Source organism: Delphinus delphis, chromosome 1 (assembly GCF_949987515.2).
Source record: "Delphinus delphis chromosome 1, mDelDel1.2, whole genome shotgun sequence".
Lineage (NCBI taxonomy): Eukaryota > Metazoa > Chordata > Mammalia > Artiodactyla > Delphinidae > Delphinus > Delphinus delphis.
In genome coordinates, this window is record NC_082683.1 from 106,442,232 (window position 1) to 106,514,320 (window position 72,089).

Consider the following 72,089-nt stretch of genomic DNA (forward strand, 5'->3'; position numbering starts at 1 on the left):
AGATTAGTACTCAGCTTACCTCTTTAGTGGTGAACATTTAGAGAGGGAAAGGAAATAAAATGAGAGTAGATACATGAGGTTGAAATCTTACTCACTATAAAATAAGTCCCTTGGCATTTGCAGTCTCGGTGTTACACAAACTGTCAAATGTTAATAGCTATGTTTATAAAACCAAGAGATTCTCTACTTCTTTTCTAGGAAGAAAAATGGATCCCAGGTGCATTTTCCAGTTAGACTGCTCAGGCACATTTGGGCTGAGCACCTTACCCTCGGATAGACTCCAGATGTTAGGAACACCCTTGAATCTCAACACTGGTGTCACAAGATGTGTTCTATGACCTCTTTGCTAACCCTGTTTACATGAGCTTTCTTTTTTTAAAAAATATGTTTTTATTTATTGGCTGCATTGGGTCTTCATTGCGGTGTGTGGGCTTCTCTCTACTTGTGGCACGTGGGCTTAGTTGCCCCGCAGCAAGTGGGATCTTAGTTCCCTGACCAGAGATCAAACTGGAGTCCCCTGCATTGCAAAATGGATTCTTAATCACTGGACCACCAGGGAAGTCCCCATAAGAGCTTTCCTGCCCTGATAGACAAGACCACTTGGTAGTTCAGATAATACTTCCATTTGTTTTCTTCCCAGCCTTTGTTTCTTCCTCTAGGAAATGGTACCCATTTGCTGGTGAAGGACTGAGTGGTCCCTGGACCCTTTGTTTGGAGCAAGAATCATTTTTGCTCTTCCAAAGAGATGAGATTTCACCCAAAGAAGCCAGTGAGAAGCTGCCCACTGTCAGAGAAACTTCCTGGAACTCAGCTTCCATGTCTGTAAAATGGGGATACCCAGACCTATTTCACAGTGTCATCCTTGAGGTCTTCACTTCTCTAAAACCTTAGCCACTCTTTAAGGCTCAGGTCAGGTCTGTCCTCTTCTATGTAGTATTTTCCTATGTATCACTTCCTGGAGCCTTATAGTTCCTAGAATTGATAATCAATGAATTCCTATTTCATTCTATTCTAATTGTTTCCTCTATGTGGTTTAGTTGATCATCTTAGGTAGACTGTGAGCTCCATAAAGGCAAGTTCTGTAACCATCCCTCAGCATCCCAGGTTTTCAAATACTATGTATTCAACATAGCAACAAAAATAATGAAGATAATAACAATAATAACCATTTAATGACAGACTATTATTTCCCAGGCACTCTGCTGTACTCTTTATAAATAGTATCTCATTTAACAACCTATGAGGTAGATATTACTAGGTTCAGTTTACAGATGAGAAAACCAAGCTTCAGAGATTAAGGAGCTTGCTGGAGTCCAGCTGCAAATCAGCAGCTGGGATTTTCACGCTGGCATGTGTGATTCCAAAGCTCTTCGCAATACTGATCGACTGGTGACTGGCTCCAAGTGCTCCCCTCCCCCACCAAGTCTCTTGTAGTCACAGCATGAAAGGGACACAAAGGAGAGATAAATGTAGGGCCAGACTTTATTAGGACAAACGACACATATTATTTCCTTTTTCCTTCCTGAGAGCCCCATCATCAGGACTGATCTCACAGAATTTCTAATCCAAGAACACTCATTTCACAAAACAAACACACTTCAGAGATGGAAGGAAAGAGAGTTTTTTTGCTTTGTTTTGGAGAGAGAGTCTTAATGCCAGTGCGAGAGAATAGATTAAAAGGTGTCCCCTCCAGGAACCTGGGATGACCAGTCATTCTTCCCTAAATGGCATCCCAGTCAGTTTCCTCCACCCCTCTACCCTCATCCTTCTCCCCACCCACCAATAACAACCAAGTATCAGCAGAGGGGCCCAGAGATGGGCAGGTGGGGCAGAGGCTGAAGCCTCCTTCTGAGCCTCTGTCCCGACCTCTCATGCTTCTCTCTTTAGGTTAATGACACTGAAAACAGTGAGACTCAGCCCCTCTGCCAGGCATCTGGAGGAAAGGGCAGGAAGACACAAGTGTCTCTAAGGCATGCTTTCCTTACTTCAGGACTTCCCTCCCTTTCCCCCAGCTTATCAGCATATACATACGCACACAAACACACACATGCATCTTAAAAAGTAACTGTCTCCCTACAAGTTTCGGCAGCCACTTCTGAGCATCCTTTACCTTCATCCAAAATGGCAACCACCTATTACAGATGGACTGAAGAGAGAAACCTGGCCAGTCCCTGGGAAGGCAGGGCTTTTCTGTATTCCCCACTGCTTTTTTGGCAGTCTCTTTAGGAGCACTGGGGAGACACAGGCATCTCTGTGCTCTTAAACAAGGGCCCTGCCAAGAGAGCTGGAGATTCCCTTTCTGCTTTCGTGCCCCTGCTAAATCCTCCAGGGAAAGAGAGATATGGGGGCCTCCATAGTTGTCATCACACCTCCTCTTGGCACTCTAAGCTGGCAGTCAGCAAGGGAAGCAAACAGGAGGGAAAAATAGTTTTCCAGTATTTTCTCTCCTTTTTCATTTTTATCTTCACAGCAGAATTATTTTTTTTTTCCCAAGGGGAATCTGAGAAGCACAATGCCCTCTTTGTTTTAATAAGACCTGGGGAAATTCCACTGGCCTCCATGGCTGGTGATCTGGTCAGAATGTGAGAGAGGATGATGGCTTCTTGGGCATTCTGGTCAATAAGGTTTTTAGGGGAGCACTGGATGGACAGCCAAGGGAGGACTGGAAGGGATGGTTTCTACCATCAGGTTGAACTGTAAAAGAGCTGCAGGTTGATACGTGGTGGCAGGAATGCCGGTGGAGTCAGTGTGCACAGTGACTCTCTAGGAGAGCTTTTCACCCCCCTCCCTGCCCTCATTGTACACCCTGGCAGAAGGAAAGGCTGCAACATCATCAAGGTGAGACATTTGCCAGAGGTACATACCAAGGCACTTGTAAAGTTGAGGCTGCTGGTCGAGTTCTAAGGGCCTCTTTTTAAGTAAGACTGGGTAGAGGGAGGGGCAGCCAAGGGCATCCCCTGGCAACCTGACCACCACCCCAAGGTATGGTTCAAGGAGACAACAGATTCAAGAGCACATATAATGCAAGTTCCTTGATTCATGCTCATTGCTGGCCAGGAACTTTGGGCTCTTCCTTGCAGGAGGAAGGGTGATCGGGTCAAGGACGCCAGAGGGGCTTAGAGAATCCATCTGGTGTGCGGCTGGTATGTAGAAAGTCATCCTATCCCCCTGGCTGTCCCTCCCAGGTCAGATTTGCCATGGTCCCCGTCCCCTCCTCTATCCCATTCGCTGAGTAATATGAAAGGCTTCACTGAGGATTCTGAGTGGAGGGTGAAGGAGCCTGGGTAGGTAGCCATGTCTCTTACTGCACCCACAAAGACCTGGTCATAGCTTCTGGAAAAAATGAGCAATGCCATTGAGATCCAGGGCCAAAACTGAGTAGAGCAGTGATGAGAATGAGAGAGATGGGGTCAGAAGGGACACACCTTCCCTCTCTGAGCCTCCTTTGTTCCCACCTGGTCCTGGTTCCACCACACCGGTGGGTCACACTGATAGGTCATCTGACCTGGCCTTGCTGCTGGCCTTGCTGAGACGGCGCTTGTCACCCTGGTAGCCATGGGGGAGGCGGTGACCTGGGGAGCCTTCATTGGGTACCTCAGGCTTCTGGGCATAACGGATATGAATGAAACCCTCCCCAGGAATCTGCTCCTGGCCTCGCACCTGCTCAGTGGCCAGGTTATCTGTGTTCTGCTGCGAGGCCATCTTGTTACTGAATGGATTGAAGAATTTCCCCCCAGGGCCATTCTCCAGGCACTGATTGAAGTCAGGGGGTGGTGTGCAGCTCTTGACTATGCGGGCAGAGGGACCAGGAAGCTGGCACTCATCCATGCCCTGCTGTGACTTGACAAATCGCTGTCTGATCTTTTTCCAGCCCAGGTGGTAGAGTTCAACAAGGCTGAGGAAAAGGGACAGTCCGGCCACAGCCAGCATAAAGACAATGAAGACATTCTTCTCCGTGGGCCGGGACACATAACAGTTGACAGGATGGGGACAGGGACTCCTGCGGCAGACGTGCAGGGTGTCCAGGAAGATGCCATAGAGGAGGTACTGGCCCACGATGAAGGCCACCTCCACGGTGGTGCGGATCAGGATGCTGCAGACGTAAGTGTTGAGCAGACTGCCCCGGAGCGGAATCTTTCCATTCGCTTCTTCCCAGCAGGACAGCTCTGTCTTCTCGGCCACTGGGTACTCGTAAGAGGCAGCGCCCCGAACCTCTTTGGCCCTCTCGCCCTCCCGTAGCTTCCGCTTCTCCTGCATGCGCACCGTGTGCACGGCGTGGCCCAAGTACACTAGAGAGGGTGTGGAGACGAAGATGACCTGCAGCACCCAATAGCGAATGTGCGAGATGGGGAAGGCTTGGTCATAGCAGACGTTCTCGCAACCAGGCTGAATCGTATCACACTGGAAATCAGCCTGCTCGTCCCCCCAGGAGGACTCGGCAGCCGTGCCCAGCACCAGCATGCGGAATATGAAGAGGACGGTGAGCCAGACCTTACCGATCACCGTGGAATGCTTGTGTGCTTCCTCCAGGAACTCTCCCAGGAAGCTCCAGTCACCCATCTTGGCTCAGCAGAAGACAGACGCCAAGACTCCTGCAAACGGGACAGAGAGAAAAACAGAGGGATGCTTTCTGCAAACATCTGGAAGGTCCAATCATGCTCTGTGATTCCACTGACCCATACCAATGCGTTCCTTAAGAGAGTGCAGCTTAGAAGTCAGATTCACCTAAAAAGCTCTCTTCCTCCTCCCCCACCCGCAGCAAAAATGAAAGAGAAGACAAAGCAGTCATGATAGCAAGATTAGAGCATGATTCCCACGCTTTAATGGATCTAGAAATCACCTGAGATGTGTGTTATAATGTGGATTCTGTGCTGTTATCTCCAGAGATTCTACTCCAGGAGGTCTGGGATGGCCCCCAGGAATCTGGACTTGCAGCAAGAAGCCTAGATTATTCTGATGCAGGCAGTGCAAGGACCTCACCGGAGAAACACTGGAGTAGTGGAAAGAGCACAGGACAGGAGCCTGCAAATGTGACTCTGGACATTTACCTCACTGAGTCTGTTTCCTTGTCTGTAAAATGGGAAGAGCTACACCAGAGGACTTGGAGGGGTAAATGAGATGAGGTATGTGATATGCTGAAAATCATAATTCACGTGTTCCATGTGTTTGAGCTGCTGTCAGGTGGAAAATATATATATATATATTTCTGACTCCAGAGGCCAGAACTAGGTGGAAGAGAAAAAGGTGAGGGTGGGAGAGGCAAATTTGGCCCCTTAGGAAGCATTTTCTGTTTCTATTTCTATTTCAGTAACGATCAGAGCCATCCAGCATGGGCCAACTCTATCGGGAGGTGGGAAACAAAAACATTCAAAGGTTTCACAGGTTCCCCCAGCTGGTTAGCAGCTGGCAGTGCTGATCTACACTTCACTGCCGTGCAGCCATTCCAGCTGTACAGCTCAGCTTGTCTTTCTGCAGACAGAAGGTTCCCACACACGGACCTGCTCACCCACACATCCAGAATAAACGCCCCAAACCTTTAAGTCCCACACAGAACCTTCCCTCATCAGGTCCTGGCATGCTTCTTCAGCCTCGTTTCCTGCCTATCCCCTTCAGTTGCCTTTGTCGTGTCCAGCATGCCAAGTCCTGGAAGGTTCCCAAATGCTCTCCGCTCAGCCACCTCCTACATGCTCCCTCACCCCTAGCTGCATCCCATTTACCCTTCAAAACTTAACCCAGTCATTGCTTTCCCAGCCCTCCCTGCTTCCTCAAGCTGAGCGTCTTCAGCTCTGTGGTTGTCCTGGGGACACTCAGTCCTCTCCCAGCACTTGCCATCTTGTTTTGTGATCCTCTGCCTGTCTGTGTTCTTCCAGTAGGAGCTCCTTGAGAACAGGAATTCTCTTGTCCTCTGTACCATCATCACCCGGCCCAGGGTGGGTACTTAGTGAATCTTAGTTGAGTGAATGAAGGAGGGGGTGGCAGGCACTGGTGTTTTCTACCCGGTGGCAAACCAATCCCCTGTTCCTTGCTGTGTCCCATAAGCAGGGTGAGAAGGCCAGCTATCACTTTCTCAGCCTCCACTGCAGTTAGTTCTGGTCTGTGAGGTGTGGGGAGAGTCTGATGTGGAAGGATTGCTCTAGAAAATGTTTTACCATCCCCAGTAAATAGAGCCTCACTTGAAGTCCTCTTCACCCCCACGACTTCCTGCCTGTGGACAGTTTGTGTGAGTCAAGATGCCTGAAGCTTCCCAGAGAATCTCAGAAATGCCAACCAGTGCCCTGAGGCGTCTGAATCAACTCTTGAATCTTCTACCTCCAGAATTCTTACTTGATGAACAATAAATGTCCTTATGGCTTAAGCCTTTAATCAACCAGTCCTAATCAACAGAATGACCAAAAAAAAAGGGGGGGGGTGGGAATTGAAGGTAAATATTCTCTTCTTGGAATCTTAAAACCTCTGATAACAATGGGACCTTAGAGGTTGTCAAGTTCAAACTTTAACCCTCACATCTTTGCTGCCAGTGTGCCCCTGATTCCTATCCTATCCCAGTTCCTATCCTTATGCATATGAGGAGGGACAGGGCGAGGTTCCATATTTCACGGTCCAGGCTTTGGCTTCTGAGTTGATACCTTGACAGAGACCAGCCTCCCGGCTCTGTCTTCTCCCAGCCCTCCACTCCCCAACCCTGAGAGTACACAGCGTCCCCGGGAATGAGAGAGTCCATGAGTAAGCGGAAAGGGCCTTATCTCTGTTCCCTTCCATATCAAAGACCCTTCCAAGTCTTGAGCCCTTTCCTCTGGTTTGTGATCAGACATTTGCCCTTTCCTCACATGATGAAGGGCCCCCTCCATCGCCTCCAAAAGTGGAAAATTGTGGCGCGTTAGTCCAAAAGGAAAATGACTGATTAGATAAGAGTCTGAATGGTCTGTGATCCCTTCTGGGCACGTGTGCAGTGTTCAGCACCTTCAGGGTCATCAGCACGCATGTGAAGGCCAGGATGTGGCGAGTGTCAGAGAGAAGGGAGGGAGAGAAGGGGAGAGAGGAGGAGCAAAAAGAGGGAAAAGACAAGGGGGAGTTGGAAATGGGAGAAAAGAGATCCTGTAACCATTAAGGGAAGTTAATTTGGGGGTTAGCTAAATGGAGTTCAAATCCCTGTGAATATCTGCTGAGCTTGGGGAAGTTACTGGATCTGTGTCTCAACCTCCTCACCTGTGAAATGGATATACTATCATTTAGCTCATAGAGTATTATGAGGCGATAGGTAAAAAGCACTTAGCACAGTGCTCAGAAGATAAGAACTGAATAAAAGGCAGCCATGACTAGCAAGGAAAGTGGTGGGGCAGGACAAGAATAGGAGAAAGTGGAAGGTAGAGAGATGTGCATTACCAAGAAGAGAGAAACAGATGGAAGAGAAGAAGGGGAGAAAGCCAGAAGGAAAGAGAAATGGCAATCAAAAAGAAAGAAAGAGAGAAACAAATGTTATATTCTTCCTGGATTTGGGGCAAGTTTTCCAAACTCTCCTCAACTTCTGAAGATTTTCCCCTTGATCTTCTGACTCTGTCACTCATTCCTTGCAAGTCCCCAAGGAAATATATAAATAGTTCAAGGCAAAGAATGTGATGCTTTGGTCTAGTCTGCCAAGAGGTTTGCCTGCTGACTGCCTCACTTGTAGTCCAAGGAGTCCCACCTGGAAGAAGTAAAACACAGGTACAAGAAAGGAACATCGCAGAATATCAGAAAGACAGTCTTAGGATGCCTCATCGGGAGAGAACAAGAGAAACTAACCAGCTGGGGAGGTGTGGGCTAGGGCAGACCCCGTGGGCCCTGGCAGCAGTATATAGGGTGAAAAACCTCTCGTTTGTGACATCCTGGATGACTCAAACAAGGTCAGAGAAACTTAACATTGCTATCATGTACCAGCTGCTCAGCTTATAATATGAAAGGTCCCCGGCTGAAGTCAGTTTCCCAACACCTCTGGGTCCCTTTGGACCCCCGACAAACTCAGCCAAAGAAACTTGTAGATTAGACACTCATTGAGTTTTCTGGGTGTACAGCACATAAAACGTTTTGTAGATTATTATCCATTTCTTGGCAGGAAGTGTGTTAGGACGGGCAAAGGCAGCCGCCCATGCCATGAATAAATTCTGTCAAATAAAAATGGTAGTATACCCCACTGCTTTATTTGTGACCTTCACTGGCTTCCTACTGCTTATAAAGTCCAAACGATTTAACTTGCACTTGAGACCCTCCACGGCACAGCCTCATCCATTCTATTTCTGCTGTTCCCCTCACATACTCAGTACTTAAGCTACACAACTCCCCACACGTGTATTCACGGCCCACAGTTTCTCACCTCTTTATCTTGGCTCCCCATGTTGCCTCTGCCTACGATGTCCTTCCCTTTCGTTCATTCATTTAATAAGTTTGTTGAGTGGTTACCAGTTACCAGGTATCATGCAGTGATGATGGCACTGAAGATGCAACAGTTAAAAAGACAAGCAAGGAGTCCCTGCCTTTACTGAGCTTAACTGCCTTTATTTCCCTTAATTAAGGAGAGAGAACAAACACATAATTGCAATAAAGCACGATGTGTATTGACATTAGGGAGACACAGGGGGCTATGGGAATGTAAGGCGGGTTGACTCTGGTTCAGGGTGGGGCCTGGACCCTCCATAGAGCCCTGGGTAATTGAATTCTACAGCCCTTTGCAACTGATGCAAGTTCTGAAGTCCCCAAGGCAAAGAAAGATGTTCCCTAGAACCTGGACAAGAACATCCCAACTCTGAACGTTCTTTACTCCAAGACCTTCCACATCCTCTTTTACTGTGTCATGTCCTGGGACAAAGCAAAAATTTTGGAGAAGTCATTAGGGAACGTCTTTGGTAATAGTAACATTACACCTGGAGAAGAGAGAAAGGGTCAGAGGAAGGTATTTGTGCATAGTGAGCATGAATCATTTTGTTCCTTTACTTCATGTATTGTATGGCTAGAAATAAAATTCAGGGTCTATGTTCCCAGTCTGGTGCTCCTCCATGTTGGCACTGTTGCCACCCTAGGTAGCCACTGTTTTTAAAGACAACCAATTTAGAGCAAAACCCAAATTAACATGAGCTCATAGCCAGCACCTCTTCTTCTGACCCCACAGATCTAGGTGGAAATGGAGACGTCTTTGCAAATTGCTCTCGTCCCTCTTGGATGTCTCCCGAACTCTGAAGATGCTAAATTACCATGCAGCAGGCAGGATACGTTCCCACACTGGGTTATATGCTGCCTTACACTTGTTCTCCAAAAGCTTCTTGTCTAACAGCCAACCCGCAAGTATTTTTTCTGAGTCCCTACTATGTGTCTACTACCGTTCTGGGTACTGAAATAATACCTCACGGGTCCCAGGCCTGGCAACTACTAGGCACGCAGTGATATCTGTTAGATTAATAAACAGATCAGGCATGACTCCTGCCCTCAAGGATTTAACGGCTTTTTCCCTTAGATGGGTAATAGAATTCTCAAAGTCAAAAGCCTGTCTTCTGCTTTGTATTCTTATTGCATTAGGCTTTCTCATTAGGTGCATAATAAATGCTTTCTTAATAATTGAAAAAAAATGTTTGGTCTAGCAGTAAGATTGCATTACCTCTGACAAATGGGGTGCGGACATAAGGCACTGCACTCGGTAGTCACCCCGCTCGTTGCAGTCCTTTAGTAGTGGCTGCAGCATAAGCTAGGAAGGCTGCAGGTGACAGGTGCGACACCCAGCACACAGCTGAAACTGCACCCCCGACTCTCCTGCTCAAGAAGACTTGTTGCAAGTGAGCAAGAATCTACCATGGGGATGCCTTGAAAATTCTCTTCCTTCTGTTGATTCTAGTTCTGTCCTCTGAAACCAAATATAACAGCCCTTACGATTTGACAACAATTTCTGTGGCCCCCCAAGTCAGCAGCTGGGCCTTGGGTTAAATGGTAAAACCATTGGGGTTTCACACACCTAAGGAGAATTATTTGCTCTGCTGTGTATTATCTCTCCAACTCAACCCTGAGTCTTTGAAGACAAGCCCCGTAACTGTTCATCACTGGATCCTCCCCCGAATCACCTTACCCTCTCTTCCCCCTTATTGCTTAATATCTTGCCCTGCACCTGACAGGTCGATTCATGTACATTTTGGGGGGGATCTTCCCGGACCGGGGCACGAACCCGTGTCCCCTGCATCGGCAGGCGGACTCTCAACCACTGCGCCACCAGCGAAGCCCTCGTGTACTTTTTAGAAACAACAGTGGATGAATGACAGCATTCAGGTCACTCAAAACACCTAATGCCACTAGAGGCACCTCCCTGGGAAGCTGGCCCTAGGGACATCTGCACAATGACTATGGTGACTGGGACACCAGGGAGAGAAAAGCCACTGAGCCGTCCTTCTGCCCATGAGAGAGTCCTCCACTTGGCTCAGCAGGACTGAACATGTCTAGAGCAGAGACTTGGTCACCATGGACTATTCTTTCTCTGCCTCCCCCACATCACTGGGAAACTCACCCAAGTTTGTCAACATTAGATTTTAAGACCACGCTGCAGAGGCTGAGTCTAATTCTGGACAATGACACATGTACTGGATAGTATCTAACAGACCTCTGGTTCTCAATAAAGATTGTTATTCACAGTAATAGTAACAATCCCCTGGGCTCGTGCTCTAATTCCTCTCACCATACAGTGGAATGCGGCAAGGGCAGGGTTGACTTGCTTCCCAAAGAAGAGAATTCTGTTGTAAAAAGACCCAAAGGGCCTCACTCAAAGGATGCCTTAGACATGGTATCATGTCAGTGCAGCTCGGTTCAGAAAGTGCTTGTGCGCCCCAATGCTACACCAGACATCAAAGGTGGCTTTATAAAGTGAAGTGCCAACTATAACCATCATCTTGGAACTCTTTTGGAGCTTATTCACTAATGTACATTTTTCTAATCTTCCCTCACCCCAGTAGTTTCTCCCTAAGATGGATATGTAGGGAGGATTACATGAGAGAGTGGTCTTGGTCCTCAGCTACCTCATCAATCTTTATTATCCTTCGAGATTCTCAGCTTCATTTGCTAGTTTACCCAGAGTTACACAAAAAGAGAATTTGAATCTAGGTGATAATAACAATAATTATAAGAAAACCTAACACTCATTGAGACCCTTCTATGTGCCAGACACTCTGCAAGTTTCTTGATATATATGTATTCTCATTTGATTCTCACAGTAACTGGAGGAACTAGGGACTGGCCCCGTCCCCTTCTTACAAGGCTCAGAGAGGGTGTTTTGAGCAAAATCACTTGAGGATGACTTGCTAGTAAGCGGTGAAGTTGTCACCAAAGCCAGCTGTTGTCTCTTCTGACAGTGATACCCCTGCCTTAAGAACTGTATTAGATTCTGTCTAACTCACCTTAAGTTCCTTTCTTTGAAGAGCCTTACTCATCGAAGGCTGGCCTCTGTGACACAAGATAACTGCCACAGGGCTATTTGTGAGATAACTATTAGAACACAGAGTTGATTTGTGCAGGGTTCAGGATAAATCTTACATTTAGAATTCTCATTCTTTTCCTGATTTAGGTTTGGGGAAGCTACTTCAACCAGATAGATGTATGATATACCTACAGCTACCGGGTTGGGCAGTGTGGGCAACTTTCTCAGAATGAGAAGTCCAGAGGGGGCCTGCACCCCTGAACCTTGACCACTAGAGAGGGGAGAGGGAGCTAGAGATGAGAGAGAGGGAAAAAGAGACAGATGGAGGAGATTAACTATCACTTTAGTCTTCCTGCTACTCCAGCCAAGGGCAGATAATTAACTCCTCTTTAAATTTAATTATTTGATTATGGTAAGGACAGAGTGGTCCACTCAGAGATCCTGCCGGCCGACAGTTGTTTCAAAGCCAAGGAGGTAGAAGGGAGCAGGCAAAGTAGAGAAAGAGAATTATGCGAGGATAAGTAATTTTCTTCTTAAAAAGTTAGGAGAAGACATATGTACAAGGAATGGATGGGAGGGGCTGGCAAATGGAGATATTCAATTACAATGAACTATCAGGAGGTCTTTATTAATTACCGGAAGGGGTTGATTAATACCTATGCAGTTATTAATGAAAATTATATTTACGAAATGCTTTATTATTTCCAACATCTTGTCATTGATTCATAGTACAGTAGAGCTAAAAAGGATCTAGGGATCAAGCGAACTCAACCCTTTATTTCTATACAAGATGAAGACAAAGGTCCGGGGAAGTTAAGTAATCATAATAACAGATATCACTAAGTTGAGTGCTTTCCATGTGTGAAGCATTTTATAACTATACTTTCTAACTCTTACATGACATTAACATTACTTTCTAACCATTACTTCAGCCCTGCTAGGAAAGCAGTATTATTCCATTTTACAGCCAAGAAAACTGAGACTCAGAATTTAAGTAACTTGTACAGAGTCACACAAGTAGCAAATGCTGCATCAGGGACTTGAACCTGGTCTGCCTGGCTCCTGCCTTTCTCTCTGTGTCTCTCTTTTTTTTTTTTTTTTAACATCTTTATTGGGGTATAATTGCTTTACAATGGTGTGTTAGTTTCTGCTTTATAACAAAGTGAATCAGTCATACATATACATATGTTCCCATATCTCCTCCCTCTTGCGTCTCCCTCCCTCCCACCCTCCCTATCCCACCCCTCTAGGTGGTCACAAAGCAGGAGCTGATCTCCCTGTGCTATGCGGCTGCTTCCCACTAGCTATCTACCTTACGTTTGGTAGTGTATCTATGTCCATGCCTCTCTCTCGCTTTGTCACAGCTCACCCTGTGTCTCTTAAAGGGAAAGAAAAGCAAAGAGGCCCTAGGACTGATAGGACTGACAGCTGGTGACAAACCTGTGACCAGAGCTCCAGTGTCTTAACCCCCCAGCAGATCTTTTCCCGTCAGAGGCCCAGGGTTTTCCTTTTAGCCTCTGGCTTGTGGATTGGCCGTCCCTTGCATATGCTGTTCCTAGCATTGATGGTCACGTGGAGGCCTTCAGCCCCGAGTGGTCAGGATTCCCAGACTCTGCAGCATCTGCCACCCTTTGGCCAGAATTCACATATAGAAAGTTATTTCCTTTTTTAGCCAGTAAGTGTTCTTGGCTGCGGCCGTGTCGACTGCCGGGCTCTTGGCTGGCCGGACAGCAGGCTCTGGTGTTCCCCTGATGTCAGATCGTAACAAGAGCAACGGGAACAGAAAGAGTTAGGTGGTGGGACTCGTGGTTCCCAGGAAGAGTGGGAATCGAACCTTGCTTCCATCACCCTCTAGTTGTGTGACCTCAGGCAAGTAACATAACCTCTCAGTTTCCTCTACATCTGAAAAAAGGGGAATGTTTACTCATGGGGATTGAACAATGTGTGAGTAAGTGGAAACATCTAGAACAGTAATTGGCACATAGTAGACACTCAATAATGTTAGTTCCTTGTTTTCTTTTCTGCCATTTCCAGTAAAAACTCTCAAACATGACCCAACTAGTCAGCTTGATGCAGCATTTGACATGCAGCAGGCCGGTTAGAGGGACACAGCAAGGACGCCCTGTGTGCCACCAAGTGGGGGAGGGTGACTATCAGAGGTGGGGAAAACATGGGCAACGGGAAGGATATTAATTTAACTCTAAATCAGTTATTTCACTAGGTGGAAAGAAGAGAGGTGGGGTGGAGAGGAAGGGAGGTGTAGAATCCCACTCCAATCAGGTCCCTTGTGTTCTCGTAATTGGTCGAGCCTGCCCCTGAACTTTTCTTTAACTCGAGCTTTGGGGCCTAGAGATGGACTCCACATGAGTCCATATTATAAAATATGTGCTTCATATAATTCCCTCCTTCTGAGGAGCTGCAGCACTTTGGAATCTGATCACCAATCCAAAGGCATGTCCACATTGTGTGTAGGCTTGAAGCTGGCTCAGTTCTACTTGAAAGAGAAATAGGAGGTTGTCTACTCTGTGATCTGAGGAGAAGAGGCATCCTGACCCCTAAACACACCTGTCCTCTCCTGAATCATGAAGATGCCAGGTTGGATTAAGATTCTCTAAGTCCTCTATGGACAAAAGAGCCTCAGAAGAGAGGCTCTTTCTGGTTCCAGCTATTTCTTTGTGACTCTAGTCAAGACATTCCCCCTCCCTGAGCCTGAGTTCACTCATGGGTAAAACTAAGTGGTTGAGCTGGATGGTTGCTAAGGCCTTTCCAGCTCTAAGTTAGAACATCTGGGGAACATTTGCGACTCGCCCAGTTGCGATGGTGTGGCAAATTAGTGGCAAAGTGGCAAAGCCAAGAGGCGAATCTAGATATTCTGACTCCCAACTTAGAGGTCAGCAAAAGTCGACCCAGAAAAAAAATCTGTGGTCATAAAAACCAAGCAGTACCTTCTCAGAATTTCATGTCATGGTGAGCCTTCACTGTGGAAAGGCCTTTGCATCAAATGAGTCTCAATTCAAAGAGACTTGGACCGAGCACCAGGTGACCTGGATTCCACTCTATTGTTCTGTTGTTCATTGAGCATTTACTATGGGGTAGCCATTTAAAATACATTATTTTATTTAATCTTCATAAAACCTTACAAGGAAATTATTTATTATTAACCTCTTTGACAGATGAAGAAACTGAGGATCAGAGACATTAAATAATTTTCCCAAGGTTTACACAGCTGAAATTTTAACCCAAATGTGATTCCAAATGCCTAGGCCCTTCCTTCTGCCTTACCCCTGAATCAGATAAACTCTAAGATGCCTCTGTGTTATTTCAATACCTCTGATTCTGAGACCTCCTGACTCCCTTTCCTTATGAAGGTGAGTGGATTATTGAAGGCTGAATTTTTCTTCCCCATGAGTTGCTAAAATGTCAGAAACAATTGATTCACGAAGTGGCATAAAGCGGTCATTTGCCAGGAGCCAGCAGCTTCTGACTGTAGAAAGGAAGTCACCTTCCTTCCTAGGAGAACTGAAGCTTTCCCGGGAAAGTGGGCATCTCTCCCCTTCAGTCAGTTCAATCCTGGAGCCCAGAGTGGAGCCAGTTCATACAGAGAGTTGCTGGACTCCCCGGTGGGGGAGTTCTTTCCTGGGACGGAAGGCAGAGCCTGGGCCTTGGGTCTCCCTGGCCCTAAGGACTGCAGGTCTTCTAGTTCCTGTCCTGATCGATCCACACAGACAGGCTCCCTGCCCTGTGTTAACTGGCTGGGCCCAGAGCGGGGATCAGTCAGGACCCAAGAGGCCAGGCTGCCCTGCGGTAGCCCGGCTGGCTGCGAGAGCCCAGGACCCTCCACGGCATGTGCCCCCCACCAGCCGGCGGAGATGAGCAGGAGCAGGTGGGCAGGTGGTGTCACTGCCAGGAAGCAGGATTACAGAGATGCTTCCATGCAGGAAGCAGGGAGGTTTGGGGAGAAATGGAGGCTCAGAAAACACAGCCAAGGATGGAAGCCAGAAGAGCCCTAGGTGTGCGTGAACAGAGCGGGATGTTCTCCCAACTCAACTGGCCCTGACTCACTGTGTCGTCTTCAACAAGTCACTTGCCTTTTCTAGGCCTTGTTTTCCTTATTTGTCAAAGAAGAAGTTGACTGGCAATCTAGGAGACCTCTTCCAGTTCTAATGGCCTAGGACTTTAGACCAGTACCTGGCAGGGGGACAGGAGTGAGGCAGTTAGGAGACAAGAACAATAACCAGTCTCAACAGCCCAGCAAGAACATCTCTGGGGTTCCAAGCCAGCGGCCAAGCTGGGCAACACAGTTGTGTTACTGCCGTGGCTCTCTGAACTTCACGCGTCTCGGGGAGGGGATGCCCTGAGGGTGCCGGTTTGGAAGCCAGGAAACACACGTCCCGGTACTGCCTGCCGTATGCCCAGTGGTCACTGGAGCTGCTCTACAGCTGCTGAGTGAGGAAAAGGCTTGGAGGATCAGCGAGGGGAGAAGGCTCCGGACAGCAATGCCACTGCAGGGAACCTGGCCGGAGGGTGGAGAGAGCTGTCCCACGAGAACAGGGTCTGGGCTGGGCTGTGACTCCAGGGTTAGTGGGTGGAAGAGATGGCGACCACTTGGCCTGATGATGTGAAAGTTAAGTTAGGATGCTTCTAAAGACCAGCTTGTGTCCCCAGCCGTGAAGCCACCACCCCAGGCAGATGGGGGTGGCCTTGGTTTCTTCTCTGTTCAGTGTCACTGGCTTCCTCCCCGGCCTCCGACCCCCTGCCCAGCGCTCCCCACACTGCCCTTCCTTCTCTTAGGCCAGTCGGGCCCGCTGTGCCAGAGCTGTGCTCAGGAGACAGCCCAGTGAGATGCTGACGGGTCAGAACCAAGAACTCCTCCATTATGACAGGATACTGAGAGGGGGGACGAAGGAAAAAGTGAACAAAGGCACAGTAAGGATGTAAACTCCTGTGTCAGCCTCCCCTTTTGTAGTGGTTCTGAGGTGCATTTGAGCTAAGGAATCTCAGCCTTGGACAGTGTTACTGCTGAAGGGAACCAGAGGGATCCTGCTACTTCAAACCTTTCATTTTACAGATGAGGAAACTGAAGCCCAGAAGGGGGAACTGTCTGGCCCAAGGTCACACAGCCCCTCAGTGCACCAGAGCCCAGGTCTCTTGGGCCCTGAGTCCAGGCTCCTTTACCACATGCTCGGAAGGGAGATCAAGGGGCTGTCAGGAACCTTCCTGCCCTGCGCCCAGCAGGAAAGGAGACCTTGCGGTGGGCACCTCTCCCCGGCTTCCTCTCCGGATCTCACCAGCCTCTTTCCTCCAACAGCAAGTGACCAGATTGCTCACAATGGACAGCGGGGACATGATACTCCGTAGGAAACTAAGCAGGGAATATTTTTAAACCATCCAACATGCCCTGGGGGGAAAAAATCAAAACACTTTCCTAGATGCTGTGGAAAGCATTTCAAAAAGAATTCCAAGCCTAGAGGAAGCATGGTAAAACAGCGATGGCTTGGGTTTTTAAAGGGCCAATGCCAATCTTCACAAAAGTGCCTGGAAATGACCTGGTGTCCTGCTTGTAAGATGCCCCTGGAGCACGGCGCATCTGTGAGAGGTAGATGGACGGCAAAGGCCCTCCGCTTGCATTTCTACAGCTCCTTCTAAATTGAGTAAGTGATTTATCTGCTGCTTCATAAGCTGTTCTCTTTAATATACCCAAAGCTCACCATCACAGGGACTGCTGAGAGGGGCAGGGAGGAAACCCACAGGTGCAGAGAGAGAGTTTTGCTGTGATCCAGCAACAAAGCTGGAGATTCAAGGCTCTCTCTCTGCCTCTCTCCCATCAACTGGTAGTTTTATCTCTTAAAGTTCAAGTTTCCCCTTACCTTCCTCTTTTCCTCCTGTCTGGAATTCCAGTTGGCTTCTTGGTTCTCCGGCCGCCTCTCCCCCGCTGCCCACTCTTCCTTGCTCTCCAGCCTGTCGGTCGTTCCTCTCCCACCCTCTTTTTAATCGCTATCTGTCACCCTCCCTCCGCCCACTTCTTCCTACTCTTTCTCTCTCCTCCCCCTTCCCCCTCGAGATCCCTCCCTCCCCTCTCTCTCTTGTGCTCCTAGAATCTTTGCTCATTTAATGAGTTTTCTCCCGTCTACCTCCTTGCAGCCTCTCCTCGCCGCGTTCTCCCCAGAAGGAGACTGAGTCCTCCTCCCCCCCCCCTCCCCGCCTCTGCCCTGCCCCTGTCACCGTCACCGCAGTCCTCACGCTGGCCCCCTCTCCCTCCGGCTGGTGCGCTGCCTCCCTAGGCTTTGCCTGCTCAACCTCTGCCGGGCCACTTTCCTGGGGCGTCAGCGGGAAAGCTGGCACTACCCTGGAGATCCCTTTTCCCCATCCTTTTCCTGTCATCAGAAAAAAAGAGTGCTCATTCCCAGAGCAGGGCTTTTGGGAAACCTCTGCTATGCCCACACGAGTGAGCTGAGATTCACAAGTCACAAGCACCCGCACCCAGAACAGACACCAGAGGTAACCTGAAAGCTCAAAAGGGCAGGGAGAGGGCATCTCCACTGGCCAGGACTCCTCTCTCCTTCTCCTCGAATGAAAAGAGAGTGCTTTCTATGTGGCGGGCACTGGGCTAGGGGGGAGAGGGATATGGATATAGATCTAGGTATAATATTTTTATTTCACTTAATCATTCCGATGTCCAGTGCTCAAGGTAGACAGTTCTACATTTCACATTTGAGGTAACTGAGGTTCAGAGAAATCATGATCATGGTAACCCAGTTAGTAAATGGGAGAGTCCGGATTAGAAGTTTTAGCCAATGCCAAAAGTCACCTCTTTGCTCTTTCCACAAAAGCATACAGGCCTCCCAGCTGGAACTGAGCTGACGGAAGTAAGGCTGTCTCTTATTAAATCACATGTCACAGGTGGGCAAATTTGGAAACCATGAGGCATCTCTACCCTCAAGCTCCCCTCATTCTCAACTACTTTCCTCAACTCCTCAACTTATATGCTTAGCCATGGACCCAGTTGGACCGTGATAAAAGTCAACGACAGAGGTGACTACGAGTGGACTGAAATCAGACAAACCAATGACCAAGAGCCCACAGATTGTGAGAGCTAGAAGAAAACCCCAGAGATCATCTGGGACAGCCAGGAAAACTGAGGCCCGAAGACTCAAGGCCGTTCGTCAATGTCACACATAGTACATGGCAGAGGCAGGACCAGAACCCAGATCCATTCCTTTGCTCCACATCATCACGTTCACATATATTCACAAATATTCCAACAGTTTGCAAAACTTTGTTTCTTTAGTGGGTGATATTTTTCATGGGTGAATAAGCTTAGGATCAGCAAGAGGGGAAAGAACATGGGGCCAAATTTCCTGTGTCTCGGGAGACAGCAGGCCTGCTGAAAACAAACTCAAGATTCTTGATTCCTTAGCCAGAGTTTCCCCACCTCTTTTCCTACGTAGCTTCAGAGCAGGTGCTGGGGCCAGACTGTCTGGGTTTGAATCCTGTCTCTACCACTTACCAGCTATGTAACAGTGGGCAAGTTAGCATAAACTCTATGCCTCTTAGTTCCCTCAACTGTAAATTAGGGATAATAATAACTACCTCCTAGGTCATCATGAGGACTAATGCAGATGTGTAAGGCACCTGTCTGGTACATGGTAAGTGTTGTGGATGTGACTGCAAAATACAATACAATACAATACAATACAAAACAATACAATACAATGCAATGCAATGCAATGCAATGCAATACAATACAATACAATGCAATACAATACAATGCAATACAATGCAATGCAATACAATGCAATGCCTGCCTCCTCCTGCCTGTACTTCCCATGGCTGGTGCAAACTCCTGGGATGGAATTCAACATGTGAAACATAGGGAACCCTGGTGATATCCAGTTTCCTCTCCAAAGCAGAGATTTTCTCCACACTATGGCTTTGTCCTTACATCTCGGTCACTCGAAAAGGCTGTGGGTTCCTGGGAATACCTTATTATCTTCAGCCAGGAGATGGCCAGTTAAAGAACCCGTAAGTCTCATTTGAAGGATAATCTGAGAGTGGGGAAGTTTTAGTGGAGTATTAACTCCTAGATCATCAGCTGTCAAAGGAGGGTCCAGCTGAGGACGTGGCTGAAGGTGAAGAGAGGATGCCGTTTTCCTCTGAGTGCCCAGAAGGGAAGAATTGCCGAGATGTAGGTACACCCAAGATCCTGGAGCAAGTGCAGGGCACAGAAAATAAATGCTTCCGCTCTGCTTGGCAAGTAGAGAATAAGACAGTGAAGAAACTGGATGGGTTGCTAGAGGTGATCCAGGAGGTCCAAGTAAGTGCTGAGAGAAGACGGAGTTCTTGAACTCAGATCACCCCAGCTCAACGAAGTCGAGCAGCCCTCCAGCCAGGTACTCTGCTCAAGATGGCATCTAGGACAGAGTGTATTTGATGGCCCAAAGCTAAGCCGCTTTGGCAAGGTCTTCAGAACTCTGGTTTATTCCTCACCATAAGGCCTCTGACAAAAGTTAGGAAACTTTTGTCATTTGGGCTATAGGTCCAAGGTGATTGTCTAAAGGGGCTGAATCCGGCTATCACCACATGTTAAGAAGGATGCCGTGAGCGGATGCCCGATGCCCCGGAAAAGAAGGTGTAGGCAAAGAGCCAGGGGTGGGCACAGAGGTTCTGTCATGTCCTCCCCGTCATTCTCACGTTCAGCTTAAGGAAGGGTCTTAGGGGTGCCAAGGTCTGTGTTCCACTCAAAAAATATGGAGAACTCAGAGGATTTAGAGAGGAAGCCAAAATCTGGTCAAAGAATACCTGTAAGGAAAGCTGTAGAAGTGGGATGGCAAAATGGTCTTCATTCTACATTCACCCTACGCTAGGCTTTGTTCTAGACACACTTCACATTATTGTACTTGGAGAGGAAAAGACAGAAAGATGACCTTCTAAAGCTCACCTGAACCATCCATCAGGGTCTCCTGGATAAGAATTCATTGGCCACTCCCATGGGCCCAGCCTACGCTAAGTGGGAGGTAAGACCATCCCTCGTCCACAAGAAGCTGACATTCTAGTTGCAGAAAAGAGCTATTCAGACAAAACAATTAGTATAAATGGCAGTATCTATATGTATTTGTCCTCAATGCATAATGATGTAATAAACTGTTAAATTATGTAAGGAAAAATCATTTGGAAAACAGCTTCATATAGAGCAATGTCTTTGCTGTGCTGTAATGAAGGGGAAAGGGAAAGGCACATTTACTGAAGGCCTTCTATGTACCAGGCATTCTCACCTCACAACACTGCGTTATTATTTCCATTCTACAGAAAAGAAAATTCAGACTCAGAGAAGTTTAGCAACTTGCCCAAGATTATTCAGTTAATAGGTGGAGAAAATGTCTGCCTGATGCTAAAGGCCAGGCACTTTCTCCCCATGGCTGTAGAGGAAATTCTCATGAAACCCGTTTATCTGGTCACAGAGGGGAGCACGGGGCCCTCCAGCTGGGAGCAAACAGGCCTGCAGACGGCACAAGAAGGATGGGCTCCAGCCCTAGCAGGAGAGATTGTCTTTGACATGACTATGAAGGTGGTCCAGCATCATCTGAGATTTCTGGGAAGAAACACAGTCACCTTTTCTACAAGTCTTTTGAAGATGGCATTTTGAAAAGTGCATCCTTTTTGCGTCTCCTTATAGACAAGAGGGCAAATGAACAAACCTTTCAATGTCTCCTCTATCCAATGAATCTCTGACTATGAGTTTCCTTCCCAAGACGCTGAGGTCCAGATGTTTAAAGAGCCACTTCCCTTAGTGCCTACAGGATAACGCATGCAAAGAAGTTCTGCCAGCATCTACATGCGAGAGTGATGAGTCCCCCCGCCCCTGCCTCATTGGAGGGCATAAATGGGTAATTGGAGGCCTGGTTTGTGGGCTGAGGTCACACTTTTCTGCCAGTGGAGATTCAGACACCACAGGCATAAGCTGTCCCCTTTAAGACTTTTACTTTCCGGATAGTGGCTAAAATGGGAAAGAACACCCTGTTCCAAGAAGTAGAAAGCAAAAGAAACACAGACTTCCTTGCCCCTGGTACTCTGACCTATGAGTCTACTCTCCACACATCTCTAGTTTTAGCCCCAAAGAAAAGGTCTAAGTCATATCCGTACCTCTTCTTGGGCTTAAAGCAGATGGAATCTTTTGGGTTCACAAATTGAACTCTGTGGTGGGCTTGGGCCTGCAGCCTCCATGGAAATGAGAAGAGGAGAAGGAGGAGGGGGAATCCAGTATCAGCCAAGCCTGATTCTCTCCCCCTGAAGTCAGGACATGAAGGCAACAGCTGGATGCAGCCTCACTGGGGCTCTGTGAGTCCCAGGTCCAAGAATTGCATCCTAGGACAAAAACTGGGACCTTCCTCTGGGAAATCTTAGAACGGCATTTGTCCTCTAGATCTGAATGGAAGTCCTTGAAAGCAAGAAGACTGGGAGTCTTATGATATTTGGGTTGAATTATAAGCAGTGACTAGAGTGTGCAGTGTATACTCGGAGCACACCCCTTTCTCTTCTAACAAATGATGCATCCTTGGTCTACCCCCACCTACCCGCCTCACAAGGACTAAAAAGGGTTTGCTTCACCTTCATTTGGAAAGGTGTTTTCAGTCAAGTCCAAGATATGGTGCTAGGTGATCTATTGGCAAGTCTCTTAAAATACAAGGTCAAGAAACGTTCCGTCAGATATGCCATTAACACAAGTGCTCTGAGGCAAATCGCTCCAAAGTAGAGGTATTTTCTTGCGTGTAAAATAGGGATGCAATACCCGATGCCTGTCTTAAGAATTTAGCCAGTAACATTCAAAACCTAATTCAAGAGCAAAAGCTTTACATCTCCTCCCAAATGAGTGTCTAGATTCAGCTCTGGCTCCTGGGGTCAAGTTATTAAAGAGAATTAGAGGCATTTAGAAGATGAAGACTATTCCCTGTTTTGTTTTGTTTTGTTTTGTTTTCCCCAAAGGTTAGTCTCACATTCAGTCAGCTAAATACTCAAGGTAGAACAGACAGAACTTGGGGCAAAAAAGCTTGTGGTTAGAGTGCTTGGGTTCAGATCTCGACTCCATTCAGCAGCTGTGGGACCTCTTTTGCCATGTGGGGACCCATTTGGGACCTCAGAGTTGGTATAATGATTATTTTAAGTTGAAGATATTTGAGATTCATCAGAGGCAGAAAGAAGCCTTCTTGGAGCTTCCCTTATCTGACTAGAAACAGAAACTTCTGGGAAATGAGGCTACTATAAATACCCTCTCCAGGGGAGTTTCATGGCCATGAAGAAGATGGAAAGACCACTCTACTTGCATAAACAAACATTATCACAAACTTTCTTTTTCTTTTTTAAACCTCTTCTTGTTTTTTAAAAATATTTATTTGGTTGCGCTGGGTCTTAGTTGCAGCTGGTGGGCTCCTTAGTTGTGATATGTGAACTCTTAGTTGCGGCTTGTGGGATCTAGTTCCCTGAGGGATGGAACCCGGGCCCCCTGCATTGGGAGCGCAGAGTCTTAACCACTGCGCCGCCAGGAAAGTCCCTATCACAAACTTTCTTATCTCCCATTTGGTCTCCTAAAAACCTATTTGTCTTTTCTAAAGAAACCTATTTATTCCTCCTGTAGAAGTCTTTACTCCACCCCTCTCTTCTCTAAATTAAATACATAAGCCCCTAACTTTAACCATTTAGTGAGCTAACTACTTTGTTAGCTCCCCTATGCATATGAAAAAAATCTCTTTTTCTGCTCTTAGTCTCTTTCGTGAGTTTAATTCACATGCCCCCAAATTAACAGTGGAACATGGTGTTATCACTATTATCATAGCTATAACTATTGTGGCCACCTTTAAGCAAGGCCACCAGATATGGCCATGCAGCTTGTGCACTGCACACATCCAAAAGTGCCATTCACATATTACCTTCCCTTTGTCCCTGAGAGCACGTGACGACTGCTTTTCCAGGCAGACCCGTACTTCCCTCACAGCATCCTCCTCCCAGAGTCTCAGGAACAGAACCTGCTCTGTAGAGTCATTCATTCACTAATCATTAATTCAGTGAAGGTATACTGAGGACCTACTATATGTGAGGACAGAGCATACAAAGATAAATGAGATGCAAGTTCTGCCCTGATGTTCCGCAAGGCTGGGAGACAGCCCAGTGCACCAATAAGCTGAATGCAGTGTAATGAATGCAAAAGTGAGCAATATGCACCAAAGAGGTACAAGAGGTTAGAAGGTTACCAGCCTTCCTTCTAAGTGGTGGTAGTCGTGGGGTTGGGGGCATAGTGGTAATCAACAGTGGCAAAAAGTGAGAAAGTCTACTTCCCTTCAAAAATAAAAGTCCCAGGACTTCCCTGGTGGTGCAGTGGTTAAGAATCCGCCTGCCAATGCATGGGATACAGGTTCAAGCCCTGATCTGGGAGGATCCCACATGCCATGGAGCAACTAAGCCCATGCGCCACAACTACTGAGCCTGCATTCTAGAGCCTAATAGCCACAACTACTGAGCCCGTGTGCCACAACTACTGGAGCCCGCACATCTAGAGCCCGTGTTCCGCAGCAAGAGAAGCCACTGCAATGAGAAGCCCATGCACCGCAACAAAGAGTAGCCCCCGCTCGCCGCAACTAGAGAACACCCGTGTGCAGCAACGAAGACCAAACACAGCCAAAAATAAATAAATAAAAATTTTTTAACAAATAAAAATAAAAAAATAAAATCCCCACAAGCACCCTAATAAGAAAGAGTCAAGGGCTTCCCTGGTGGTGCAGTGGTTGAGAGTCCGCCTGCTGATGCAGGGGACACAGGTTCGTGCCCCGGTCCGGGAAGATCTCACATGCCGCGGAGCGGCTGGGCCTGTAAGCCATGGCCGCTGAGCCTGCGCGTCCGGAGCCCGTGCTCTGCAACGGGAGAGGCCACAGCAGTGAGAGGCCCGCGTACCGCAAAAAAAAAAAAGTAATGGGTCCAGACCGCCAGAGAAAGCCAGTGAGGATCATAGTTTATGGCAAGAAAGGACTGGCCACTCTGCTGAGAACCTCCATCAAGCTTCTCTGGCAGAAGGAAGGTTCGGAAATAGCTCCCTCAACACCAGACCCAACCCAGCCCCAGCTTTGGAGAATGGACAGGCATCTATCACTTAAATCCCAAATCCAGTGGATTTCAAATGTTGATTCTGGTCTAACATGAAGGCTCAGTTCTCAGATGATATACTGAAGTCTGCCAGCTCTGGACAGCTGGCCGCTCTTTGCAACTGCACAGCCTCTTTGAGGTCGTAATTTGGAGTCAGAAGGCTGGAGATGGAATCTCAACCCTGTCCCTTACTTGTTGTGTGATCCTGGGCAAACTACTGAGCTGCAACATCCTTGTCTGTAAAATGGTCATAATAACACTATCTTCACAAATTTGTTCTTTGGACACCATACAGCTTTGTTACTATTGCAAGCTCTGGGTTGGAGGTGAGATCTCAGGAGAGAGGCAGAGACACAGAGGTCCTTTCCACTCTCATACAGGTCTTGCATCCCCAGAGATACCTGCCCACCATCCTCTCAGGAGCCTCTGGAACTTTTCACAGAACGGAGATCTTGCTGCTGAGCAAGGAGCATTGTGCAGCTGAGCTGGTGAGCTCAGCCCTTCCCGGGCTCCGGAGCTTTAATTTGTAAAGAAGGAATTCTGAAGCTATCAGAAAGGAAGTCAAATTGTTTTCGGAAAACAATAGCAAAGTAACTACAAGTCATTAGCTTCCTCCCTGGGGCCTGAAATCAAGCTCCTCTGGGTAGCTGAAAGGACTGGTACCACTGTTTACTTAAAGACCTCTGGACAGGACCTATAAATTAATTCCTGTGCATGACTTTCTGGAATGACAGGAGGTGAGTCATGGAAGTGGGAGAATGCCTGAGAGTGGAGAAGAGATTTTTATTTCTTCAGGGTATAGCTAAATCCCTGATGCTGGCCTGCTTTTTCTGGTCCTTTGGGTGAGGGTTTCATTTGGATACAAACGTGCCAGTGGACATCTGCTCTCTGAGATGGCTCTTAGTAAGTTTCTTCCCAGAGCAGAAAACCAAAAGAAAGCCCTGTGCCTGCCCTCCCGCTGCAGGCCTCTGGGAAGCCAAATGCTTCTCAGGCAGGGTGCTCTAGAAATTCTTCTCTGGGCAGGAATCTCCTCAGTAGCAGGAGTGGACCAAAGTTAGGATCCAGAATCATGACTCCTTTAGAGGGGTGTCTCACAGGTATCAAGGACTCACAGATAACAGGACACTGGAGCTTGAAGAGAACTTAAAGAGCGACTGGACCAGATGAGGATCCTGAGGCCCCCAGTGGGGAAGCAGCTTGTCCAAGTTCAGCAGCAGAAGCCAGATCTCTCAAAGAATAGAGGAAACCTGGGACTTCCCTTGGGACTGAACAAGCCAATTGATTGATAATAGACCCTCTGACCTCTGCTAGGGCGTTTAGCTGAAAGTCACTGGAGCTTAACTTATTAAAAACTAGGGAGGGCTTCCCTGGTGGCGCAGTGGTTGAGAGTCCGCCTGCCGATGCAGGGGACACGGCTTCGTGCCCCGGTCTGGGACTATCCCACATGTCGTGGAGCGGCTGGGCCCGTGAACCATGGCCGCTGAGCCTGCGCGTCCGGAGCCTGTGCTCTGCAACGGGAGAGGCCACAACAGTGAGAGGCCCGCGTACCGCAAAAAAAAAAAAAACTAGGGAAAAGACATGATTTCCTGACCTCTGTAGATCTTGGAACAACTTGTCTCCAAGAGCTAGAAGATGACTCTAGATCCTGAAGGTTTCTGAGAGGAGATGCAAAACTTTGGATCTTCAGGTGTTTTTAAACATCTTTGGCCAAATCATGTACTTGATGATTTGGAGTTTAGCCAGAGGATTTTAATTTACTATTATATGCATGGACCTCTAGAAGATTTATGGTGGGCTTCATGGAGCCTAGAAACCCCTATATTCATACACAAAGCTTTAGGGGAAGAGGGACCATATTCTTGATTTGATTCACAAAACACTCTTGCCCCAGAAAAGGTCAAAGATCATTGCTCTAGATCTAGAAAGTCAGGAAAGGTTATTTGCCACCAACCTCCAAAGTAATTGAAACGGTTGACAAATCTAACAGAGGCCAACATGTTCTACCTCTCCCCTGACCTAGAAGCCTCTTAGCAAACAGGATGAAATCTGTCCCATTGACATGAAGTGAGTTTCTCTGTTCAATCTTCATCTGTCAGGTCTGGAAAAACCCCATGAGATCAGCTTGTCCACTCCTTCCTTTTTATAACTTTTCTAAACTCACACAGCTATCCAAAACCAGAGCCCACCTTTCATCACACCTAATCCAGCACTCTTTCCACTGCCTCATAACATTTCCAAGTGTTTATTAAGCACCTTCTAGATGGTCATGAAATTGTCCCAAATGCTAGAGGAGCTTCCGGATTACAAGACCCAGCTCTGACCTCAGTGAATTTGTAAATGTATTGGGAAAATAAACGTACCTGCCTAAAACAAAGAATTTTTTCTTTAAAGCCTCTCTCAACAATTGGGGAAAGGGGAGTGTATTAGTCAAGGTTCTCCAGAGAAACAGAACCAATAGGATATATAGAGATAAATGGACATATAAGAGAAGATTTATTGTGAGAATTGGCTCACGAAATTATGGAGGCTGAGATATGCTGCAATGTACCATCTGCAAGCTGGACAGCCAGGAAGGCCAGTGGCATAATTCAGTCTGAGTCCAGAGGCCTGAGAATCAACGGAGCTGATGGTATGACTCCCAGATTAAGGCCAAAGGCCTAAGAACCGGGGTGGGGGTAGGTGGGGAGGTACTAGTATAAGTCCCCAAAACCGAAGGCCCAAGACCAAATGTCCAAAGGCAGGAGAAGATGGATGTCCCAGCTCAAGAATAAAGAGAATTCCAACTTCCTCTGCCTCTTTGTTTTATTCAGGCCCTCAACAGATTGGGTAATGCAGACACAGATTGGTGAAGGCAGATCTCTTTACTCAGTTTACTGAATCAACTGCTAATCTCTTCTGGAAACACCCTCGTAGACATACCCAGAAATAACATTTTACCAGTTATCTGGGCATCCTTAGCCCAGCCAAGTTGGCACATAAAATTAACTATTATAGTAAGGATAGGAGGAATTCTGAGGAAGACATAAATCACTAGCATAACTGCTTGATCCCTGGGCAGCTCAACCAATGAGAAGTAATATTCATTCAAAAATTAGTTACTGGTGCCAATCTCTAAGATCCCTTTCGGTCTTGAAAACCCTTTGACTGTGTGCTGGACTAACAAATGAAGCGTAAGCCAAAGGATTTGTTCACAAGTTTGCAATCTTTTACAAACTGATAGGGATTTTTGAAATAATTAGTGAATTAAGGGGAAAGGGGTGAGTATGGCTCCAAACTGAAAATGGTTGCATCCTAAAACCTCCAATGTGAATTGATGGTGTGGAATTTGGAACATATTTTCCCATAGAAATAATGTCTTAAAGGGTAGTTAGCTTCCCAGGCTAGGCCCTAAACATTTATTTAAGGACTAATGTTTAACTATCGAGATGAGAAAACTAATTAAGATGGTCTCTGGGTGGGAAATAATGATGCCAAGCTCTGACTGGGGACTCCAGGAGTACATCTCCCTCTCCAGAATTTCAGATTCAAGAATCTCTACCCCACACTATGCCAAGGATACCCTCCCCCTGCCTCCCTCTCTTCATAGGAAAGGATAATAACATTCATTGATCACCTAAGTTTCTTTTTTTTTAATTAATTAATTTATTTATTTATTTTTGGCTGTGTTGGGTCTTCGTTTCTGTGCGAGGGCTTTCTCTAGTTGTGGCAAGCGGGGGTCACTCTTCAACGCGGTGCACGGGCCTTTCACTATCGCGGCTTCTCTTGTTGAGGAGCACGGGCTCCAGACGCGCAGGCTCAGTAGTTGTGGCTCACGGGCCCAGTTGTTCCGCGGCATGTGGGATCCTCCCAGACCAGGGCTCGAACCCGTGTCCCCTGCATTGGCAGGCAGATTCTCAACCACTGAGCCACCAGGGAAGCCCCACCTAAGTTTCTTAACGCAAGGACTGACCCCCCTCAGTAATATTCCTTTCATAAACCAATCCCTAAGCCCACCCACAAACAGAAAGCTTTATTTTTTTTCAAACGTTTATAGTATTTCCTAATTATGAAAAGTAATAGCAGATTATTGTAAAAATTTAGTGATACAGAAAAAGTATAAACAGGAGTTAAAATCACCTGTAACCACTGTTAAAATATTGATATCTATTTTTTTATATATTTTTAATATATATTTAATATATATTTTATATATTTTTTAATATATTTTTTCTTATAATATTTTTACAAAATTAGAATTGTATTATGAACACTGCTTTGTAATCTGCTTTTTTTTTTTTTACTTAACAATATGTCAGGAACATTTTCTATGTCAATAGATATACATCATCTTCACCTTTTTTTTTTTTTCATCTTCACCTTTTTAATGATTATCAGGAGTGTAGTGAGAGGAAACGGCACCCAAAGGCAGTATAATATGTTTGTGGCTTCTCTCTACAAGGATGTTAGCACTGCACTAGGATTCCCAAAGACCAGTGGGACCCTCTAGGCTGATTCCAGCAGATATGTCCCCTCCAACTATTGTTAAGTCCTTGGGTTCCATAATTTCTTACTCTGTAGATTTAACAAAGTTCATGTAATGCCCTATTATTGGGCATTTCAACTTTCTTGTAAATATAAATATCACCGTGTTGAAGGTAAGTAACGCACTTTTAATTTCTAAGACAAGGTAATTTGGTGCTGCTGACACATTCCTTTCTCTGCCCCAAATAAATTACTCCGTGTGATTCTCAGCCCTCGTTTCAAAGCCTTGCAGACAGCTCGTGGGAAAAAGCAGAATTTCTGAACAAAACAATTCAAAACAAAACAAAAAATACTGGCCTCCCCTATTCAACAACCCCTTCCCCACCACAACATAACACACAAAAGGAAGTGTGCTGGGTGAGTGGCGAAACACTGGGAGAGATAAGGGTGACCTTGACAGATCCTGAGAAAACCCTTCAAAAATCTTGGGAGATTACTTCTGTGGGTAAACAGGAGTAGGTGTTTAAATCCTGAACAGCTAAACCAAACTTTGTCAAAGCCCTTGCCACCGCCATTAAGCCCACTACCCCCAGAATAGTTACCACCAGTGCCTCCTGCTTCCAGTCCTGCCCAGGTTTCCATGAGCTCCCACACATCCCTCAGGTTGAGGTACCAGCTGTGCCTGTGGCAGTGGGGACATGTGTGGAAGACAGAGGCTGATGGGACAGTGAGAGGCTGGGGAGAAATGCGCTAATCACAGACTCAGGAGACCTGAGCTCAGGTCCTAACTGACACTTAGAGAACAGAGTGACCTTGAGAAGTCACTCATACTCTTTGGCCCTCACTTTCCATCTTGGTAAAAGGAAGGAATTGGGTTAAATTAAATTGACTGTTCCTTCCAGTTCTAAAATTCAACATCTCTATGATTCTAAGTGACTGGTTCTCTCCCTACTAAACCAGAGCTTGGAAGAAGTTGAAGTTTGTCTTGGATGTCTGACTGTTCTGCTCTTGGAGCTGTTCCCCTCCCTTACCCATCCAGCAGTCTGGGAGCACAAAATATGTTCTTAGAACCTTCCAGATGATGGCACTGTGTTGAAAACTCAAGGTTATTCCAGATAAGGAGAATAGAAATGAGCAAACGCTCAGAGGTGTGTTTTAATTAGGATGCTTTCAGCCGTCAGTAACGGAAAATCCAGGTGCAGTCAACCTCATACACCATTATACGGTGGGAATGTATAGGGTGCGTTAATGTTAATGGACGGCTCACTTATAACTAATCCATTTATTTATTCATTCTTTCCATCATCCATCCATCTATTTAAAAAAATGCGCAGAGTTTGGTACTGTGCTGAGAACTAGATATTCAAGGGACTCAAACATAGCATATACATTAAAAGAGACCAAAACTTAAGGGTGTAATAAAGTTCCAGGTGCTCCTAGACCCCTCTGAGTGGTGTTACCAGATGGGAGTTACACAGGCATGGAGAACTATTTGGAAGAAAAATGCTATCTTGGTTTAGATTGCCAAGTCTACAAGGACATTTTGATATCCAACAGGTCTACCTGGATTGAGGGGGCTGGGCAATGCAGGAACTGGCAAGGAACATAGAAGGGATCAAGTTGGAGCTCTGATCTCAGAGGAACATAGAATGGAAATCAGGAACCATGCATGTCGGCAACTATTCACCTACACGCAAGGGTGCAGAGAGAGTCCCACTCACTTCCAGGTCTGGCTTATTGACTATGGGCCTGCAAGAGGCCAAATCATGAAGGCTGAAGCCAGGCAGCATGAGACAGCATGAGACAGCAGCATGAGACAGCATGAGCAAAGACCTGAGGTGAGAAAGGAAATTGGCATTTTTGAAGACCAGAAAATAATTCTACACAGATGGACTGAAAGGTATGTGAGAGCTTGGCTTGCAAAGAAGCCAAAGTGTGGGACCAAATTGTTAAGAGCTTTGCAAACCACGTTAATTTGTTCCGCAGGCAGCAGGGAGCTGAGGAAAGGGGTGAGTCAGGAGTCTTCTCCAATTTTCGGAGATCCAGAGGATGATTTCCCAGTTGCCTTATCCTGGATCACACCCAATGTGAAATCACTTCTGCTTTGTCCACCTGTTCCTCGCTTCTGGTCTCCCCTTCCTCCCCACCCAGCAATTACAGGTAGAGCTCAGGGCTGGGTAACTTCCGTTCTACTGCCAGTCCAGGGCTGGAAGGTGAGGGATGTATAGTTGGTCAAAGACAGAGCTGGGCAGGATACCCCAGCACCTTTCCACCATAGAATCCTGGGCTCCTCTTTCATCCTGGGAGCCCTGAATCCAAGAAAACCTGAGTAGAAGCCAACAAAGAACTTATTTTCCCTAAAATCTCTGTAAAGATCTCAAAGAACAAGCCTCTCAGTCAGAAGGCTCCCTTCTTAAGTGGAACAATGAATAGACAATGGAACTTGACTTTCCCCAGGACATGATTTCCAATCCACCGGTCTATTCTTCTTCTCTCCCGGACACACCTGCAGACCTACCAAGCATAATGAGTCTTTAAGATCACAAGCTGTGTCTCTACATTCAAAAATCTGTAGGTCCCAAGGCTCTTAGGCCACCTGCTTTTTGGTGTCTCTGCTGACCATGGAGAAAGAGGCTACTGGAGGTCCTGCAGCCTCAAGGGCAAAGTGATGCAATCACAGGAATATGAATCCAACAGCAGCCCCAAAGCCTTCGGAACAAGGCATGTCACAAAGAACTCTAAACTCAACTCAAATGCAACCTCTGTCACTAGGTGGCTGTGTGACTTGGGCAAGTCCTTTAACCTCTCCAAACCTCAATGCCCCCACGGTAAAAAGGGTCTTCCTTTTGTGAAAAGGCTGTTCTGACTCTGACAAATCCATCACAATACTGTACTGAACTAATGTGTTCCAAACTACAAAGTACCACGCAACTGATGTTATTATCAATCAGTCTTGCTCTCCACGTCGTGGGGAAAGCTCTTCCTATGAGAGGAAACCGTTCAGGCTTGTCAGTGGCATGTCAGCAACCAGAAACAGCTTAGCACAGAGCCGTGCCCATGATTCTAGAGCAGAGCAGGCAACATGCAAGGAGTATATCTGCTTCTGCACAAGCCAGGGTGGAGCCAGGCAGGGAAGGAAGAAGGTTTTCCCACGGCTGTTGTGCCTCTGCGCCTTCATGCATCATCCTTCTCCTGAATTCGTGCTCAAAGACGCTGGAGTCCAGAAGTTGTTGGCACAGACCCTCTCCAAGGGTAAGGGAGGTGTGGGTAAATTTTAACACAAAGCCTTATAAGATGTCTGTTTGTGTTTTATTTTTGATAAAGTAATGAGACGGGCAAGTTGAAGACTAGGGTTTGGATCTCTCCAGTTTGATCAGCATAGCCCACAAAGAGGGGCTTGCCCTGTCTGGGAAGAGGTCCACAGTGAGGTCAGGAGGAAGCAGGGCTGAGCCTGCAAGAAAGAGGGACAGGAACAGAGCATCTTGGTGTTTGAAAGGTTGGCATGAAGAGGAAGACTTGGCTTATTCTGGGCAGCTCAAAAGGCTGGAGCTAGGACTTGAGGTGGGAATGAGGAGGAAGAAGGAGTCTAACAACTTATTCTTCCCAGGCATCTAAGTGCTTCCCAAGTATTCTGACAGCTAATCATCACAGCAATACTGTGAAGTGGTTACTATTATGAACTTCTATTTTACAGATGAGGAAACCAAGGCATAGAGGTTAAATAGCTTGTCCAAGCCACATAGCAAGTAAATGACTGTGCCAGGCTCCCAACCCAAACATTCTGCCTCCAGGGTCCTATAAGGGCTTTCTGCCTACTATGAGGAAGTACTTTTAGAGTTTACCAATTTAAAAAAAGAGAGAGACAACGCATATATATGGAATCTAGAAAAATGGTACTGATGAACCTAGTGGCAGGGCAGGAATAAAGGCGCAGATGAAGAGAACGAGCTTGAGGACACAGTGAGGGAAGGGGAGGCTGGGATGCACTGAGAGTAGCATTGACATATATACACTACCACATGTAAAATAGATAGCTAGTGGGAAGCAGCGCATAGCACAGGAAGATCAGCTCGGTGCTTTGTGACTAGCTAGAAGGGTGGGATAGGGGGGATAGGGAGGCGGGGAGGGAGACGCAAGAGGGAGGGGATATGGGGATATATGTACACATATAGCTGATTCACTTTGTCGTACAGCAGAAACTAACACAACACTGTAAAGCGGTTATACTCTAATAAAGATGTATAAAAAATAAAAGGAGAGAACATAAGAAATTTAAAAAAAGAGAGAGAGCTGTTTTATGGAAGTATTTAAGCCAAGGCTAAGGGACCATTTTCAAGGGATGCTGGCACAGTAAATTTCCTTGGCAAAAAGTATCAGAAACCAACGTTCACTGATACCAACGTTTACTACTTTAAACTAGGGAGGAGGAGAGAAAGTAGGAGAAGGAGAAGAAAGATCTTTGAAGAGGAAGAGCAAAATGAGGAGGGGGGCACATTTATTGGCAGAGTGTTGGGAGTGGGATGCAGAAGAAAAGAAACTTCTGCAAATCCAGATTCAAGAAGGACCGGAACTAGGACGGCCCTAGGATCCAGGGAGCAGGAACCGATTAACCACTTCTTCAGGGCACAATTATCCAAGTAAATCAGCTTTAATGGCTTTCTGTCTTTTTGTCATTCTGCTCAAGATTCAAATTCCAGGGAAAGAACATTCTCTCAGCCAAGCCTTCGAAAAGATCAATGATACAAACCACTCATGTTTATGGTGTGTTTATTTTCTACCAGGCCCTGTTCTAAGCACTATATTTACACATATTTTTTTTTCTCACAGTAACCCTATGAGGCAGGTACTATTGTAATTAAGAAACTGAGCCACGGAGTTTGAACTAGCAGTCCAAGTTTGCACAGATGGTCTAGTGGCAGAGCTGGGATTCAAGCAGAGGCAATGTGACGCCCCCAGGCTACATTTCCTTGAATATCAACAGGGAAAGGTCAGGTCCCCCAAAGCAGAATTTTGGTGTTGATGAAGAAGGGTGACGGATGTTAAGAGGTAAAGTCCACAGATGCTTCCTCATGGCTTGGTTCTGCTAGAGGGAATAGGGAGGACTTCTGAGGTGCCTTTGTGCCCAAGAATTCCACGTTCAAGTTTCCATCCTTACCCCCTGGCCATTGCAAGGAGAAGATGAAAAAAGCAAGGAGCAAAAAAGAAAAAAGAAAATAACAAAAGGACCAGAACAAAAGGAATGGATGAAATACAGATATAAGGGAATAATTTCTGAACAAGAAATTGTTCAAACGACAAAATTCTAAGAGAATAAAAGGCATGCCTATGAAAGATAACTTGAAAGACAACAAAGAAAAGATCCCAAATACTGAAGCACTTTGAGAAACTGAAATTAATTGGAGAAAAGCAGGGAGGTCAACTTCTCCCAAATATTAAAGGCTCGATGTGAAGCTCTGAGTGTTACAAGAGGCTGGACCCCATTGTGGTTCAGGGTGGACGTTTGGAGTCAGGCTGCAGGGATTAAACCCTGCCTCCAGTTCACCTTGGAAAAGTTACATGGTGTCTCCGAGTCCCAGAGTCCTTATCTATAAATTTTAATAATGCCTATGTCGGAGGAATGTTGAAAGGATTAAGCGAGTAAGAATGTGTTAAGCACAGTACTTGAATATTAGCTACTTGACCACTAGATGTTAGCTCCCACGAGCCCATGGTGGTCTTGGGACAGGCACGCAGGAACACCTGTGGTCGGGTGCCTAGAACGAGCCCCTCCTGGGGAATCATAAGCAGAGGTCCTAGAACAGCAGAGGTCTGGATCCTGCATGGGAGGCCAAGGTAGGCCAACAGACAGGCGATCAGTGTGAGGAGAGGAGAAACATCCCAGGAGTCTGAGAGCATGCATGGTGGAACACTGGAAATAAAGCTCTGAGACAACATTCTACCTAGAATATTACTGTAAAAACTCCTCTTTGCATAGTCTCGGAACACCCTTTTGAAGTTTCCAAGGAGTGGGGAACAGAGCCCTGGGTTGGCTCTCAAGAGCCCTGGGTTCTGGCTTCCGCGGATGCCAGCTAGGCTCTGGGGCCCTGGGTAAAGTCATTTATACCTTCAGGGTCTCAAACTTCCTTGTCTGAAAAAAATGGGGATAACGATATCCACCTCAAACCACTGGGGTGAAGATTAAATGAGGTGATGCCCATAAAGCACTGGGAACACGGTAGGTACTGAATAAATGATAACTTTCCTCCCTCCCATCCACTGTTATAAAATAATGATACGACAAACAGACAGTCCACGGAAGCCGGAAGAGGATGGTGAGTGGATGCTTTTTGAATTCAATTCCCAGAACATCCCTGTGTTCTAGTGAATCTGGATCTTTAGCCAGTCTCACAGCCTGGAATGACCTCTCCCCATCCTATACCTTGTCTAGAAAAAGTCTTTTATCCTTCAAGGCCAAGCTCAAATATCGCTACCTCAAGCATTTGTTTCTGGAAATTCCCTCAGCACGTGACTTGTGTTCGCACTTATTTCCCTTTGCCTTGTGTTGTAATTAGTTCTTGAAGGCAGAGAGAACGTCTTACTCACCTTGGTGTTATTCACAGTCCAGGCTACATCACACATTTCTTTTTAGCACTTTACATTCATGCGGGTCTGGGAGCCTTCTGTTCCCTGAATTCACGTCTCTATCTGGAACAACACCTAGTGCCTCCGCGTTGGCCTCGCTCAATCCTCCTCGAGACGTCAGGAGGGGATGATCTAGTTGGGAAATTTGGGAACAAAGACCGGGCATGCAGGGCTGACTTATCCATTCAGCACAGTGGCTAGTGTCCACAATACTTTTAGGGGCCCACCCTAAACCTAAAAAATGTTTTAATTTCTTTTGAAATAAGAAAAAAATAAATGTCTAGGTTAAGTCAAAGAAAGTGTTTTAAAATATAATATTAATATATTCATATTTATGCCAATGCATATATAATTTTTAACATTTTTTTATGGGGGAAAGGGCCCTGAAGGCCAAAGTGCCTGTTACCCACACACATTACGATGCAACTCTGTGGACGTGGGTAGCTCAGCCCCTCCCCGCCTTCCTCTTGGGAAGCTGCCTTGCCTGAGGGCGGGAAGCAAGCATTGAGCCCGCTCCTCCATGCTCACCGTTTGACAGGGGCACAGCTGTGTCCAGCATTGCTGGGTGACTGGGAAGAAAAGTCCACTGTAGCTATACACCCTAAGCTAAGGATCGAACATCGTCTCATCAGTAAGAAAGACATGTTGTCCTCCTTACTCCTTGTCCCTCTGTCTCTTTCTTCCATTTTAACCAACTTGGGCAGAAAATGGGGATGTCATTTATTGGGTCCCTTGAGATCACTGTATTGATCCTTTAAATGACCTTGTCGGGTAAGCTTGATCTTTATTCAACAGATGAAGATATTGAAGAACAGAGAATTTAAAGAATTTAATCAAGGCCAAGCTGTTAACAAATGGGTTCAGAACCTAGGTTTTTGGACTCCAAGTTAAATTTCCTTTCTCCCACTGCATTCTGTAGTAAGGGCTCAATAAACGAGTGTTAAAATGAATCAAAATGGTGAAAGCATGTTTACCAGGCAGCACAGAACTTGGCTGAAATTTTCCAAACTTGTTGACTTGGCAATTATAAGCTTCAGGAGAAACCTTTGACTTTCACCATTCCCTTAATAAACGCTTCATAAAGTTCCAATCCATTTTCCTGCCTTGAAGAAGCTCCATCAGATGTAGCATCTTTTGACCCTATTTTCTGCTATCTTTGCAAGGAAAAGATTAGGGGGAAAAAATCATTTCTTTATCAGAGTACTTAGAATAAAAATACATTTGATTTTCATGGAGACAGGCAGAAATATGAATAATCATGTACTTTTTTGAAATTAAATTTCTATTCCAGGAGGCCAGCACTCAAGATTAGCCCTTTCTAATGTCTCTGGTCTGCAAACTTCCACACTGAGCCTTGGAAGGGAAAGAGGCTTTGGGATGAAACTGATGAATGGCTGTGCTTGTGCTATGATTACGAGAGGACTGTTTCCTCTCACACAAAGTCCCAGTAGATCACTGATCAAGTTTAGAATCTTCAAATATTTGCCAAAAGAAATGTTTTGGAGAGAAAAGAATCCCCCACTCTCCTTGCCAGATGGAATTCCAAGATTGTTGGACAAGATGAAGTAAAGGATCTGCAGGAGAGTCCCTAATTTCCATATTGAATTTACATGCATTTCTGCCTCACCTTCACACATACAGGTGAACCATCTGGCCAGCCTGGGTCAGCTCTCTTTGCTGTGAGTGCTATAACCCTTGCATTCTCTTCTCTCATTCCTGTTTCACACACATAATCAACTCTTCTTTTTTTTTGGGTCCTTTCTTCCTATTAGATTATGGGCTCCATGAAGACAAGGACAATGCCTGTCTTGTTTACAGTTTTGAACAGAGTATGTGGCTACACACAGATCAGCAGTTAAGAGCATGGGTCAGGGGAAACATAGACCCGGGTTTGAGTTCTACTGAGCCACTTACTCATTGTGTGACTTAGAGAAAGCAACTTCTATTTCTCAGTTTTCTCATTTGTAAAATGGGGGTGATAACAGTTCCTACCTCATAGAGCTATTGTAAAGGTTAAATGAGCCCCCACATGTAAGCATTTACCTTGGCCCCTGGCACTTTATGAGTGCATAGTAAATATTCACTGCTACTATTATATTAAGCACTAAATCAGTATTTTGCGTAGAATTTTTTTTTTTAATGAGAGTGGGTTCAGGTAAGAGGAATGCATGAGGCTAAGGGAAATTCTTCTCCCGCCAAATGGGATATTGCCTGATTGGCTTCTGGGGGGGTCCTCACCCAAGGCCACAAGGGACAGATGAGCAGCTCCAAAGCAGTCCTGCGGCACCAGCTCCTGTGATGTGAGCCCTCATCATCCCCTGCACCCACCCCCAGAGCAGAGAGAACTGAGACTCTGTTCAGCAAAACTGTGTTCCCCAAAAGAATCTGCTCCGGAGCAAAGGACACAAGCTCTACTGTGGAGGAAGTGTGCCCAGGTCCCTCACCTGCCCCAGATGCAACGTCTGGAAGGCTATCAGCTCAGAGCTGCTCCAGTTTCCTCTGCTATTGCTTAGCCCTCACTGCTCTCCCAATAGCCTGGCTGTGGGAACTGCTGCCCAGATGGCAGCCTGGGTCAATGCAGGGGCGGGATTGCATTTGGGGAGGGGCTGTCTTCCAAAGGAGCATTGAGTTCTTTGTGTGTGTGTGTGTGTGTGTGTGTGTGTGTGTTGTGGAGGGAAGGCAGATTGAGATGGGGGACCAGTGTAAGGGTGCCCCAGTATTAGCACGTTGAAACACCCAGTACAAATGACTGAATTGAATACTTTCATGAAACTAAAGAAAATTAGCAGTCTACACTAAGAAATGTTTTACCCAACTGTCAAAGTTCTTGATCGTCCTCAAAAGGCTAAATTGTTCCAGCTTCGAACATTTTCTAGCATTTCCTAGTTGTAGTCAGTCCTCTGAGAGATCCAAGAAGCCCTAGAACTCTACCGTAAACAAAAAGATCTGAAACACTGCATTTAACAACATGTGTTAGAGGGACTTCCCTGGCAGTCCAGTGGTTAAGACTCTGTGCTTCCAATGCAGGGCGCTCGGGTTCAATCCCTGGTCAGGGAACTAAGATCCCACGTGCCATGCAGTGTGGCCTAAGTAAATAAATAAAGTTTCTTATTAAAAACAAACAAACAAAAAAAACATGTGTTAGAGGTTTCTTACCTCAGGAGATTTTGGTATTCTTTGTTTAGTCATTACATCAGACATTTTGTTAATTTTTTCCTTTAATAATTTTATCTTTTATACCAGTATCTAATCAGTGTCCTTTAGATACTCTACTTTTCACCACAGAAAGGACCTTTTCTTCTGATTATTTAAATAATAGACACTCAGTGTAAAAAAAAATTCCGCAATACGTAAACCATAAGGAAGAATGTAGAAGATCACCTGAAATGCCACCACCCTGAAATTATCACCGTTAACAGTGATTATATCTATATAATCTACATATCAACATCTATATTTATATAGACACTTTGTGACTTTTCATGAAATTTTTTAAACTATGAATACCATTTTTTTCTTCAGTGCAGTCTTCTAGATATTCCTAGTGACACAAGGATCTTGGAAATAGGCTGGTATCTGATATGTATCTCAGATTTATCTAACCTGTATATAACTAGATATATGTATCATAAAATATCTATAAGTAGATAGAGATTTATATAGCTAGCTATGTATAACTGCCTAAATAGAGATCAGCTTATATGACGTGTGTATTTTTATTTGGAATTCTGCTATGAATTCCTACATTATCAATCAATCACCATGTACATATGATACATTTGCTCTTTCAAAAGTTTAATACATAATTCATGATTTGTTGTGTTGAAGGGTAACCTGGTGTGTGGGCACATGGGAACATGGCCTATGTCAGAACCATAGGTCGGGAGAGCTTATGATCGGGCTCTAAACCTAAGAGAGTGTTTGAAATTCAAAATCTTAAGTGATCACAGCTGAACGTAAACCAGAACACAGTCAAAAAACATAAGCTCTGGGGCTCCCCTGGTGGCGCAGTGGTTGAGAATCTGCCTGCCAATGCAGGGGACATGGGTTCGAGCCCTGGTCTGGGAAGATCCCACATGCCGCAGAGCAACTAGGCCGGTGAGACACAACTACTGAGCCTGCGCATCTGGAGCCTGTGCTCCTCAACAAGAGAGGCTGCGATAGTGAGAGGCCCGCGCACCGCGATGAAGAGTGGCCCCCGCTTGCCGCAACTAGAGAAAGCCCTCGCACAGAAACGAAGACCCAACACAGCCAAAAATTAAATAAATAAATAAATATTAAAAAAAAAAAAAGTCAGCTCTGAAGGGAACCTCTGGGACCACCTGCTCCAAATCACTCCCTTCAGAGATGATGAAACTGGGACCCACTGAAGTGGACAGCGTGTCCTGTGGGGCCAAACTTATATTACAATCTGCTTTCCTGAATCTCCACCTTACCTCTTTCCAACAGATTTTGTTTCCTATGATGTGTAACGTATGGCAGAGTCGTTTTCCCTTTTTCCAAATTGCACTTACCCAGAAAGGGCTGGCATCTTCTTAATTCAGACGTTTTCAGAGACTGAGTCAGGGATGGAAACAGGGAAAGCAGAGTCCCTGAGAATTCAGATCCCGTTATGTCTAGGAAGATTAAGGGCAGAGAGAACAATAACTCATAACAATAGCACATGCATGTAGCACTTACTATGTTTTAAACCCTGCCTTACTACTTTATATGTTAATTTATGTAAATGATACGTATGTCATCTGATCCTCACAACACCCCAATGAAGTAGCCACTGTTACTATCTCCTCTTTGCAGAGTAGGAAACCGAAGCACCCAGAAGTTAGGTAACTTCCCAGGATTAAATAACTGGTGAGGGACAGAGCGACCCAGCAGTCCAACACTGGAGTCCAGCCTCTTGACCACCACACCGCAGAGCCTCTCACAAAGGGAGGAGCTGAGACAAACTCCAGTGATGTTGCTGAAATCACAGAAGCAGCATTAACTGAGCCCTTGCCTTTGTCACCCCACGTGCCCGGCGAGAGTGCCGCACAGAAGCCAGGTGGTGCCGGGGGCAATTCCTAGGCCCTCTCTGTTTACGTGGCCTGCGTCTGAGATTCCCGGCCAAAGCTTCCATGGCTGTTTGTTGGCCCTCTCTTGTTTCTTTGTTCTTTCTTTGTTTTCTCTAAAGTGTTATTATGGAAGATCTCAAACATATGCAACAGTAATCCAAATAATAAAATTAATCCCCAAGTTCCCAGCTCCTGCCAACGAATGCTGGCCCCTGTGGGGTTTTTTTTTTTTAATATTATTTATTTCCTTTTTAAACTCCTTTTGAATATGTTTTTACGTGTTGTATAATGTACTTACTGTATTAACACCATCACACACTTTATAGATTATTAAGCATATATACATTGGAGGGCATGCTCAAACATACGACACTAAAAAAAGTGTGGCTATCGGTGATGTACAGACATAACTGACATGTCGAAACAGAAATAGAATGTCTGGGTTCTGGCTCCACTGCTTAGCAGCTGAGTGACCTCATACATGTCACCTCTCTTCTCCAAGCCTCACTTATCTCATCCATGAAATGAGGCTAGTAATTCTACCTACGTCTCAGGGTTGATGTGTTGATCAAATGAGGTCAGGAATGTGAAAGGCTTTACAAACAGTAATGAGCCACACAGAGGTGAGGAGCAAATCAGAGCAACCCAAGGTGGGACGTCTACGGCCCCGGCATTGAGAGCTGAAATCCAAGGTCAGGAAGTTCAGTTCGAGGATCACATCAAACACGAGAGAAGAGGCATGAAGTAGAGAATCAATTGCAACTGAAGTCACGTAGGCAAGCTTTAAAATATGGCCCCTTTATCCCTCCAGGGGCACTTGAGGTGGCTGTAGTCACAGCCGGGTCCAGGACCCCTTCAGGTCAGTCGGGGCCTATGGGCTGCTGAGGTCATGGACTGGGGAATGGAGGCCAGGCCTTATTTGATCTTCCCAGTCGCCCTGCTTTTTGCAGCCTATTTGAACGTCTTCTTTGGATGGCATTCCCCAAAACCTTAGGTGAGGAATTCGCTCTCCAGCCCTGGCCCACTAGCTGAGCTATCCCCAGGTCAGCTTGCCAGCCAAAGGGAATTTAGAGACAGCCCTCTGTTCTCAACTCTGTGGGTTCTATTGTTTAAGTCATATGTATGTTTGCCAACTATCCTCTGACACTCTGCCTTATTAGACTATTGACTCCCTCCACTGTGTCTCCGAGGACACAGCAAAGGCAGGACTGGCCACCTACAGGAAGTGGAATTAAGGTGGCACCAGGGCTGGCTTCCACGGCCAATGGAAAAAACACAAACACACTGTCCTCTCTTGGTGGCCACACTGCCACCTAGATGATACCCGGCCCTGTCCACTGCTGCCTAACCTGTCCCCAGCCTCCTCAGGAAGATCAACACTCCCCTGATCTCCGCCCCTGAAGTACAAGAGTCCACAGCCGGGCCCACCACTCACGTGAGGTGGCTGACCTCTGCTCTAAGGGGCTCCCTGCCTCTCATGGAGGAGACCGAGACAAACGCCGTCCCTCTGCATAATCACGAGTCAGAGGAACAAATAAACACAGACAGGCCAGCTGCCACAGCACATGGGGCTAGAGAGTAAATGAACTTGTAACATTTTATAAGCCACTTGGAGAATATTTTTAAATTGGGATATTTCTGCCCCAGAGTCACCCTGGGACTTGGCCCATCGACGAACTTGACGCCTGAGAATGGCAACTTTCCGAAGAGACTTATGTGTTGGGGTTACAAAGGCCACATACTCTGTACGTTTCCCCAGTGATCAAGGCCTACAGAGACGGCTACGATGAGACCCAGGGGGCTGCCCAGTGGTACAGACCCAGGGCTCTCGGTAACCCATTCTTGCCATATTGGGGTATGGGATTTCTCTCCAATCCCAAAGGGGGCTGAACATATACCACCAGGTCTGAAGACTGTAGCCTGGGCTATTTGATCCATGACCCCATAATCGTAGGTGTTATTCTTCTCTGCATGTGTACTCATTTTACGCATATTTATATCTCAGTTCCTGAGAAATTATCAGGCTTAACGCAGACATGACAGATGGAAAAAACAGCCTTTTAGGACTTAAAGGATTTAGAAGCTGCTTGTGACATGTGCCACAGTTTTGAGATGTATGATTTTAAAAGATCGTTTTCTTTATTATCACCAGAAGATGCTTAGGAATTGTACTTGAGAAACAGTGCTTGTTGGCACATTTATTGAGCTACTACAGGGTCAGGGAGGGTTTACCAAGGTTGATAAGACACAGTCCAGGCTCCAAGTCTAGTGGGGTATATAGACAGATGAACCTGTCACTTTATTACAGAGAGAGAAAACAATACTTAAAAGGGACTATTATAAAATGTCTGTGAGCACAAGAATAGAGTGACCAAGTGTGCATGGAGCGAGATTTGGGCATCAGAGAAGGCTCTGCAGAGGAAGCAATGATTAAGGGCAACCACAGTGGGGCAGGAAGGGGAGTGAATATCTTGTGCCTTGCGTGCAAACGATCTGCCACCTCTAGTAGCCAGTGCCACTGGGCCACAGATTCGGTGGAGGGCTAATGAGAGATGAGGCAAGAGAAAGTAGCAGAGACCAAGTTGAGAAGGAATTGGGGTCAAGGGACAGTGTGCTGTGCTGCTCCCCAAACTAAATGAACACTATACGCTTGTCCCGATAGCGCCCCTTCACCCTGTGTTTCCTTGGCTTCTCCATCCTTCCAATCAGATTGCTACCTAGAGCCTCTTCCGCACAGAAATTCTAGAAGTTCCACTGCTATATGCCTCTCTGGGGAATTTTCTTCATTATGCGATGGGACCCACAGTAGAATTTTCAGCAGAGGAAGGACTTGACTTAACCAATCAATCTATCCCCAACAAACCACTGGTGGGACCTTTTGAAAATCTGGAACTTCAGGGCTGCCCCTTGGCTCCAAGGTGTCTTAAGTGTGAATTGGGAAAACGTTCCCCTTCTTCTAGATGCTTTTTTTTTTTTTTTTTTTTTGCGGTACGCGGATCTCTCACTGTTGTGGCCTCTCCCGTTGCGGAGCACAGGCTCCGGACGCGCAGGCTCAGCGGCCATGGCTCACGGGCCCAGCCGCTCCACGGCATGTGGGATCTTCCCGGACCGGGGCACGAACCCATGTCCCCTGCAGCGGCAGGCGGACTCTCAACCACTGTGCCACCAGGGAAGCCCTCGAGATGCTTTATTCCAATTGTCAGAAAAGGACTGTAATATACTGCTTTCTTTAGAACACACACTTTACTGCCACCTGCCAGAAAATTGTAATACTGTATACAAATCGAGAATGTGTAAAGTATAAATGGAACCTCCTTCAATGTGTCATCCTTACAGTACTCAACCTGCACAACCACACATAGCAATCTGACCGGAGAAGGGCTCACCCATCTGCTTTGTTAAAGTGAAGCTGCTGGAGAGGCAGCAGAGGCAGAGATCCAGTGGGGCAGTGACGGGAAGGAGCAGAGAGGATCCCTGCCAACCTGTCCTATACAAAAACATCATGAGCACGAAGACTGCCCTTGGCTCTCTCCAATGTCACCAGACACTGACAGTAGGACTGAAGCTGGGACCTGGTAACAACCTTTTCTACCCCTTGTCTACCCAGCTCCACCCCCACCCAGACTGCCCACTACCTTTTAGAGACATCCTCATCCCTTCCATTTTTGCTCAACTGTCACCTTCTCAGGATGGTATACTTCACCACCTTGTTTAAAATTGTAAAACCCAGCAGCACCCCCCCAAAACTTCCCTTGCTTTATACATCTTTTGACACACCATATATATATATATTTTTTTAATCTATTTGTTTAATTTATTTATTTTTGGCTGCATTGGGTCTTCGTTGCTACACGCAGGCTTCTCCCTAGTAGTGGTGAGCAGGGGCTACTTTTCATTGTGGTGCATGGGCTTCTCACTGCGGTGGCTTCTCTTGTTGTGGAGCACGGGCCCTAGGCGCACAGGCTTCAGTAGTAGTGGCACGCAGGCTCAGTAGTTGTGGCTCGCGGGCTCTAGAACGCAGGCTCAGTAGCTATGGCACATGGGCTTAGTGGCTCCACGGTATGTGGGATCTTCCCAGACCAGGGCTCGAACCTGTGTCCCCTGCATTGGCAGACCGATTCTTAACCACTACGCCACCAGGGAAGCCCCTGACACACCATATATTTAATTTATTTATATGCTTATTACCTGTCTGTCCCAACTAGAATGTAAGCTCTATGAGGGTAAGGGTTTGATTGTCTCAATTGACCACGGGATCTCCAGTCCTAAGAACAGTGCCTGGCACATCCTACTCTCCCTGTTTCGGAGGCCCACTCTCTTAGCTCTGTTGATTTAGGAAGCTTTTGTTTTTCTAACTCACGTAGTGTGATTTTCCCAAGACCTTGAGTGTCCTGTGCCCCCATCAGAGCTTCATTCCCTGGAGTAATGTACTACGCCCTATTAAAATGTCTTTGGAAGGATCTATCAGTACCTTTGGGTGAATTTATTGATGAGATTCCTTCCCATAATAATATGACTTCACAAGAGCAATTTGTCGCGTAGGCATTATAATTCCCCATTTTATAGGTGAGGAAAGTGACGCTCAGAAACATTGAGGAGCACACCCAAGTTCCCACAGCTAGAAAGCCTTAGAGCCAGGACTCAAATGCAGAGCTGCCTGAGCCCGAAGGGTAGAGTCAGCTGGCTGTGCACCTGTCCTCACCAGTGGTGCCTCCAACTGAAGAGCTGCTCTGGTTGGTTCACACCAGAAATTCATAGTCAGTATTCGCCAAGCAGGCCCTATTTCTCTCTCTCCACTACACACAATTCCAGTGATAACTCATTTTCATCAAGGCAGATGCTTTCCTATCTGGGGAATTGAAAGAAGGGAAACCAAAACAGAATCTGTCACTGTTTAACTTGAACTTGAGGACATGATTGGACGGAATAAATTTCAGCCATTCAGATACTCCTTTGAGTGGGTTTTGTTTTTCTCTCTTCAGTGAAGTGACAAAGCAGAGAGCTGTACTGTGAGGTGTACCCTGATTCCTTAATGCTTAGCCATTTGTTTAGGATTTAAAAAAAACACACTAGAGACAGATGGGTTCAGCGTAGGGGGCACAAGCCTTGGAGAGATGGTCCTGAGTGGGCACTGTGGAGAGGCTGTACCAGTAATAGCATCAGGTACCTGAGCCAAATTCATTCATCCATTGAACAGCAATGGGGTACCTACTATGTTCCAGGCTTAGCCAGAGCACACACGTACAAGAATAAGCTTTGTTAAGAACCAAGTCCTACCCAGACTGAACTGCAGGATCAGGACCAAAATAGTTGTCAGATCCACAGGGTTCAGATCCAACACCTGGAGAGTGATGAAAACATTAAAAGGATGAATTTCATCCTTGCGAGGGGATGGGAACTGTGTATGTTTACTGTTTGGTAAATGGCAGACATAATTATATACAGGTGCAATCGCCTCACAGCAGGACCCTGCTGGTGACAAGCAGCCCCTCCTCAGTGAGGAACTGATGACAGCTCTTAGCCAACAGTACTCAAAGGAGTGTCCCAGTTTGGGTGGATCCAGATTTTTCTCCTTCCCTTACCCTGATTCTTCTGATCCTTCCTTTCCCATGTTCCCCACTATCCTTGTCTCAGCCCTACCTGGGGGACAGGTCACTTCCCTGCTTTCAGGAAAATCTCATCACTGCTTTCAGGAAAATCTCAGCGTCATCACCAGAAGTTTGGTCTGAGCACACCCTGAATACGGAGAATGTATCCTCACTGTTACGAAGGCTTTGATCTTTTCCAATACATGTGGTGCCTCATCCACCAGCATCCCTTCATCATCTTAGAGTCCCTCAGCTGCCTGCCTTCTTTTCGCCCCCCACGTTCTGTGTGCTCCTATCTGTCATGTGGCAGAGGAGAGAGGGTTTGTAAACCTCTTGCAAAAAGTGTAACTGACAGGTTGGTCAGAGCTGAAAATGGGTCCCATAACTTGAACATAAATGCCATGTGATTACCAAGGGGAAAAGTGGGGCAGGGATAAATTGGGAGATTGGGATTGACATATACACCCACTACTATATAAAATAGATAACTAATAAGGACCTACCGTATAGCACAGGGAACTCTACTCAATACTCTGTAGTGGCCTATATGGGAAAAGAATCTAAAAAAGAGTGGATATATGTATATGTATAACTGGTTCACTTTGCCGTATACCAGAAAGTAACATGACATTGTAAATCAACTATACTCCAAAAAAATTAATTAAAAAATAAATAAATAAATGCCGTGTGCTCACCATTTCCCTTTGACTGACACCACATGGGGTTTTATTTCTGTTATCATTTCATACCCAATATTGTGTGACTGTGCACTGAGCTCTGTGGATACAAAGATGAATAAGGCCCACCAAGGATCTCACAGTTTAGTTGGGGAGACACAGGGAACAGATGGTGGCAATCCAAGGTGAGGAGGGCTATCATGGAGCCCAGGGGAGATGACTCATTGCCGGGGAGAGCTGAAGACACAGACTGAACTGGGGATAAAGAAGAAGAAACTTCGAGGGTTTTTTAAGACTCTTCCTTTAACAGGACAGTTCTGCATAAGACCTAGCAGTCAGATGCTGCTCTAGCCAGGAGAGGTTTTACCTTCTGCCCTCTCTCTCTAAGCTCCCTGTGTGGTCAGCATTCAGAAACAACACAAACTCTTCCAGGGTCCCATTTCCTGATATCCCTGGCATCTGCCTTCAGTGCTTCTTAACGGATTTGATGGCGGGCAAAGTCAGGAATGCAGACATGTAAATAAATGACTTTCTCAGAGTGGGAATGTCTCCCTGAGATGGAGAGCTGGCTGGGCAAGCACCAGGACTACTTGGAATACACACAACCAACACACACTTGGAAAACTGACAAAAATGACTTTGAGCCACTAATCAGGCCAGAATCAGGAACAGCAATGACCGTGCACAGCCAGTCTCCACCCAGATCTAGTGTCATAATATGACGCAGGTCTCAACTTCAGCATTTTTCTTTAGACAAAAGAGTAAGGTTAGTGGAAGTAATTCTTCATTTCCTCTGCATTTCTGTAGGTTACTGGGAAATTGGAATCCTTCTGGGAAACAGAAGCTCTGCTCCTGAGCTGTGTTTAATTGACCTGTATGAGATGAGTTTGCGTATCAGTATGTTGGAGACTGATGCTCTTTCCTACCTCCTTTGTGGCATTGAATGAGAATTCCTGGACATGGGCGTTAAGGGGAAATTTTGCATAGTTTCTCATGCAGTGAGAAACTACGAAAAGTGATGTTTATCAGCAGTTTATCTTCATCCCCCATCCATGATGTTAAGAGCTGGAAATAGAAGCAGCACTTTGGGTTCAGAGCCCAGCTCAGCCACTCCCCGTGTGAGCAAGTTACTTATTAAATCATGAGCTTTGTCTCTCAGTGCCCGCATCTCTAAGGTAACAATAACACTATTTACCTTTATTGAGCACCTACTGTGTGCTATGTAACAAAAGGCAGTATACTTTGGGGTTCAAAGCATGAACTCTGGAGTCATAATATCTGGGTCCATGATTCACCACTTACTAGTTATGTGACCTTAGGTAAGTCATTTAGTCTCTCCATACCTTGGTTTTCTCAGCCATAAAATAGAGATAAGAGTAGCTACCTCATAGAGCTGATATAAGATTAAATTACTTAACATATGTAAAGGGCTTGGAAGAGGGCCTGGAACACAGTAGTACATAACTATTAGCTATCTTTCTAGGTACAGCATTCTTGGTTGAAATTTACATTCTAATGAGAGGTAGGGGCAAAAAGTCATAAACAAGGAAACTATTTCAATATGTTAGTAGACGACAAGTGCTAATGGGGGAAATAGAGCAGGGAAAGCCAGATTGAGAGTGCCTGGGGTGGGTCACAGTCTTTAACATGGTGGTTAAGGTAGGCCTCTTAGGTAGACAAGGTGACATTTGAGCAAAGAATTGAGGGTAAAGGGAGTGGGTCAAACCTATATATGATAGCAGAGAGATCAGCTGGTACGAGAGCCCTAAGGTGGGGGTGTGCACCTAGCATGCTTGAGGAATAGTGAGTGTAGAGGAGGAAAAACTTTCCTCTATCCTCTTATGTTCTATACCTGGTGACCTGAAAATTAAACTGACAAAAAACAAATTAACAGGAGGAAAGGCAAACAAATTTTATTTGATGTTAACATTTTAATTTTGTTTGCATGTACACAGGGGTCTCACAGAAAAAGAAGTGAAAACCCAAAGAAGTAGTTAGGACTAACATCTTATACACCATTTTTAAAAAAAGCAATAAATTTGTGGAGAAGTGACAAGACAAAGGAAAACTTTAGAGCTTCTTGGGGAAGTAAATTGTGGGAAGGTAAACACATGGAGAGAAGCTAATGGAAGATAAGAGTTCTTTCGGTAACGTTTACTTATGCAGATTCAAGTCCGTGCCATCTCCAGTAAGAGTTGTCTCCTTTTTCTGATATGGGAAGAGGATCAGGGGACGCTTTCCCAAGGGAAAATTTATACCCTGCTTTTAGGTCAACAGGGAGAGGACAGAGAGCTCAGCCTACATCTGCTGTTTCTCAATTGTCTTCTGCTCAGAATAATCCATACACCAAAGTAGCATATTTTTGGGTGGCATATTCTGATTCCCTTCATTAGTAAGGCAGTGTGATTGGAGCTGAGTAGGAGAAAGGTAGAAGATAAGGTGGGAAAGGTAACAGGACCAGATGGTGTCATAGGCCGCCGTGAGCACTTTGGCTTTTACACTGAGAGAACTAGAGCACCACTGCAGAGAGTGTGGTGTCTTGGAGAGCAAATACAGAAAGTCAGTGTAGCCTATAGGTCATTTTAAGTAAGATGAGGACTGAGAACTAACCGTGGGATTTAGCAACATGGGGATTTTGTTGATTAACTGACATAACCCATGAGACTTGGTCAGAGGTGTTCTCAGTAATGTCAGCTACCATATTTCCTTCATCAGTATGTTTTATTGAGCACCCAACTGTATCAGCATCCCTGCTCAGCATCCTGTCTGCCTGCCTCTGAGGGTAAGAAGCTGGCTTTGCATGAGTAGAGCCAGATCCAGTGAGCACTGGAACCAAGGGAACCCAGAGAACCAGAAGGAGGAATCTGAGTAAGTCAAGTTAGGGGCTGGGGCTCTGCAACGAAAGATCCCACACGCCACAACGAAGATCCCGCATGCTGCAACTAAGACCCAATGCAACCAAATAAATAAATAAATATTTAAAAAAAAAAAAAAAAGGACGATGAGCTCAGGAATACATGTCAATAGTCAGTCTGTGTGATGGGATGTGGGAGCTGGAAGTTGCTCCCCACCCCCTGAATCCTGCTCACCCTCTGAGTCTCCCCCCAAAATTCTCCCACCTGTTGGCTGCTTTTCTCCTAGGGTCTTCCCTAAAGCTTATCATTTCTAAAGCAGGGATAATTATAGTGCCTTCCTTGCAGGGTAATCTTAAGGATCAAATGATGTAATGTGTGCCCATGTGGCGCTTAGTACGGAGCCTGGTTCATGGAGCGTCAGCAGATGTTTGTTGCTGTGGATGCCGTTGACCCCTTGTGAGAATGTAGACGTGCCTGGAAAGAGGGGTGCTTCACCCTTGCACTCTAGGGTGAAGGAAGGCTATCAGAAAAGGTTTTGATAAGCTATGGGGCCAGGGGAGGAACACACAGGATGCAACGGGGGAAAGGGTGCGAGGGGACTGGAAGCTTCGAGAACAAACCGAACCTAGAGATGATCATACTGAGTGAAGTAAGTCAGACAGAGAAAGAGAAATATCATATGATACCACTTACATGTGGAATCTAAAAGAATGACCCAAAAGGACTTATTTACTAAATGGAAACAGACTCACAGACTTAGAAAACAAATTTATGGTTACCAGACGGGAAAGGTTGGGAAGAGATAAGTTAGGAGGTTGGGATTAACATATACACACTACTATATAAAAAAGAGATAAACAAGGACCTGCTGTATAGCACAGGGAACTCTACTCAATACTCTGTAATAACCTCTACTCAATACTATGTAATAACTCTACCAATACTCTGTAACAACCTATACTCTGTAATAACCTATATGTAATAACCTACAATAACTCTACTCAATACTCTGTAATGAAGTAACATTTGAAAAGAATCTGAAAAAGAATAGATACATGTGTATGTATAATTGAATCACTTTGCCATACACCTGAAACTAACACATTGTAAACCAGCTATCCTGCAAATATAAAATAAAAATTTTTTAATAAATAAAAATCCTGCTCAAGAAAACGAAAACTGTCCTTAAGGCCTGCACAGCAGTGCTGTTCTGACTCAAGCAATGCTACACCCCAGGGTGTGGGCTGACTCTCTTACCTTCATTTGGCATTTTAACCCATTGAGTTATATGTACCAGGCTCTCAGGTGTCACATCTGCTCTGTCCCTCTAGACCTTCCCCCCACCGCTGCAGACCTCACTTGCAATTTATACCTCAGCTAAACCCAACTTCTCGAGGTTCTCCAAGAATCCCTGGCAGCCTTTTCTCATGCTGTCCCCTTCCCTGCCTCTTCATCTGGCTGGCTCCCACTTTTCCTTCAAGACTCACCTCAGTACCATCTTCCCCAGAGAACCTTCTTATTTGTCGCTCTCCAGCTGAGCACTGACCCCTCCTCTGTGCAACCATAACCCTGTTCTTACTTATTTTACAGCACTTTTAATAACACGATCTGTTTACATGCTGGCTCCCGCTAGGTTTTAAAGTCTTCCAACAAAGTATCTCACTCACCTCTCACTCCCCAGTCCCGGTACAGTGGCTGGCACCTAGTAGGTGCTCACTAAATGTGGTCATTTACACATTTATGGTATAAAGAAAAAAATTAGTGCATTTGGGGATCAAGAATGGGGAGGAAACTGCCAAGAGATTTTTCACATATTTTTGGAAATAATAAGTGCAAGAGAGACCAAACTTTCTCTTTTGTCATTTGGTAAAGATTTCCCCCCAAAAGGTAGTTTTGAATAGCCATTTGGAAGAAAGTGAGAGGCAAAGAACTCTTTCAGCAGTGGAGGTGGAAGGGGTGGGGGTTAGGGGAGGGAGGGCCTGAAGAGAAGAAAGGGGTCTATTGGGCTTGTGGGGGAAAGAGGTCCAACCTTACTCGGAGGGGATTGGGGGTTGTCATGGGGACAGCTTTGTCTATTAATCTTCCACTGGATCGTGTGTGAAAGAGCAGAAGTGGCACATGGAATGGGAAGTCGGCCAGACCTATGTGTGAACGTTGCCTCTTGTGGGTTGTACAATCATGGTAAGTTGCTTGACTTTGCTGGGCCTCTGCTTCCTCATCTACAAAATTGGGACGAGAATGTCCAGGCAAGTGCTGGTGTGAGGATTAAATGAAGTAACATTTGAAAGTGCCTAGCTCAGAATCTGATTCTATTGGTCAGATTTTTGCTGCAGTGACAACCCCAAAACCCAAATCTCAGTGGTTTACAAGCACAGACAATTCTTTCTTGAGGGCTGTGGATTGGCTGTGGCTCTGGTGGGACTCCACTGGTTTCCCGCCTGTCTTCTCATTCAGTGACCCATGATGAAGGGGCAGCCACTCCCGGAGGAGAAGAGGCTCCAAAGGGGACAGAGCCAAACCACCCCAGCACACTTAAATCTTCAGCTCTGATGCATCTGCCCGTGCTCCACTTGCCAGAGGTAAGTCCCATGGCCCAGCCCGAAGCCAATGGATGGGTTGTCACCTACAGAGCAGCGAGGCAAACGCAGGGGAGATATTTGTCAACAAGTAAAGCAGTCTTTCACACATGGCCTTCTGTTGGCCACTGCTCTTGAGTCAGTAAATAGACTCACAAGTAACTGAGAGGTCCAGGTGGACTTAGAGAAGGATGGAGACAGAGGAAAGGCAGGGCTCTGTCAAACCCTATTCCTATTCCCACCCACCCCCAGTCCATCCCTCTCCCCACAAGCCTGTTCTGTTGTTCCAAATGCAAAGCTCAGGAAAAGAGCAGGTGAAAAAAATTGATTATTTAAAGGGGTTCACGATAACCTCTTATTTATTAAGATCTCTTGCTCCCTCATCTCTTATTTCTCTTCCTCTCACTCCTCACCAGGCAATCTGGCCACCTTGATAGTCTTTTTTTTTTTTTTTTTTTTTTTTTTTTTTTGCGGTATGCGGGCCTCTCACTGTTGTGGCCTCTCCTGTTGTGGAGCACAGGCTCCGGACGCACAGGCTCAGCGGCCGTGCTCACAGGCCCAGCCGCTCCGTGGTATGTGGGATCCTTCCGGACCAGGGCATGAACCCATGTCCCCTGCATCGGCAGGCAGACCCTCAACCACTGCGCCACCAGGGAAACCCCACCTTGATAGTCTTTGAATCCACTAAACATGTTGGCACCTCAGGGCCTTTGCTCTTACCCTTCCATTTTCCTAGAATATTCTGCCCAAACATCTGCATGACCTGCTCTCTTACTTCTTCAAGTCTCTGCTCAAATGTCTTCTTGTCAGAGAGGCCTTCTGTGTTAGTCTAGTCAGGCTGCCATAACAAAATGTCAGACAGATGGGGTGGCTGAAGCCCCAGAAATGTATTTTCTCAGCGTTCTGGAGGCTGGAGTCCAAGATCAGAGTGCCAGCCAGCCAGGCTTCTGGTGAGAGCTCTCTCCCTGACTTACAAAGCCTACCTTCTTGCTGTGTCCACACATGAAAGAGAAGGAGAAAGCAAGCTCTCTGGCATCTCACCTTATAAAGGCACTAATCCCATCAGGTCCCTGCCTCATGACCAAATTGCCTACCAAACAGCCCATCTCCAAATACCATCACATTGAGGATTAGGGCTTCACCATATGAATTTTGGGGGGACACAAACATTTAGTCCGTAACACCTTCCCTGATCAGTCTGTATAAAATAACAACCTCCTCCCCAATCATCCTCTGTGGCCCTTACCCTGATTTACTTTTCTCCAAAGCACTTCTCACAATCTGATGTTTTATATATTTACTTATTTTTGTTACTAATTATTATCTCACTCCCCCTTTTAGAATATAAGCTCTATGAGAGCAGGGTTTGTTCACTCCTGTATCCCCAGCACTTAGAATAGAAAGTGATACATAACAGCTAGTCATTAAATATTTGTTGAATTAATTAATTAATTATGTGCTATGGACTTTATATAAGTTAACCTCATTTTAATCTTCACAGAAACTATATTGTATTGTCAAGCCCCATTTAATCGATGAGGACACTTAAATAGAATTAAAATAACTCGATAACTTGCCCAAGGTCACCCAGCTCAGGGTGGCCCACACTCCCACACAAGGAGAGACAGGCCCTCCAGGTTGCCATGGAGACACAGCAGTTGCCTCTTCTGCTTCCCAGGATCAGGGCAGCAGCGTGGAGAGGATCCCTGCACCCTACGGGCCTGCAGAGCTTTGTGTCCTGGCCCAGAGAGGGCACTGAGTTGGGAGGTGAGGAGGTTGGCCCTGGGGAGAGGGCTGAACGGGGCCACTGTCCACTCTGTGTGACCATGACCGGCAGGAAGAGGTTGGCCCAGAGCACATCAGTAGCACCTTATTGACTTTTAACGCTTCCTCATCACCTCTTCTTTTGTGAGCAGCATCCCTGATAAAATGCCACAGCCGGTGTTATCTCCTCAGGACCTCCCTCCCTCTTCCTGCCCCACGGTCTCTCCTCCGCTCAGCCCCAAGAATGCTGTCCACGGGCAAAGGCCGTGAAAAGGCTGCATTTGTCCTTGACCCTCACTGAGAAGGTTCACTTCTGGTTGAAGAGGGAGCCCAGGGGACGCCCCGGCCAGTGTCTGCCTTTTGCAAGGCTGACACCTGGATGCTTCACCACCCAGAAGTGTCACTGGTGGTGAGAATTTGTGTTCGTCCCTCCCTCCTCCCCATCGTCCCTCTCCCCAGAGCCTTTCCCTTGTCGGTAGCCACCAAAAAAGAACTATGGAAACAGGAGGTCATCACGCTTCAATTATCCATTCAATAAGCATTTACTGAACACCACCATGATACTGTCCTGAGTGTCCACAGAGCTCACAGTACAACAAGGCATGGAGTATTCAGCCCCCACTGGAGAACCCCCAACCCATTCTCGGATGTCACTCTACAGGAAGCTGCCCACCTGGCCCAGAGACTAGTGAGGGGACTCAGATGTCTCTCGTGTTAATTCTTTACCTTCATTGAATTTGCAAGGCTGCAGGAGGCTGCAAGGGGAGGGATCACCCAGAACCAGCACCTCTCCCCAGTGGCCACCCTTTGAGGTACTGTGCTTATGATAAAGTCTGCCCGTCAAAGAGCAGTACCTATTACAGACTGTGGCAGAGGGTCTTCCAAAGCTGGGGTTGATCCTACCAACTCATTAAGGGCAAACTGGGCGCTCGTGAACTGAGGGCTGTGGACTCTGCCGGGGAATATCCACCTCCTCGGTTCAGGGGTATCGGTGCATCTGCAGAGAAATTTGATTTGAAAGTGAGCTGAACAGGGGCTTCAACAGTTCCAGAAGAGGAGGGTCCTCGCTGAGTGTAGGAACAAAACTGCGAGGCTCAAGGCAGCAGAACAAGCAGAGGGTCTGGTGCATGGACTGCCCCAAAGGTAAAGGTGTAAGTCAGGCTGTCAGCATCTTGTGTAAATACGAAGCACCTTGCTAAGCACTGTGGGGCATCCAAGGGACAAGAAGGGCTCTGGCTGTAATGAGCCCACAGCATGGCAGTGTTGACAGCCAAGCAAATCTGAACAGTAATTGGAGACATATGCAAAACAGTATGTTGATTAACAGTAGACCCAACAACCAAGATGTCCTTCAGTAGGCGAATGGATAAATAAACTGTGATACACCCAGACAATGGAATATTATTTAGCACTTAAAGAGAAACGAGCTATTAAGCTATGGAAAGACATTGAGGAAATTTAAATGTATATTACTAAGTGAAAGAAGCCAATCTGTAAGGTATGCCTACCATATGATTCCAACAATATGACATTCTGGAAGAGGCAAAACTATGGAGACAGTAAAAGGATCAGTGGTTGGTCGAGGGCGACAAAGATGAACAGGTGGAACACAGAATTTTTAGAGCAGTGAAAATACTCTGTATGATATAATAATGATGAATACATGTCATTATTCATTTGTCCAACACCAAGAGTATACAACACCAAGAGTGAACCCTAAAGTAAACTATGGACTTTGGGCGATTATGATGTGTCAATATAGGTTCATCAGTTCTAGCAGATGTGCCACTCTGGTGTGGGATGTTGATAATGGGGGAGGTTATACATGTGTGGGAGCAGGAAGTATATGGGAAATCTCTGTATCTTCCACTCAATTTTGCTGTGAACCTAAAGCAGCGCTAAAAAACAGTCTATTGGAAGATAAAAGAAGAGAGAGAGAGAGACCTCATGGCTACGATTCATAGGAGCAAAAAGCAGCCAGAAACAGAGAGAGTGTGTAGACAGGAAGCAGTCAAACCTTTACGAGGAGGCTTAAGCAAAGCACAGAGGGACATAGAGTTTGCATACTAGGGAAGGAAGAGCATTAGAGAACCGGGGAAAATGGAGGCAAGGCTGGGTGCGAAGTTAGCGAAGCCTGTTCTCAAGATGACTCCAGCATTACCTTAGCTGGAGCAGAGGGATTCTGTGTTGAGGCTGGCTTCATAGGGTGAGGCAAGATTATGGAAGGCCAAGGAAATGAATTTGATGTCATAAATAAAATAAAAATCAAACATAACCCAAATGTCAGCTGCAGGCACTCTGCCACTTGAGATCCAGATAAGATTGGCTTGAATCTCCAGTCCACATCCTGTGGAAAGTTCAGTGCCCTCCCCAAGATGTCTGCACTTTCTCAGAACACTTACATTTTTGTGGTCTCTGGTTCTGGAATTAGTTCACTTCATCAGCTCTCACCTTCCTGTGCATGTGGTCCCTCTTCTAACCCAGAAGTGAAACTCAGTCCCTTTCCTTGACACACCCCACAAATCTTACAAGGCCTTTGTTGACTTTTGAGGAAAATGGAGGGAGATTTTGTATTTTTCCTTTCTTCTGTAATCTCTCTCTAATCTTGTCATGGTATTTCTTTATTATCATGTGTTTACCTTTATATTGTGTAACAGCAATTTTAAATACAAATATAAGAACATTTAACTTGTTTGCAGAATCGCTGAAATCACACAGTTTGTATTATATAGCTCATAGACATACTTTGTTCTTACCAGAACAGTGAAAAGTCTGTACAAAACTCAACTGTTTTATTTTACTTCTTGATGTACACACATTCTATGAACACTCCATTGAAGCCAACAGCTTCCATAACATGCTTACTTTGTACAAGCTTTGAGTCTTGCTGAACGCCCACACATTCTGTGCTCACGGGACACTGCGAATGCTACATGCGAATGGAGTAGCAAAGAAGGTCAGAGACACATAACTGTTCTGCTCATGTACATGCTCCATTGTCCCGTCAGACTTCGCTTACAAAACACAAGTTCAAAGATAAAATTACCAGGAATTTCAAGACGGTGAGAGTCTTAAGCAAGCATTAAACCAAGTACAAGGAAGGCCCTTCTGAGCACAGGGCCCTATGTGACTGCACAGGTTTCATGCCCGTAAAGCCAGCCCTAGCGGGGAGACTCCTGGAAAAGTGTTCATCGCTCATTAAAGGAGTCTTTTCCTCTGCTGGACATCACTGTGGCTGCCTTTGGGAGATGTGGCAGCCATTTTCCAAGCATGACGGGAACAAACCTGAGGACAAAGCTGACACAAGGGAAGAATGATAGAAAGGATGTCTTTGAAGAGGTTATTGAACCTCTGAATTAATGAGTTCCTAGAGTCCCTCTGGGTTGAGTTTTTCTCTTATTTGCAGCTGAGAGCATCCTAACTTGGCCCCATCCTAGGAGTCTACATTTTTAACTAGCTCCCTAGATGATTCTGATACAGGTGGTCTAGGAATCATATCTTGAGAAACTCGGCTCTAAAATGATGGCAGACATCCCATCTGTATGGCAAAAAGCACGTTTTCATGAGCTGGACGACCTCGATTGACTCAGGTAGATGCCTCAGATGCATAGTTCTTTTTAGTTTTGACCGTCAGTACTACCTTTGTACAAAACTTAATACATCCTCTACACTTAATACATATATATTCCTCACTCTATCCCTCCAGGGTGATGTGGGAGGATTTCCTGACTTCCACAATACCTCATGGAGAAACTGCATGGTACAAAATTTATTTTAGGACCTCAGGACTCTCCAGGGGCTTACCCAATCACTCAGTCCCTGTCAGTTGATCTAAATAAACTCAAAGAACAGTGGCTACTGCTGCCACTCTTGCTAAGCAAGGTCATGGTGCCTAACTTCCCCTCGTAAGTAAACACAGGCCTAGGGTTCTGACCTGCGCTGGTCTCCTAGAGCTTGAACTGGGCAAGGGACCAGAGGCAACTGCAGAGGGTTTATTGAGAAAACGGGGAAAAGAAATCAGCATTGAGGGGTAAAAGAGGGCCTGAGACCCAGAGATAGTCCAACTAAAGTGTTCATTCCACAATGGTCCAGAAAGAAAGATGAGGCTAAAGGGCTGCAACCCAAATCAATGGGACAGAGAGTGAATGGGAGGTTAAGACAGATATGGACGGGGGCTTTATTAACATAAACTCAGGTGTTGTTGAAAGGAGCTTGTTATTAATAACAAAAGATCTCTTTATCATTCTTATCTCTTAGAAAATCCCAAGAGTTTTAGGAGATCTGTGCCAAAAATGGAGAAGACCAAATATATATTTCTTATTATGAACCACAATATCACACCATAGAAATGGAAGAACTGTTGATGGCATCAAGCTGATTTGTTGCAGAGAAAGGGACACTATAAACTTCTTAGTCAATGCCTTTGTGTCCCAGCAAATTGGTAACACCAAGTAGAGGCTCAAATCTTCTATATAGTGTGTTAGAAATGGCAATCTTGCTGCAAGGGAGCAGAGGGAAAAGATGGAAGACTGTTTTGGAGTTTCATGTTTTAAAGCTAACAGCCCTCAATAATGCACTATCTCAGATTGAGGAGAATCATCACCCTCTCCCAGGGGAACTATAATCTCACGGAAGGTAAGGACCACATTTTACTCCTTTGTGTCACCACTCGATGGTGAATTTATATCCTCACCAGTTGAATTGACTTGAGCTGAGCTATGCCACTTCTCAAATGAGTCATTTGGATTTAGAAAGCAGTCAGTGAAACCAGGGCTATACCTATGCAGAGGCAAGGCCAACAAACACCTTCATAAATTTGGTATGGGGAAATGAGGAAACTAATTTCATCCTACTCAAATGCCTTATGTTAGGCCATTATCCTATTGCATGAAAAATAAGAAGATACTATTGTCCGTCCTCTGATCCCCTTGGTATCCTCCTCTCAAAAGAGCTCTTGAAATTCTCGCTTCCATAAGGCCTGCAATTTCACCACTGGAGACTTGCTCCTTTGAATTAAGTATTGCCCTCCCTGGGCCAAAGTTTTAAAATGTAAATACCGCTGGGAGAAGTAACACATTACATCCCTATTACTTTTGTATAAATGCATTTAACCCAGGTTTTCCTCTTAATAGAAAGAACTGGGCTCCTCTGGGGGTTGAGAATTAGGAAAGAGGAGGAAAGAAACGGTGCCCAGAGAAGAATGGAATGTATGGGGCAAGGAAGAATGGCGTTCAAGTACAAGTTGGCCTCTGTCCCAATCTTACTGAGGTCTGTCCCTGAATAAAACCAATAATAACAATCACACTAGCTTTTATTGCTCCTTTTGTGAGAGTCAGTTCTTCTTGGTAAAACTCCTTTACTTTAGGCTATTATCCCCTTGTAATTAAAACAATATATTGTATCCTCCACCTGGGATCCCTTTGAAACAGTGTGGATAATACACAATGGCACTCTGAAAGCTTTTATTTAGTTTCTCTTGAGTCAAAGCAGAAGGTTCCAGGACAGATTTATCATGCTACATCCAGGGAGTTATCTCAAATAACTCACATGCAAGATATCGGAGTCCTGGGGGAGATTCAAAGCTCCCCTTCTGGTGTGAAGAAGGTGCAAATGTAAGATCATCTCCAAAGCTGTCATCGAGCCAAATGACATATCACCTGTAGATTTACTGGAGGAAGAGTAGGGGCTGTGACACCAGCAGAGCAGGGAAGGACGTCTCATGCCTTCTAAGCAAACTAAACTTTCCCTCGCTTTTGTTTTTTTCTTCTGCTGGGAAAAATATAGTTTCTTTATAGGTGCACCTTGGAAAAAGAAAATTTGAACTTAAGGAATCCACTGTTCAGTCTTTTCAAGGGGCACTAATGGTGGACCTCAGTGTCTCTATCTACAAATGGGGTTAATAGTGCCCACCTCAGAGGAAGATTAAATGAGGTGGTGTGTGAAGCACTTGGCCACAGCCATGCACAAGGGAGGTGACCATGGATATTAGCTCCTTTCCAATTTCTCTCAACAGACTGTAAGCCAGAACTCACTGTGGGGAGCTACCATGCCCAAACTCCTAAATCTCATTCTTGATTTCCTCACTGTCCCATGACCGTATTTTCCAAAACCAAAGATTAAAATGCAGGGCTTCCCCATATGGACGATTGGGTTTTTTTCCTACTTCAGATATGTTAACTTATTTATGTGAAAAGTCTCTTAAAAGCAAAATAATTGAGGTACATTCTATTATATACGTAAAGAATTATCTTTTCGAAGAATGAAATTACATCAAAAGAAAGCAAATTCAGCAAAAAAAAAAAAAAAAATCCTGGATTATTTGACATCAGGACTGTATGAGACAGCACAGTCATCACAGACACACCTTTTCAGTTGCTGATCACAGAGAATGGCTGGAGCTGGTTGCCAACAATGCTATGTCCCTGTCGCCAGCTGTAGGTTGACCTTTCTCTGCCCAGAAGCCTGGGACATTTTGGTCTCTGGCTGTGTGCTGCCGTTTCCTCAGAACCATGGATCTGGTGGCACACGCTGTGAGTGTGACTGAGCTGAGATGCCTGGAAAGAGGTCAGTGTTTAAGTGATGGGAAGGAAGGGAAAAATCCTCCAAAAATAAAATATAAACAGATGGAAGGTTGAGAAATAAGTCAAATCACTGTATTATTTTGTTGCTTTTAGTGGTTTAATGCTATGGCTCATTTGTGTCTCACTTCTTACAACTTTTCGCTGAGGTAAAAAGACTGGTTACTCCCATCCTCCTGTCCCCCACCCTCCCTACCATCTCAGAGAAAAACTGCTTGAGGGCAAGGACTGTGCCTTCCAATAAAAAATTGAACTCAAAGATTGAATGAAAGTCCTAATTAATTACTTAACTAATGAATTTGACGTCAAAGTCCCGGCTGGGTGACCTGTACTAGTTATTTCTCTTTGGCCGGCACCGTTCTTCATGGAGCTAATCCCCAAGTCCGCAGAGAATTCTACAGCTGCTTTCTCTTCCTCAGATGGAATGGCTCCAGCTTGACTGGACTGAGAAGCACAGTGATGTCCCTCTCAGCTGGCTCAATTCTCAAATTCACCCCAATTGCTGGACAAGTCTTATCTATAGCCAGGGCCATCCCTTGACAAAAATTATGAGTTTAGCAAAATGTGTCTGAAACTCTTTTTTCCCCTATATCTTCTCACCATACTGCTGCCTCCTCTCCCACTTCCATCGTGGCTACAGTGCCCAAGATCTTACTTCTTCTTATCAGGACGAATCCTTGGGGAGATGAATTATGTTGGATAAATACACATCAGTTAGCATCTGTTAGTCTGAAGGGGTAGGTCAGCTCCTGCCTCTGCCTACTCTTCTCCAGCCCCTTAATTAGTGGCACCTCCCTCCAGTCTTAGCCCTCCCCAATTTCTCAGACCCACTGCAAGGCTGTTAGTGTGATGGTGACAAGCACAGGCTTTGGAGTCTAGCTGTGTGACCTTGAAAAAGTCAGGTAGCCTTTCAGTAAAATGGGTACAATGAATACCTACCTCTTGGGGTTATTGTGAGAGTGAGTGAGATAATATGAACAAAGGGTTTAGTACTGGACGTGAAACATGGTAAGTGCCTGATAAAAGGTGTCTGTTATTACCCTTGATCTAAGCAATCCCACCTTCTTATGCTCACCTCCCCAGTTCTTGACTTCCACCTCAATCATATACTTAGTTTTGATCACTCTCTCCCTGAACCTGCAGTACTTTGAGGTCAGGATCTTAATATGTCCATCTGTGGCACCCTATTCAGTTCCCCACATCTAACAAAAAGTGTATGCTCAATAAATGCTGAGTGATGGGGAAATTCCCTGGCAGTCCAGTGGTTAGGACTCCACACTTTCACTGCTGAGGGCCTGGGTTCAATCCCTGGTCAGGGAACTAAGATCCCACAAGCCGCACAGTGCAGCCAATTAAAATAATAATAATAATAAACAAATGCTGGGTGATGGAATGGGACCAATACTCTTAGATAAGGTGTAGTGGGGCTGACTCCTCGGCTCCTGAATTATTCCCTAAGTTACAGCTCCTCTTCAACTGGGCTTCTGACTGAGCTCCTTTCTAGTTTCCCAGTTCTCCAGAGAGGACTAAACATTTTCTCTACCAAAGACACTGGAGTCCTACCCCTGAATCCCATTTTAGGCTGGGGCTCAAGCCCAGGAATAATCCCAGGAATCAGTGCCCTGCCCCAGGTTCTACATGGCCCATCAGCTAAGGGGTGACTTAAAGCCCAATCCTTTTCACTTCCATGGACACCTCTCCCATTGATGTGGACAATGGTCATTTTCTTAATCTTATGTAAAATTTGTTACAATGTTATAATTGATGAACCTACATTGACACATCATTATTGATTTATACTATACAATCTAAGTAAAAACAGTGCTTTCTATGCAAAAATAGCTTTAAGACATGCATCCTAACATCCCCTCCAACCTAATTTCTGTCCCTAAGTGCCACCAATATGGAAATTCTGGAGTCATCACTAACCATGTCCCTTGCTCACTGATAGACCAGCTGTGGTCCCATCCTAAGGCTGGTCTAGAGCTAGGTATAGTGTCTCCCAGAAGGTCTAGTTTGCTGGGAGCAAACAGATCAGGGTGGGCAGAGAGGGTGTCTTTTTCCTTCCATTTATAGGAAAACCACCCTGGCCTTGGGTCTTGCTTCCCTGTGACCTGACATTGGCCCCTAGTCACTTTCATCTTCCAGGCCTTGTCCAGTGGATAAAGCAATGTATGAAAAAACAGTGAAGGGCCTCCAAGCCTGAGTGTTGATGGATTCCCATCCACAGAGCCCCTTCCAGGTGGCGGACTTAATCTCACCGGAAATGGCCTTCTTAAAGTCACAAAAGCCTCTCCCAGGCAGGCGGAGAAGACCCACTTCAGCGTGAGATCAGACATTTCCTTTCCTGCTGTGCAGATCTCACTGTCTGAATCTCCTTCCCTGCGTTGCCCTAGATCATCTGCCTCAGACCTCAGGGCTCTGCATATGTATTATAGGCATTCCATCTATTTTAATAATAAAACAAAAAAAAAAAAACGTCAGTATGGGGGCAATGATAACGTCACTGACTACAAAACCTTTCCTATATTTTCATATTAACATAGTACCGTCAGTGATGGCAAGGATGATGGCATCCATAAGAAAAAAGGCAGAGTCTGCCCTGGGAAGATGGCTTGTTATCTCCACTAATTACTTCTGTACTTTGGTTTAAGCCATTTCCCAGCCTGGAAGGCCTTTGCCCCATGACACCCATCAATTAAAGTTTTACTTATTCTTTAAGACCCAGCTCAAATGCCACTTTCTCCAAGAAGCCTTTTCTAATCCTCCAGTTAGAATTAATTGCTTCCTTCCCAATGTTCCTGTGACATTTATTGTAGCATATTCTCATGGGATTATATTAAAATGTTATATAATATTTATTATACAATATTCTTATGTCATTAGACTAAAATGTTATCATAAAGGTATGTGGAAGATGATTTACACACTGACTATCCTAAAATCTAGCCTCCATAAAGAGAAGCTGTTATTAAGATTATGAATTACACTTTATATCTAACCCTTAGGTCAAGTTTTACGTGTACACAGTTTGAGGGGAAGAAAACAACTTCTTGGGCATTGTAAATCACAAACCTAGCAGTTCTGGAAAGAAATGAAAGAAATTACAGCTATGAGGCATACCACTTTCTCCCTCATCTGCTGGGACACCCACGTCACTTTATACAAAAGATATCACATCTCAGAATTAAAGGGGCCCTACTAACTAACCTCTGCACTACCACCACATAAGATACATAAAATCCCCTCTCCATCATTCCAGTTGTGCTCAAACTCACTTCCACCTGAGGCCACTCATTCGACTTTTAAGCAACTATAACTGCCATCTTAAAAAGATCTCTCAGGCTTCCCAGGTGGCGCAGTGGTTGAGAGTCCGCCTGTCGATGCAGGGGACACGGGTTCGTGCCCAGGTCCGGGAAGATCCCACATGCCGCGGAGCGGCTGGGCCCGTGAGCCATGGCCGCTGAGCCTGCGTGTCCAGAGCCTGTGCTCTGCAACGGGAGAGGCCACAACAGTGAGAGGCCCGCGTACCGCAAAAAAAAAAAAAAGAAAAAGATCTCTCATTTATTGAGTTCCTATGTGTAGCACACCACATGTAGGTGCCATAGTATCTCAGTTAATTCTCATGAAAATTTAAAAGTAAAACAAACTTGCCCAAAGGCACAGCTAATAAGTGACGTATTTGAGATACTCGAGCCAAGGTCTAACTCCTAAGCCTGTGGTCTTACCACTAGGCCTTCCTGCTTCCTTAATTGTGGGAAGGTTTTCCTAAGTTTTATAGTTTAGGTGGAAGCCGCAACTCCCACCCACAGTTGTGCGTTTTACCCTTTGAGACCACCAATACGTACCTAATTCACCTTCCACTTTACCAGCCTACAGATAATTAAAAACAGGTGGCCTGAGTCCAAGCCCTCTCGTCTCCAGGCTACAGATCCTTCAGGAGACATCTACAAAATGGCTTCTAACCCCCACCTCGGAACGTGTTTCACTTTGTCCCGGTTGCTCTCCAAGGCAGCACCATGAACAAGCCGTACTCTCCAGGTGTGGCCTGAGCAGCGTTACCCACTAGGGCACATGGTGCCCCCCGCTTCAGGGTAAGTCTCCCTCAGCTGTGTTCCTATTATGCTAAGTCATCTCCAGCCTGTCCACATACACGCTTTTTAGGACTGGCTTTTTAGGACTAAGTGTAAGACTTCCCATTTATCCCTATTAAATCCCATCTTGTTATATCTGGGACATCCTTTAGTCTGCTGAGAGCTTTCTAAATCCTGATCTTATCATCCAACATAGCCGCTTACCCTCTCAGCAAATTTGATCAGTATGTTCTCTGAAACCATCCAAGTCATTAATAAAAACGTTGACGGAGACCCTGCAGCAAATGACTAGAGACCTCCCTTAAAGTTGACACAGATTCGTTAATCATCAGTCTTTGTGTGTGATTGTTCAACCAATTACAAATCCACTTAACTGTACTGGGCTCCCAGGTCTATAGCCTGCTGAAACTCACCAGCCTGGTAACCCCGTCAACAAAGGAAATGAGCTTAGCCTGGCATAACTTGTTCTGAGTGAGCTCCTGTTGTTTCACAAAGATCAAAGTCTGGCAGGGTGGATCCTGAACCCACACAGCTTCTCCTGATGGTGTCTGTACATAAACTGGGAGTTGCAATAACATGATAAATCACTTAGAATCACTCCCAGAACTCTAACAGGCCAGAGCTCCCAATTACTTATCCTAACACAAACAAAAACTACTTAAATGCAAAAGCCCAGCCTAAAGTTAAATTGTAGAATTTATCTCGGGTTCCCTGATACATAGCTCTGAGCCCTTTCCTATTTCACGGTGTCCTCTTTTCCTCACCCCATACGAATCCTGTGACCTCATGAGACCCTCTGACTTCCCAAGGCTCCCCACCTCGAAATCTTATCACATTCCTGTCCTCCCTGCAATGCCCCAGGTTCCAAAATGAACTCCCCCTCCCTCCTCCATCCTATTTTCTTAAAGTACTGATCTTATATAGGTATAAGGGATAAAGCAACTAGATTTGAAATGAAGTATGAATAATTAATTGCCCTGCAAAAATGTTGGTATTTTTGAAACAGGAGCATAATTAACCCCAAATAATCTCTGGTTAGTGAATTAGAAGCCATGTAAAGTTGGGGTAAAGAAATGCAAGCAGAATTGGACATCTCTTTTACTGGGGGGGCTTTTGTGCTAGTCAAGGTCCTTGAATGCAAATAACAGAAAGTTACTCTGGTTGCCTTAATCAGAAAAGGTATTTAGAAAGGATATTAGGTATTATCTTCAACTGATGAGGAGGCTTGAAAGTCAGACAGAACCCAAGAAAGGCTAGGTACCTGAGAACTCATTTAGATCAAGCAACAGAAACAGGTTATCTAGAAAGCTGTGGTAAGCTCCACTGCTGAGAGACTCTTGCTTCTACTGGAAACTCAACACTGAATCCCTAGGTACCTGAATCTCTGCCTCTGCTGCCTTAAACATTTTCAGCTGCCCCAAAGATTCAAAGGTCAGACCCAAAGCCTCCATTGGCCAAGCCTGGGCCACATAGCCGTGCCCCAGTCCAGAGAGCAGGAAGAAGACTGCTTTCTTCTCTTCGGCTTTCCTAGTGGGAGAATTGTCTTTCTCAGCCTGCCTCCTTATTTTGGGATTCAAAAGCAGAGTATCCAAGAACACGAGGAATGCCCAGTACAATTCCTAGAATTCCTTAAGTTTTTACCATATGCTCTTACTTGCCCTTCTATGGCCATGTGTGGGAATTGTAAGGAAGTTGCCACCTTCAAGAGTCATTAAAGTAGCTAATTTAGTGCTGTAGTAACATGATGCTCTCACCTCACCCTGATCCCCAGCATAGCAGCCAGAACCTTAACAAACCACCACCCCCTCCCCCCACTTTTTTTTACTTTTGTATTTTGCATATAACACATATGCAGAAAAATACACAAATTACAAATGTAGAGCGCTATGGAATTTCACAAAGTGAACATACCTGTTCGAGAAATATTATCAACATCCATGGCACCTGCCACATCTTGTGTCAGTCACTACCTCCCCAAGGTAATGACTTCTGACACCTAGCACAACAGTTTTGTTTTCCCTGCTTTTGAACTTTAAAACATGGAATCATATAGTATTTTATCTTTTAGGGCTGGCCTCTTTTTCTCAATATTTTTTCCGTGAAATTCATCCATATTGTTGGGTATGGTTGTAGTTGACCAACCCCTTTCAAAAGATGGCTATTGCACCAGCTGGCTGTCCCCAAGGGCCCCGGGACTTACTGACATCATATTACTGAGGTCAGCTCAGAAAGCAAAAATCTCTTGACATTTGCTACATTTACAAGAACTTTGGATCGAACCGTGGTTAGTTCTAGTGCCCTTGAGCAATACTGCCTTTCTGTTATGATGTACTAAAACCAGATTCATCTGAGTGATAATAGTAGTGACAAGGATATAAAGAATACCTTAGATTTATTTACAAATGTTTCTGGTGAGCTTAAATACTTTACAAAGTGTCCTCTTAGTTTCTGAAAATGTTTGCCCCAGAAGCAGAATTCAACTTCACCAGAAGCAGAATTCAACTTCACAAATGGTTAAAAAGACTTGGTTGATTTGAGAGTATTTGAAGTGCACGGTGTGTTGGGATTGTTTCCATGACAGACCAAGGATGACTGTGCACCTGGGCATGCCCTAGTGAGCCATCCCATGCCCAGTGCAGTGGTCTCTAAACACATAAGTGATTTGGGGTAAACTAGGCTTGAGGAATCGTGATAGAAAGGGAAGGGTTACTAGTGCAGCTAGAGATAACAAAACAAGTTTACAAAGAGACTGCTGATGGAAGCAAGGACATGCATTAATAGAGTGGCTGGTCATGGGCAGGAAAAGGAATGCTGGACGATCAGACCTAAAACATTTATGGTCTCCCAAAAATGTGCTCCAGAAAAGTCATCTCCTTGGAGAAACAGGTTGAAGATTAAATTGCACCTCCCTGGGGGTGCCCACAGTCATATGATAGTGCACTTGTTGGGTAGAGGGATCTGGAGGTGAGACACCAGGGGGAGGAAAGGGATGGCTAGCGGGGCTTGGGGGGTGGGGAGCAGAATTCCTGACCCTCAGCTGTTTGTTCTGAAAATGGAAGAAGAAAGTACTTTGCATTCCACAGGTCTCTGTGAATAAAGCCATGGCTTTGAAAGCCTCTCTGTTCTTGATTAACTCAGGCCAACAGGACAAAGAGAAGTTGCTGCTTGTCTGAGGGTCCTGAGTTAGTGAGGAAGGCACTGAGATGACAAAGAGGAAGCCTGAGGGGCCATGACCCAGCCCAGTGGGCCAGCCTTTCCCCAGCCAATGCCTGATTCTCCCTGTTCTCATTCCCAGCCCAGCCCCAGACTCTCCTCATTTATACCACTGGAAGGTGATGGGTAGGGTAACGACCTGCCTTTACACTTCATTGCAGTATTCATTCACATTTGCTCTGTCACTCTTAGCCCATTGAAGTCCTTTTGAAAAAGAAACCTGATGTGGAAAGTTGAGTACTCTTCAAGTCAGGTCGGGAGTCCTAACAATTCTGTGCATTTATGGGTATGAGGCGCTGATTTAGAAGGTACGGGAGATATGAAAATGAGACAGGAGTGTCTCTGTCCTCTCACCTACTAGGGAATACAGGACAGATTGTGTTAAGGGCCACAGGAGGGGTAGATGTTAAATAAGATATTGAGGGCCAGCAAAAGGAGAAAACTCACCTGTAAAAGTGGCTCAGGGAAGCCTACCAAAGGAAAGTATATTTAAGAAAACCATTGAGAGATAAGGTGTGGGATAAAGTACTCCAATTAAAAAGAAATATCTTAAACTAAGACCCACAAGTGGGAAAGCACTGGGCATGTTTGAAACAATTGCAATTTGTTTTGTGTAGTCAGCTCTTAGGGGGCTTCAGGGAGATGAGGCTAGAAGGAAGAAAAGCCATATAATAAAGGCATTTGAATGCCGGAGTTTGGGCTTTATTTGGCAGACAGTAGGGAGCCATTGAATGTTTTCCTGAAGGAGAGATTTACGATCAAGTTGCATTTTAAAAGGAGTAGTCTGGAAGCAGTGTGTGTAAGAAATCCTGATGGGAAGGGACTGGAGACTAGGAGTCCAGTTAGAAGGCTACTGGAATAGTCTAGGGGGAGCAATAGCCTGAACTAGGCTTGGGGCAATGAAATGGAAGGAGGGGATAGATATAGATACAGAAATTTTTAACATTTCATTGATAAAACTTACAGAATGTAGCTATTGATTGGATACATTTAGTACAGAAAAGGGAGTAGTGACTCCAAGTCTTTGTGTTCAGAACTGATAAAAGTGTAACAGTGTCATTAACAGAAATAGAAAAATCAGATAGAAGTTCAGGACTGTGTATGGTAGGAGACAGTATGCAAGGAGAGGGCTTAGTTTGGGGATGTATTGAAATGTTAGTAATGTATCTAAATAAACTGTCTAGCAGGTAGTTAAAATATAGAAAGTAAATAAATTGCAACTGAATATATAGACATAATTATCATCTTCATAGCAATAGGAGTAGTTGAAATCACCAAAAATTGAAATGCTAGCACATAGCTGAGACTTCACTGTGTACCAGGAGCTGTGTTAAGGTAATACATGCATTATCTCATTTAATCCTCTCAATACCCCTTATGGTAGACGCTGTCATTATCCACATTTACAGAGGAACCAAACTGCAGGTTAAAGAGATCAAGTGAACAAGGACTTGGACCCAAGAAGTCTGACTCCAAAGCCTGAAGTCTTGGCCGCCAGGCTCTACTGCGTCTACAAGTGTTGTTTCAACAGAGCAAGTTTGGGGGGTGGAGGCGGGGGCGGGGAGTGAGTTATGGGGAAGTGGACACAAAAGGTAGTGAAGGAGAAAAAACAAACAAGAGAACATAAAACAGCAATGGCAGGGCCAAGGGAAGCAGACATAAAGCCTAACAAATGTATAAGTCTGGGAGATCCTAAAGAGGGGCCCAAGACAGGCTAACTGACATAGGAGGATTCAGGAGGAAGTTACAAAGGATGGAATTAGGAGGCCCAGGGAAGGAGTTAGCCTGGGCCAGGAACAGAGAGGGGCAAGAGTGTGGAAATACCAAGGAATTTTGAGGAGAAGCTGAGTAATCTGAGATGGGTGGCTGTTATGTGTTGAATTGTGTCTCCCCCAAAAGATGTTGAAGTCGTAACCTCTGGTACCTGTGAATGTGACCTTATTCGGAAGTAGAATCTTTGTAGATGATCAGGTTGACACTGACCCCTTTTGGGGCATGGGAAGAAGCCCCAGCGGGGATGAATGCCTCCGCTTAGCTGTGGCTCCTGTCTCTGCTGTCTGTGGGTGTGGCCCCCAGTCGCCCTGCTGGTCAGGGACTGTGCCTCCTTCCTGACACACACACAGAGCCTGGCAGCCGGCGCAGTCGCTCTCTGATGAAAGGAGGGTGGTGGCTCGAGAATTTCTTTAACACTTACAATAAGGATCATTTTGAAGGGAGCATGTCTCTACGTTTTCGATCCTAAATGCAGACTCAGACCGCTGAAACCCATTTAGAAGCAGGACTGAATCCCACCTAACGTTGAGACATTTCTGTATCAACATCACCTATTTTAGCCACGCCACCGTCCAAGGTCAGGAGCCACTGTTCCCCACCGTTTATGCAGTGCAATCAGCTGTCTCACCTGGAAAAAGGAATTGTAGTAAAACAGGGAGTATTAAGAAGGAAAATAGGGCTTCCCTGGTGGTGCAGTGGTTAGAGTCCGCCTGCCGATGCAGGGGACATGGGTTCGTGCCCCGGTCCGGGAAGATCCCACGTGCCGCGGAGCGGCTAGGCCCGTGAGCCTTGGCCGCTGAGCCTGCGCGTCCGGAGCCTGTGCTCCGCAATGGGAGAGGCCGCAACAGTGAGAGGCCCGCATATCGCAAAAAAAAAAAAAAAAAAAAAAGGAAAATACTGGAAGGCAGAATTTAAAATGCAGTAATGCATCGGAAGCCTCTGGAGACTACTTAAGCACAACTAACTGAAAGCCAAGCGCAGCGGCAGATTGGGAACTAGTGGGGGAATAGTGGTGGAGTATGAAACAGACCAAAATACCAGGCACTTGAAAAACTTCTGCTCCCTGACTAATCAGCAGAGTGTAATGGAAAGACAGTCCAAGGGGGGAAAAGAAAGGGAAAGTTGAAGAAAGTGGACAATTAGGGGTAAAGTAGAAACCAGTTAATTAAAAATATATAAGGAATAGCCTTACAAGGGACTCTAATCAATAAAATAGTTCTGTGAAAGAGAGGAAGTCAGCTAGGAAATCATGGGGACCCACCAACAGCAAAAAGACCTCAGGTGTATATAGCACTTTACAAGGTATCTTCACATACAACAACCTAGAGAGAGAAGCAGGAGTTACTATTCCTACTTCACAGGGGGGAAAGCTGAAGTTCAGAGAGGGTATGTAATTTATTCAAAGTCACACATCTAGTAAGTAGCAAGGCTTGTTCTTTAGCGCTGAGAGTGCAAAGGGATTTAGTTAAAAGGCTGAATGGATTATTTTACTTTCATCTCACCAAGGGAGGTAATATAGAGAGTCCTATCTCCAAAATTTCCACTAAAATAAACAATAGATGTTTTCTCTCTACCATGCAGCAGCACATGTAGTCACAGCACAGTTGTGGGAGTCAAGCAGACCTAGGGTCCAACCTTAACTCTTTGACCTACTAACTAGAGACCTTGAACAAGCTCTTTAATCTCTCTGAGTTCTGTCTCCATAACCATAAAATAGTAATAATACTTCCTAGTTATTTTGAGTTAAAAAAACAATAATTAGGTAATAACATTGCTAATATTAAGTTTTTAGTTTTTTGAGTAATAAAAATAGGAATTATTTAAAAATTAAATTTTAAATTTTTAAGAAAGAAAATCATAATTCACTGAAGAGCATGCTCAGTTTACTCTCGTTATCTACCGCTAAGGAAAGCCTAGTGTCCGGTAATTCTACCATCAAGATACCACTAAGGTCTTCAGGTGTAAGGAGCAGAGCTACTAGAGCTGGGGGATAAGCTGCCTCCAAAGGGCTAGCCAAGCATAAACAGGGATGCAAAGTCACACCTCACTGCCCGGGGTGAGGAGCACCCAGTTCCATCCCGGGATGGAATCTGATAATCCCGACCGGAGGCCCCACCCCCACCCCCCAGCACCTGCATGCCGTCTCCTGCCACCCTCAAATGACCCTGTGAAGTAACTATTGGCATTACTCCCTTTTCGCAGATGAGGAAACTGAGGCCTGTAGAGAGTGAACAACTTGCACAAGATCAAGTCAAAGTGGAACCAGGTTAGTCTGACTCCCACTTCTG

At 45.5% G+C, this 72,089-nt stretch overlaps 1 protein-coding gene across 1 annotated transcript; it reads right to left on the minus strand.

Moving 5' to 3' along the window:
• Positions 1 to 1,179: 1,179 nt before the first annotated feature.
• On the minus strand, positions 1,180 to 17,382 carry GJA5 (gap junction protein alpha 5). Its single transcript, XM_060007143.1, has 2 exons — positions 17,290 to 17,382; positions 1,180 to 4,592 (listed from the first exon to the last, which is right to left on the minus strand). Exon 2 carries the CDS (start codon positions 4,558 to 4,560, stop codon positions 3,484 to 3,486), a length of 1,077 nt encoding a protein of 358 aa, XP_059863126.1. The 5' UTR covers positions 4,561 to 4,592; positions 17,290 to 17,382; the 3' UTR covers positions 1,180 to 3,483.
• Positions 17,383 to 72,089: the final 54,707 nt, after the last annotated feature.

What these genes read in the sequence shown, in the direction of transcription:
- GJA5 (XM_060007143.1), bottom strand. Translation starts at nt 4,560, where the DNA reads ATGGGTGACTGGAGCTTCCTGGGAGAGTTCCTGGAGGAAGCACACAAG.